Below are 72,089 nucleotides of genomic sequence, written 5' to 3' on the forward strand. Positions count from 1 at the left end.
AAGTGTATGCTTGTACTTGAAATACTATAACATGTATGTTTTCCATATTTGTAAACTATCCTTACTATAAAAACAGTATGCATTTCTCATGTGAGAATATCATTGTATGAATTAAATGGAAAATGAAGATTTATAGTAGTTTTGTATAAAATACACTACTAATGCATTAACTACCTTTAAACCAAACTGGTTAATTGTAACACCTGGTTCCTGGTACGTATTTTTAAATTAAGCATTTTGGCATTTTGACCTGAGACTCGGCGAGTTGGTGGCCCAACTCGTCGAGTAGAAGCGAATTGGACCCGTGATTTAGTGACTGACTCGGCGAGTCAGAGACCGGACTCGACGAGTCCGTGCTGTCTGGACAAAAGCCCTAATATGAGGGTTTGCACCCTATATAAACACCTTAACTCGACCTCCCTTGTCCCTAAACACTCTCCTAGAGCTGCATATCGAAACCCTAGCCGTTTGTGTGTGTGTTAAGGACATTTTGGTGCTTTGTGGACTTGTGAAGCTTGGAAGGAAGAAGAAGAGCTTGAGTATTCCACTTGGGGCTTGTAGATCCAGAAATCTCATTCCATCTTCAGCTTAATCAAGGTAAAATGCCCCTGCTTTGGTCTTTCTTTTGGTGGTTCATCTTTAGATTGTAGATCTTGGGTGCATTTAGGGCTTTTCAAGCCATTTTCGGATTTAAGGAGTGTTATATGGACTCAAGCTTCAGATCTGGGCCTTAAGAGGGGTCTCATGGCATAAAGGTGCCAACTTTAGGGCCATGAGAGCCCCATGTACATTGTTGGACCCTTTATATGGGTTTTTGAGCTAAAAACCCCATGCATGTGCATCAAGTTTGGAACTTTACGTATAAAATGGACATTAGGAGGCCAGATCTATGGTTTTGGTGAGTTAGACCTCATTTAAATCGATTGTATGGAATTGGTCAAGGGTGGACTCGGCGAGTTGTTCTTGGCACTCGACGAGTCGGTGACCATTGTGCACCAAACCCTTCCTGTGAATGAGTAAATGTTAGGAGGGAAGTCCTTTGTGGGTTTAGACGCGAAAAGGGACCTGGAAGCCATGGGACTCGGCGAGTGGTATGAGCAGACTCGGCGAGTCCATAGCAATCTCCCAATCTTTGAAGATGAACTCGACGAGTTGTTCATACAACTCGGCGAGTCATAGACTGGACAAGTTCTTAAGTTGGAGATGAACTCGACGAGTTCAAGGAGGAACTCGACGAGTCGGATGAAGACGGTCCCGATGTTATGATGGAAGGAGAACCCGTCGAGTTTTGCTAGACTCGACGAGTAGAGACGGGGTTTTGTGTGGGATTAGAGAAGCATGGACTCGACGAGTTGGTAGGCCAACTCGGCGAGTCAGGTCAACTGAATGTTGACTTTGACCAATGTTGACTTTGACTGAACTTGGAATGACCCTGTTTAGGGTTGTATGTGATGTGTGTTGACTTGAAGGTTGTCGTGTAGGGATCGAGGAGTCGCAGGGAGTCGACTTGTGCGCCGAGGATAGTTCAGACACCGCACGACATTGAGGTGAGTTACCTTCCAGTAGGGGTGGGTCTAAGGCTACAATGCCGGCCCACCAAAAAGGGGTATTTAGAAGATAATGGTCTTTGTGATAATTATCTTGGTCTGGTTATGTGTTGGTAGTATGCTATGTGTATGGTAGGGATTAGTTTCCCTGACAGTGGTCCTTAGGACCCAAGCGTAGGTCAGTACCCGGATATGCCTGACTGTATGCTTATATCTGTTGATTGTATGTTAGTAGCAGGGGGTGAAATAGTCCCTAGTTACCGGTTGAAAGATACCGATGATGGTTACAGGTTGAAAGATACCGATGTTGGTTACCGGTTGAAAGATACCGATGAAGGCTACCGGTTGAAAGATACCGATGAAAGTTACCGGTTGAAAGATACCGACGATATTGTGTGGTATGTGGTATGATGGGGGAACTCACTAAGCTTTGTGCTTACAGTTTTGGTTTTGGTTTCAGGTACCTCTTCGTAGAAGGGGAAAGAGCCGGCGGCGTAGCAGCGCATCACACACACATGTTTCCGCAAGAAGATTTTGGGACTGTACTCTGATTTTCTATACTTTTGATGTTATGGTTTGAAATACAACATTATGATTTTGTAATGAATGTTTATTGACAATGTCTTGGTAAAAATGTTTGCTAAACGCGTTAATTCAAAAAACGAAATTTTTGGCCTTGAAATTTGGGTCGTTACAAGTTGGTATCAGAGCCCTGGTTTGAGGGATTCGGACACACCCTCGGGGGTGTCTGGACTCAAACCGAGGGACTAAAAGATCTTCCAAAAAAAAGTTTTCTAAAGGCTAAATGGAGAAATTTTAAGAAAGGCGAAGTGTGTGATGCGTGCGAACGGTCGGGCTCAAGTAAGTTTTCCCCAAGATACCCATACTTGTTATGTTATGTTATATGGTTTTGATTCATAGAACTGCATGCTAGAATAGGACTAAGGATCTAGGAGGATGCCTTGTGTGCCTGATATATGATTTTGAGAATTGCATGCTAGTTAGGGCTAAGGATCTAGGAAGGATGCCTTATGTGCCTGTTGTATGAGCTGTATGCTCGGACTGTTTAGTCAGTAGAAGGATGGCCTATGTAGGTTATGCCTGGTTTGGTTACTCAAGCATGAATGCTGCTTGCTTTGTGCTATGGGGGTTCTGACCAGCTCCAACTAACTAAGGAGTGGATATGTAACAGTATCCGCAAGCTAGTTAGGGGGAGGGGGTGGGGACTCCTAGTGCAGCTGATGGCTGAGAGTAGGTCGGAGAGTGCCCTAGGGAAGCCTAGGATGAGGTCAGTGAAAAGGGTATCGATAAAAGGGACTTGGTGAAGTCGAAGCAATTCTTGAGGAAAGTACGGATAGATGTGGAAGGTAGTATGGGCCCGTACTACTGGAAGCAGAGGATCCGTACTCGAACCAAGGAGGGCCTAGATGGAACCGGGAAACTTGGAAAGTATATGTGGCCCTGACATTCGTATGTTTATTTTCAGAATGGTGGTCACGCGACATGGAGCAGGAGGTTCAGGATCCGGGTCAGGATCGGGATCGAGGGCAGGATCCGAGCATGTGGATGATGGGTTACGTGAGTTCATTGCGTCCGAGATCACGAGGGGTATCCTTGATGCGACGTCGGTTATCTTCGGGTCGATCAAGGAGGGGATCATTGAGCTGATGGAGGATCGCCTCAGGGCGTTCTGGAGTGACATGGCGGCTAGCCAGTCAAGACCGCGCACACTGTCCTTTAAGGACTTCAAAGGGAGTGGTGCGCCAGACTTCCACGGGGCGAAGGACCCCATTGCTGCCAGACGATGGATTGTGGACATTGAGTTTGCACATCTGACCAGCTTCTGCCCTGAGGGGTCGAAGGTACGATTTGCAGCAGGGTGTTTGAGGGACCGGGCTAGGGACTGGTGGGAGTCGGTTGGTGACTCTTTGGGAGCCTCGGCTATTGAGGCTATGACATGGTCGGATTTTGTGACCCGGTTCAGAGCAGAGTTTGCGCCAGCTGTAGAGCTTCAGCAGTTGGCCAGGGAGTTCTTGGATACGAGACAGACTACGGAGACTGTGGCGGAGATCACCGCCAAGTTCCGGGAGAGGGCTTTGTTGGTGCCCCAGTATGCGGGTGATGAGGACATGAAGAGGACCCGCTACCATGACATGCTACGAGCTGACATCCGGGAGCATGTCAATTTTTCAGCTTGCCCTACCCTGGATTCCATGATTGCCAGGGCTAGGGAGAGGGAGATTGATCTGGAGCACATCCGGAAGAGGAAGGCAGAGGAGGGGCAGACGACGGGGGCTTCGGGGAAGAAGCCCAAGGGATCCGATGGTAGGCCGAAGGGCCAGTCAGGGCGGGACCGCTGTGGAAAATGCGGTTGGTCACATGAGGGAGCTTGTCGCACTGGGCCGGGTTCAGACTGCTATAAGTGTGGCAAGGTTGGGCATTTTGGCAGGGATTGTACTGCCCCTACTCCTGCGATTCAGATATCTGACCTGATTTGCTTTCATTGCAATCAGAAGGGCCATAAAAAGGCCAATTGCCCTAGATTGACAACAGCAGCGGCAGCGGCGCCGGCTGTGGCGCCGACTCCAGCGACAGCACGGGTGGTGGATGGCCGGAAGGCCAAGTTGGAGGCTCCAGTGGTTCGGAGCCGAGCATTTCAGCTGACAGCCGAGGAGGCACGCGCTGCACCCAATGTGGTGACGGGTATGATTTCTTATCCTTATGCTTCTATATTATGTCGCTGTGATTTTGATATATCATGTGCCTTGTTTAGGATCGTTCCATGTGAACGGAATCCCAGTTCAGGTGTTGTTTGATTCGGGTGCCACCCGATCTTTTATCTCTCTTGCGCTTAGCAAGAAGTTTCCGGAGTCTTCGGGCATGTTGGATTGCCCTCTAGAGGTCGAGATTGCGGACGACCGGTCGGTGTGAGCATCGGAGGTCTATCGGGACTGTGTTTTGAGGCTGTTCGAGGAGCGTTACCTGGTAAACCTGGTTCCTATTCCGTTGAGGGTGAACAAGGTGATTATAGGCATGGATTGGTTGAGCCCCAATGGGGCAGTGATACATTGTGCGCAGCAGCTGGTTAGGATCAGGACCCCAAGTGGGGGAGAGTTGGTAGTTCAGGGCGAGAGGCCGCAGCGAGGGCCAACGGTATGTTCAGCAGCGAGAGCTAGGCGTTACCTTCAGCAGGGTTGCACAGGATATGTCGCCTATGTTATGGACGCTCGGGAGGAGGGTAAGGTGACGGTGGGCGATGTGCCCATGGTGTGTGAGTTTACGGACGTATTCCCCGAGGAGTTGCCTGGGATACCTCCGGAGAGGCAGGTGGACTTCAGGATCGACCTAGTCCCTGGTGCGGCTCCGATAGCCAAGGCACCGTATCGGTTGGCTCCTCCTGAGATGCAGGAGTTGTCTACGTAGCTGCAGGAGCTGTTGGACAAGGGATTCATTAGACCGAGTAGTTCTCCCTGGGGAGCCCCGATTTTGTTTGTGAAAAAGAAGGACGGGTCGCATCGGATGTGTATAGATTATCAGGAGTTGAAAAAGGTAACGGTGAAGAACCGTTACCCACTCCCGAGGATTAATGATCTCTTTGACCAGCTACAGGGAGCATCTTGGTTCTCCAAGATCGATCTGCGTTCAGGATACCATCAGATGAAGGTCAGAGAGGAGGATGTGCAGAAGACTGCGTTTCGGACGCGCTATGGCCACTACGAGTTTGTGGTGATGCCCTTCGGGCTCACCAATGCTCCTGCCGCGTTCATGGACCTCATGAACCGCGTATGTAGACCGATGTTAGATCGGTCTGTGATAGTGTTTATTGATGATATCTTGGTTTACTCCAAGACGCAGGAAGAGCACGGGGAGCACCTGCGAGAGGTTCTGGAGACTTTGAGGAAGGAGAACTTGTATTCTAAGTTCTCCAAGTGTGAGTTCTGGTTACGCGAGGTGCAGTTCCTTAGGTATCTCGTCAACCAGAACGGGATCTCAGTGGACCCGGCTAAAGTGGAGGCCGTGATGAGATGGGAGGTTCCGAAGTCTCCATCCGAGATTCGGAGTTTCCTAGGATTAGCCGGCTACTATCGGAGATTCATCCAGGATTTCTCCAAGATAGCCGTACCCCTGACCAGGCTAACAAGGAAAGTCGTGGTCTTTTGTTGGGGGCCTGAGCAGTAGGCCGCATTCGAGACTCTGTGACAGAGATTGTGCGAGGCGCCAATCTTAGCCCTGCCAGAGGGCATGGAGGATTTTGTTGTGTACTGCGATGCGTCCATCTCAGGTTTGGGCGCAGTTCTGATGTAGAGAGGGCATGTGATCGCCTACGCGTCGAGGCAGCTGAAGCCTCACGTGGCGAACTACCCGACGCATGATTTGGAATTGGGGGCTGTTGTTTTCGCCCTCAAGATTTGGCGTCATTACCTCTATAGGGTTCGCTGTACTATCTACACGGACCATAAGATTTTGAGGTACCTCATGGATCAGCCGAACCTAAATATGAGGCAGCGTCGGTGGATGGACGTGGTAAAGGATTACGAGTGCGAGATCCTTTATCACCCGGGTAAGGCCAATGTGGTGGCCAACGCGCTTAGCCGCAAGGCAGCGCCGATCAGGGATATCTGCCTGAGGTTGACGGTGGTAACTCCGCTGTTGGAGCGGATTCGGGAGGCCCAGCAGGAGGCCATGAAGGAGGAACATCGGAAGAGCGAGCGGATTGTGGGTCAGGTTTCCTCTTTTGACTATGACAGTCGGGGTTTGTTGACTCTGCACCGTAGGGTGTGGGTCCCGTATCATGGGGGTGTGCACCAGGTATTGATGGAAGAGGCGCATAAATCTCGATTCTTCATTCACCCCGGGGCAACGAAGATGTATAGGGATCTTCGTCTGGACTATTGGTGGCCTTGCATGAACCGGAATGTGGCATGGTACGTAGAGCGGTGCTTGACCTGCAGGAAGGTCAAGGCCGAGCATCAGAGACCTCACGGCAAGATGCAGCCATTGGATATTCCGCTATGGAAATGGGAAGACATCACGATGGATTTTATCACTAAGCTTCCCAGGACCGCGCGGGGAGTGGATTCGATCTGGGTCATCGTCGATCGATTGACCAAGAGCGCCCATTTTATCCCGATTCAGGAGAGCATCTCGGTCAAGAAGTTGGCCGACATCTATATCCGGGAGGTGGTGGCGCGGCACGGTGTGCCAGTTTCTGTGATTTCAGACAGGGATGTGTGGTTCACTTCCAGGTTTTAGAGGAAGTTTCATGACGAGTTGGGTACTCGTCTGCATTTTAGCACCGCCTTTCACCCACAGACAGATGGACAGAGTGAGCGGGCCATCCGGACTTTGGAGGATATGTTGCGGGCGTGTGTCTTAGACTTCGGAGGTAGTTGGGATACTTACCTTCCTTTGGCTGATTTCTCGTACAACAACAGCTATCACACGAGTATTGACCGTCCTCCCTTCGAGATGATGTACGGGAGGAAGTGCAGGACCCCGATATGTTGGGGTGAGGTTGGTCAGAGGGTTATGGGGAGTACCGAAGTAGTACTCCAGACTACGGAGAGGATCCAGCAGGTCCGGAGCAGGTTTCAGACTGCTCAGAGTCGGCAGAAAAGTTATGCCGACAAGCGCCGATCCGACTTGGAATTCCAGGTCGGGGATATGGTCCTCCTGAAGGTGTCACCTTGGAAGGGTGTCATTCGATTCAGGAAGTGGGGCAAGTTGGTCCCTAGGTATATTGGACCTTTCAGGGCTGTAGCCCGGGTGGGCAAGGTGGCATATAGGCTGGATCTGCCAGCCGAACTCAGTCAGATTCATAGTACCTTTCACGTTTCCCAGTTGTGGAAATGTTTGGTGGACGATTTGGCAGTAGCGCCTTTAGAGGACATTCAGGTAATGACAGCCTGAACTACATCGAGCGGCCAGTGGCGATCCTTGACAGGAAGTCAAAGGATCTGTGGAACAAGAGAGTGGAGCTGGTAAAGGTGAGTGGCAGCACCGAAAGGGCTCAGAGTGGACTTGGGAGCCGATGGATGAGATGATGGAGCTTTACCCCGAGCTTTTCCAGGACCAAGCAGCAGACTTCGAGGACGAAGTCTAAAATAAGTGGGGGAGATTTGTAACACCTGGTTCCTGATACGTATTTTTAAATTAAGCATTTTGGGATTTTGACCTGAGACTCGGCGAGTTGGTGGCCCAACTCGTCGAGTAGAAGCGAATTGGACCCGAGAGTTAAGTGACTGACTCGGCGAGTCAGAGACCGGACTCGACGAGTCCGTGCTGTCTGGATAAAAACCCTAATATGAGGGTTTGCACCCTATATAAACACCTTAACTCGGCCTCCCTTGTCCCTAAACACTCTCCTAGAGCTGCATATCGAAACCCTAGCCGTTTGTGTGTGTGTTAAGGCCATTTTGGTGCTTTGTGGACTTGTGAAGCTTGGAAGGAAGAAGAAGAGCTTGAGTATTCGACTTGGGGCTTGTAGATCCAGAAATCTCATTCTATCTTCAGCTTAATCAAGGTAAAATGCCCCTGCTTTGGTCTTTCTTTTGGTGGTTCATCTTTAGATTGTAGATGTTGGGTGCATTTAGGGCTTTTCAAGCCATTTTCGGATTTAAGGAGTGTTATATGGACTCAAGCTTCAGATCTGGGCCTTAAGAGGGGTCTCATGGCATAAAGGTTCCAACTTTAGGGCCATGAGAGCCCCATGCACATTGTTGGACCCTTTAGATGGGTTTTTGAGCTAAAAACCCCATGCATGTGCATCAAGTTTGGAACTTGACGTATAAAATGGACACTAGGAGGCCAGATCTATGGTTTTGGAGTGTTAGACCTCATTTAAATCGACTGTATGGAATTGGTCAAGGGTGGACTCGGCGAGTTGTTCTTGGCACTCGACGAGTCGGTGACCATTGTGCACCAAACCCTTCCTGTGAATGAGTAAATGTTAGGAGGGAAGTCCCTTGTGGGTTTAGACACGAAAAGGGACCTGGAAGCCATGGGACTCGGCGAGTGGTATGAGCAGACTCGGCGAGTCCATAGCAATCTCCCAATCTTTGAAGATGGACTCGACGAGTTGTTCATACAACTCGGCGAGTCATAGATTGGACAAGTTCTTAAGTTGGAGATGAACTCGACGAGTTCAAGGAGGAACTCGGCGAGTCGGATGAAGACGGTCCCGATGTTATGATGGAAGGAGAACACGTCGAGTTTTGCTAGACTCGACGAGTAGAGACGGGGTTTTGTGTGGGATTAGAGAAGCATGGACTCGACGAGTTGGTAGGCCAACTCGGCGAGTCAGGTCAACTGAATGTTGACTTTGACCAATCTTGACTTTGACTGAACTTGGACTGACCCTGTTTAGGGCTGTATGTGATGTGTGTTGACTTGAAGGTTGTCGTGTAGGGATCGAGGAGTCGTAGGGAGTCGACTTGTGCGCCGAGGATAGTTCAGACACCGCACGACATTGAGGTGAGTTACCTTCCAGTAGGGGTGGGTCTAAGGCCACAATGCCGGCCCACCAAAAAGGGGTATTTAGAAGATAATGGTCTTTGTGATAATTATCTTGGTCTGGTTATGTGTTGGTAGTATGCTATGTGTATGGTAGGGATTAGTTTCCCTGACAGTGGTCCTTAGGACCCAAGGGCAGGTCAGTACCCGGATATGCCTGACTGTATGCTTATATCTGTTGATTGTATGTTAGTAGTAGGGGGTGAAATAGTCCCTAGTTACCGGTTGAAAGATACCGATGATGGTTACCGGTTGAAAGATACCGATGTTGGTTACCGGTTGAAAGATACCGATGAAGGCTACCGGTTGACAGATACCGATGAAAGTTACCGGTTGAAAGATACCGACGATATTGTGTGGTATGTGGTATGATGGGGGAACTCACTAAGCTTTGTGCTTACAGTTTTGGTTTTGGTTTCAGGTACCTCTTCGTCGAAAGGGAAAGAGTCGGCGGCGTAGCAGCGCATCACACACGCATGTTTCCGCAAGAAGATTTTGGGACTGTACTCTGATTATCTATACTTTTGATGTTATGGTTTGAAATACAACATTATGATTTTGTAATGAATGTTTATTGACAATGTCTTGGTAAAAATGTTTGCTAAACGCGTTAATTCAAAAAACGAAATTTTTGGCCTTGAAATTTGGGTCGTTACATTAATTAATGTTAAAAATGTGATTAGGTTGTAACCATACTTGATTGACTAGTATAAAACACGACGTTTTTCAAACGCCGAAAATGATATGACATTTGTCACCCGTAGACCTGCAGGTCCCACTGTAGCTAGCAGCAAGGTGTGGGATGGTCAATCTCGTATAGATCTATATGTAAACTCACGCTCTCCCTCCAGGAGACTCTGGTAACAAAACGTGACATAGCAACAATATTGCTATGCCATGAAATAGTATCTCACATTTTATTTATCTTGTTCTTGTTACAGTATGTACCTTCTTGTTCTTTGTTATAGTATGTAAGTTACTTCTTGTTCTTGTAAATGAATAGTATACTTTGTATTGAATAGTAATAGTATATCTGTATTGACTCATGAATGTTTCTCTGTTGTAGAAAATAGTAAGTATTAATCCTCTAAACTATACCTATTATAGTTTACTAGTGTGTTTGTTTGAACTACTACTGAAAAGACTCAATTGTCTAATGTGTGCAACTGAGTTAAGTATGTCTTATGAAATTTGGGGATTAATATTCATTTATATATTTAGCAAGTATAACTATGAGTTAGCCGACAGTCATACTAGTGATCCTACCCTAAGCCCACAACCAAACAAGGAACATGAGTTACGGTACTTTAGCAACAGTCCTAAGTCCGTTAAAGCATACTTATACATAAATATATAAATGAATATGATTTTGTTATAAATAGAAATCTAAAATAGTTTATAAGAGTTTTCTAAAATGATTTTGATAGTATTTAAAACATACGAAATCCTTTTGTTTTTCACATGTAAATACTAACACAATAACATTGTGTTCAACTTGTATCCCCCCCTAAAAGCATTTAAAACATTTAAAAAGGTTAATTTTAGGGGTATAAACTCACCATATGTGAGTAATTCGTTTGAAGATTTGTTATGGGAAGTTTTTCCTCAATATAACTCCCGGGACAAAACCAAGTCCTAAATAACAATTTATACAATATATAGGCATGGAATTAGTGAATATAACTTCTAAGGTATTTGGGAAACAACCTAGGATGTAAGAGTTACTTACAAGAGAGGTGCTAGAATCGAAATCAAGAGCTGCAAGGAGTTCACGGCCAGCTTTGGTGTTCATGGCCACAAAGGGTTTTCGGCCCGTGAAGATTCAAGTGTTTTCGGCTGGAACTTAGTGTGTGTTCTTGGTGTTCTTGGTGAAACCAAGGAGATTCAAGGGTTCACGGCCGCAAACCCAAGAATGAAGGATGCTTAATTGAAGAAAAGATGAACTTTTGATGATCCATAACAAGATCCGAAAGTGGATCAAAGGATCCTCGGATGATATTTGAGAGAAAAAGAGGGTTTACGGTTGAAGGTTTTGAGAGAAAACTGCTTGGGTTTTCGGTTAGAAAGGAAGAAGTGAGGTAAAAATCAGTCAAAACTTATATATAGGGGAAGTGTTTGCGGTCCGAGGCGAGTTAACGGCTGCAAACTGAAGGTTTACGGTCCGAAGCCTGTTCACTGCCCGAAGATAGTTCACGGCCGAGAACCGAAGGGTGTATACGGCTACGAAGGTTTATGGTTCTCGGTTCCAAATGATTTTCCCTCCAAAACCAAAACTCTTTTGCATACAAGGTCTATACACTTATAACTCATTAATCTAACTAAATTAAGAAAATTTATGAAATAAGTTTGACCTTTATTTGACCAAGTTTGACTTTCATTGACCAAAATTGACATTCGTTGACCAAACTTGACTTTTACAAGATAAGAAATTTCGGGTTGTCACAATTCTCTCAAGAACACAAGAACAATCTTCAAAAATTCATATTTTGCCCAAGAACACCAAGAACTCATCCAAATAATTCCCAATAATTTTGTAAGTATTTCTTACATAAATTAGTGTTGTCTAACACTTTAAATAATTATTTCGCTAATTTAATTATGATATCACATATAATTATTATTAGGGTATCACTAATTTCACGAACTCTAGTCTGAGGATCGTCACTACCGTTTCACTACCGCTACGCTATCTGAACACAAACAAATGCTAGAGGTGAGTTCATACCACTACATTTTCACTGTTTTCAATGTCTTAAGGGGGGGATACAAGTAAAGCACAAGGACTTTTGTGTTTTTATACAAACGTTTTCAAACAATTTCAAAACCTTTGCAATTGTTTCGAATTGAGTATTCACTGAATTTCATAAAAATATTTAGATATTTTTAACCCTTTTGTAATATGTCGAGCATAAGGGTACTTTTATACAACTAAATTGCAACAGTTTTCAGTAAACTACAGAACATTACATTAAAACTATAGTTGGTATAGTTTGTGAACTACTACCCTATTTTGCTAAGTACAATACACCGAACAAGAACATACATTTAAACTATAATAGGTATAGTTTGGAAAACACTACACTCTTTTACAAGTTCAAGAACACTACTCTAATACAACTATTCAAGGATACATTACTAAACAAAGCACACTACTACAAGGATATACATACAGTTTCAAATACAAGAGAACACTACAACACTATACGTAAACTAGTTAATACAGAGTTGTGAGGCACTACTTCAATTGTATCCACTAGGGCACGGAACTAAATACTTTATAGTATAACCAGAGTCTCCTGGAGGGAGAGCGTGAGATTTATGTATAGATCTATACGGGACTGACAATCCCGCACCTAAGCTTCTTGCAACAGCTAGACCGACAGGCCTGGGTGACAAACGTCATAACATTTTGACGTCTGAAGAATGTTGTAGAGGTCGCTAGGTCATATCAAGCATTGTTATATGAAACTCACAATAGTATTCAACTATAACATTTGTTTACAAGATTAACACTACTTCAATGGTTTTATTTTAATTAATGAAACTACAGTACACTACTATACATTACTACTGGTGGTATCCAGGGTATTCATACAAAGGTTTCATAACAAACATCACTACGATACACTACTTTCCTTGTATAGAGTACACTAGTATTCTATATACAGTTAGGGATAAACATACATGATATAGTTTTATATAATATAATAAAATTATGAATTACCAATACAAGATACAGTAATAAACGTACATTTTGGTCTTAAGGCCTAAGACTACATTTCACTACTAAAGAAAATATTGGATTTTCTGGAAGTACACTATAGCATTTTCAAGGAACAAAGACAAACATTCCATCTCAAAAACATACTTATGAGCTCACCAACTTAAATGATGATACACTTTTAAAATCACTTGTATTCTCAGGTAACCAATAGACAGATATACCTGCAGGTTTTGAGAAGACGGAGCTTTTAGAGTCGTGTCTTAATACTTTTTTTATACACTTTTTATTGTCATACAAACTATGTATCGAACAAGATGTAAATACTTTATTTATCAATGTAATGGTTGTATTTGCTTTGATTACTATTATGCAATGATTGTGATACTATACATGACGTCCTCCGCCCCCGAACGTTTCTGACATTCCGGTTTGGGGGTGTGACAGATTGGTATCAGAGCATTGTTTATAGTGAACTAAGTGTATCAAACCTTACTAGATATACAACTATAAACACTATGGGGCCGAAGCGCTCTGAACTAAAAGTATACTTTTAAAATTTAAGTATTTTATAAAAAGTATACAAACATACATACATACCAGAAACAGTATCACACGAAGAACAAAACAAAGTATTTAGATGTTGAACACTACGGTTAAACCTGGATAGTTATGTAATCATATTTGGGATAAATATAGCCTGATCAACTATATTTATTTGAGATACGACCAACATGTGTTTGGGAGTGATTGTGGTGTTGCAAAAAGTCTAAAACTTACCAAACTCTATAAAAAGGAAACTCTAGAACCGAGCATACTGTTAAAATTCTATAGGAGTATTTTGTAGCACTATAGTACTAGAATCAAACACATGAAGACAAAGAACCTTTGTTGATAGATCTATAATCGCTAAGTGTATACATATAAGCTATGTATGAGTAAGATTTTATAGACTTAGAATAGGTGATTTAGCTTTACTTCCTGTTCCTTGTTTGGTTGTGGACTTAGAGTAGGATCACTTATTTGAAGGCCTGTTTAGTTTTAGTTATATATAATTTCCGTACACTATGTGATTATAGGGGGAGCAGGCACAAATCACATCATACGAATTCTTTCCAAGTGTTGCTATTAATTTCAAGGCGATTGTTTACTTATGTTAGTAGACTTCCACTGTAAATCACTTAATAGAACACTATAACTGTCAGGATAAGATATACCTTGTTCAAATACCACCTGACTCATGATCACTATAGAGGACTTAACATCATTTCTCTTAAATCATTTTAGAGAAAGATGCCTCCAAAGAAGTCCAACCGGAATAAAAACAACCCTCAGACAAATCCACCACTGCCGCTACCTCCCCAGTATGATCATGTTGTCTTCCAAGCAGCAGTAATAGTTGTCGTGGCTGCTGCTATGTTACAGATCAATGCAAGTGGCACTAGCGGGGAGGGTAGTGGTGCCCACCCTTTTAATCAGAGAGATAGTCATGGACACCCGATGGAGTGTTCATACAAGGACTTCACCGAACACTAAACCCAAGTCCTTCGATCACACTAGAGGTGTCATTGCTTTAACCCGTTGGTTCGAGAAGACCGAATCAGTATTCGAAATCTGCGTGTGCCCCAAGACTAGCAAAGTGAAGTTTGCATCATGCACCTTCACAGACAGAGCGCTCTCTTGGTGGAACATCCAAGTCTAGTCGCTGACTCTTCCAATAGCAAATGATAGAGTTGGGAGGACTTAAAAGAACTGATGATGGCTGAATACTACCCTAGGGGCGAGATGCAAAAATTAAAGCAAGAACTCTAGAACCTAAAAATGAAGGGTTCGGATATCGCTGCTTACACTGCTAGATTCAGTGACCTAGCTCTACTGTGTCCCAGGATGGTCACCCTGGAGAGTAAGAAAGTGGAGAGGTACATTTTGGGGCTAACACCCCCGACTCAAGGAAATGTATTAGCCGCCAATCCACTTACTTTTGATAGTGCCAAGCGTCTGGCACAGACACTAATAGATCACGGAGATCGCCAAGGCTCCGAAACAGCCATTCCTGAGCTACCCAAAGAGAGTGGAAGCAAGAAGAAATTCTAGAACAAACATAAGGGAAAAATTTTGCAGGACCCTCAAAGAAACAGCAAACAGTCACATTCCACGCTACTACCATTCCATCTGTTGCTCCTACTGCCCCAAAACCTCCCAGTCGATACGCTGGGAATTTACCAAAGTGCAACAAATGCAACTTTCACCACCACGGCCTTGTCGGGAATTACAATGCACCAAATGCAATGGGAAGGGGCATACGACCCATTTCTGCAAGACACCAGCACAATCAACCAACCAGACCCCCAGAGCTGGAATAGGCCAAGCCTACTATGGGTGTGGTGAAACCGGGAACTACAAGCGAGATTGCCCTAAAACAAGAAACACTGGCAATACTGGAAGGGTGCTGACAATGGGTCAAGAGGAAGCAGTAGATGATCCTACCGTAGTCACGGGTATGTTCCCTCTCGATGACTCTTATGCATGCATACTCTTTGATATTGGTGCGGAGAGGAGTTTTGTCAGTCATAAATTCAAACACTTACTCAAACACAAACCACAATCTCTAAACAAAAAATTCACATTTGAAATGGATAACGGGAAGAAAGAGAGCACTAACGACATATTCATAGGTTGTACCCTTACCCTAAACGACTATTCTTTTCCAATCAATCTTATGCCAGTCGCCATAAAAAGTTTCAACGTCATCATTGGCATGGATTAGTTAAGCCCTAATCGTGCTGATATCCTTTGTTTAGAAAAAGCCATTCACCTCAATCTGTCAAGTGGAAAAACCCTCGTTATCTATGGCGACAAACCCAGTACGAACCTTCGCATCATTTCGTGCATCAAAGCCCAAAAATACTTGCGAAAGGAGTGTCATGCGTTTCAAGCTCATGTAGTCAACGAAAATCAAGAAGTTAAAGACCTCGAGAGCATCCCCGAAGTCTATAATTTTCCTGACATCTTCCCCGAAGATCTTCCAGGAGTTCCTCCTGAACGCCAAGTTGAGTTCCGAATCGACTTGATTCTTGGAGCTACCCCCGTAGCCAAATCCTCGTATCGTCTAGCTCCAGTAGAGATGCATGAGTTATCCCGCCAACTTAACGAACTGCTCAACAAGGGATTTATTAGACCGAGCTTCTCACCCTGGGGAGCTCCAGTCCTGTTCGTTAAGAAGAAGGATGGGTCCTTCCGGATGTGCATAGACTGTCGCGAGCTAAACAAGCTTACCATTAAGAAACGATACCCTCTTCTGTGAATAGACGACCTGTTCGATCAACTACAAGGTGCAAGCTACTTTTCAAAAATCGATCTGAGATCGGGGTATCACCAGGTACAAGTCCAGTAGAATGAGATTCCCAAGACAGCATTCCGAACTTTTTATGGTCACTACGAGTTTGTAGTAATGCCCTTCGGACTGACCAATGCCCCAACAGTTTTCATGGATTTAATGAATAGGGTATGTCGTCCTTTCCTATATAAGTTCATGATAGTGTTCATAGATGATATACTTATCTATTCACGAAGCGAGGAGGAACATAGCCAGCACTTGAGACAAGTCTTAGAAACTTTAAGGGCGGAAAAGCTTTATGATAAGTTCTCAAAGTGTGAGTTTTTGATTAGGAAGCTCAGTTTCCTTGGTCACGTGGTTAGCGAAGAAGGAATACACGTGGGCCCCTCCAAAATAAAGGGAATCGAGAACTGGTCAGCTCCCAGAACGCCAACAGAGAGCCGTCAGTTATTAGGACTTGCTGGCTACTACCGCAGATTTATACAAAACTTCTCCAGAATTGCTAAACCTCTCGCTTCCCTGACCCAGAAGGGTGTAACCTTTAATTGGGAAAAGGAACAAGAATCAGCACTCCAAACGCTGAAGCAAGCCCTATGCAGTGCACCTATCTTGTCTCTTTCAGAGGGGACAGAGGATTTCGTGGTGTACTGTGATGCGTCCAATCAAGGGCTAGGCTGTGTACTTATGTAACGAGGAAAAGTTATCGCCTATGCCTCGAGACAACTAAAGGCACATGAAGTTAACTACACCACTCATGATCTCGAGTGGGGAGCCATAGTCTTTGCACTAAAAATATGGAGACATTACCTATACGGTATCAAGTGCACCATCTTCACTGACCACAAAAGCCTTCAACACATCTTTGATCAAAAAGAACTTAACATGAGACAACGACGATGGGTAGAACTACTCAATGATTATGAATGCGAAATTCGTTATCACCCCGATAAAGCTAATGTAGTCGTAGATGCCCTTAGTCGGAAGGAGTATTCAGGTCGTAGGATGAAGGCACTAACCATGGCGATCCATTCACATCTGACCACACAGATCAAAGAGGCTCACTTAGAATCATGGAAGCCGGAAAATGTGGTAGATGAAGCCTTAAAAGGAATGGAGAAGAACTTCGAAATCATAGGTGACAAACTTTGTTATTTCATGAACCGGATCTGGACACCAAGATTCGGTCGGTACAGAGATATCGTCATGAATGAAGCCCACAAAACTCGATATTCCGTTCACCCAGGTTAAGATAAGATGTATCTGGATCTCAAGAAACTATATTGGTGGCCTAACATGAAAGCTAAGATTACTACCATTGTGGGAAAGTGTCTGACTTGCGCCAAAGTAAAGGTAGAATATCAAAAGCCCTCAGGTTTGCTTCAACATCCAGAAATACCTGAGTGGAAGTGGGAGCAGATTACAATGGATTTCATAACCAAACTACCTAAGACGCAGGGTGGTCACGATGCCATCTGGGTGATCATTGACAGGTTAACCAAGTCCGCCCTTTTCCTACCAATCATAGAAACGGAAAAGATGAAGAAGTTGACCAACACCTACATAAGAGAAATAATACGATTGCACGGTGTGCCAATAACTTTTATTTCTGATAGAGATAGTAGATTCACCTCGAGATCCTGGCAGTCACTTCAGAAAGCTCTGGGAACTAGGCTGAACATGAGTACAGCCTACCACCCACAAACTGACGGGTAGAGTGAGAGAACGATACAAACACTAGAAGACACGCTGAGAGACTGTGTGATCGACTAGTCGAGTACTCCCTAGTTAAGCCACTTTCTCATTAAGTGCTTAATACTCTAATCCAGAAGCTACAATGACAGATCCAAGTCCTTTTTAACGTCCTAATCCATATAGTCACTGACTTGGTGACTTTGCATGAACCTAATAAGCCCAAACTCCAAAATAGCATTCCATTCTCATGGAAATGCTCTTAACTCATGCATGAACCCAATAAGAAATTCAAGATGGCAATTTTCTGCCTTAGGGACTCATTTAACACTGAGAGTGGCAACTCTAAGCCTAAGAATCGGATTTCAACCATAAAGTTTCATCCTTGGTACCAAAATGAACTAAAACTCACAATAATAGATCTAAGAGATGAATGATCAAGTTCAAAGCTTTATACCTTCATCATGTTGAGAATGAGTTCCAAAAGCCATATCCATAAGCTCCTCCTTGATTCCCATCTTTGCAACAAGTTCCATCTTATTGAAATGCAACAAACGCCACCCAAAATGCACCCACAAAGCTCACAACACTCTTGGATGAAGCTACCACTCGAAATTAGGGTTTAAGCCTCTGGAAATGAAACAGAGGCACACCCCCTTGGACTTAAGGTGTTTAAATAGTGAGCCAACCCTAAAATTAGGGTTTTGGAGATCCTGAATGTACGCTCGACATAATCCCCGTACGCTAGGTGTACATGTTTAGCACCCGCGATTCATTGTCCATCACTACGGTGGGCGTACCCCAGCTTATGCTGGGCGTACTCAGCTAGTTGCCACCTTGCATGCATGGGATTAAATGCAAGCTTTTCCATTCAGGGACCAGTTCTGCCAACAACTTCAAAGTACTATAACTTCTTCGTTCTAAGTCTGTTTCCGGCGAACTTTATATCCACGAAAAGGTGGCGAGAAGCCCTACACTTCTAACAACTCAAAACTTTCTTAAGACCTTCCAAACAAAAATCCATTTTCGATAAGTGCCCGTACTGCCTCTTTACCGAAATACCCCTAGGCTCCAAAACACGCACTGAACACCCATACCACCTCTAATACATCACCCGTATCCAAATGGGACTAGATCTTACCTTCCCAAAAGCCATATCCTTATAATGAATGACCTTCGAGCCACAGTCTCAGACTAGGAATTGATTCGGAACAGGGCGTTACAACTCTCCCCTACTTAAATTAGATTTCGTCCCCGAAATCATGCATCACCATCCCGGACATACCAGACTACCTGAGCAACACGACCACAAACCCGAGAATACCCCAGCCTTCCCAAGGCAATCAAAACCAACCCCTGTAGGGTTCTAGAACCTGAAGATGAACGAATTTCCCACAACCTGTTCACTTCCACTCCATCTGAAATCTAAAGTCTCGAGATGGTCTGTCTCCCTAACAGACTGCTCACATCGAATCATCATTGAACTGATTTCACAAGAGACTAGCCTAGATAGAATACTTCCCACTCGTAATACCTTAATGCTTCTTAAAGAACAAAATCACCGATCAATTGCGACTACCGAATAACAAGCAATTCCACACACAGACCCCAAATCACTGAAGTCGCTCCTACTCCTCTTGCTGCCATATGGATGCTTTCCTGAAGAGCAAGCGGGGCCTTCCTGGTCCCCAACTTTCCTGCCAACTATCCAGAACACCGAATACCTTCCCGATTGCTGATCCAGAGACACACGCACAACAGTCCCACGTTACCATTGAAGGACACCTTGTCTGACAATAACTGCCCTAACTATTCCTCTACTCATGACTCATTCGACCCTTTGACCCATCTGACCATGACTGGCTGAGAACCTGTCGTCTCTGAATCTGATGCAAGGATGAATGCTACTAGAACAACTTTATCCTTACATCATACACGACCTCCTTCGTCCTGCCCCTTCTGGGTTCCAACATGTCGTGACCCTATTACTCATAGAACCAACCCGAGACACATCATGATGCTTGAGCTACCATCGAACCAAACCTATTCATTACCCTGGTATACTACAATTGATGCCCTTGGCATCCTTATGCTCCCAAATCTCATCTCACTGAAGAAAAATTCTATACTGAATCTGCCCGAACCCCGATTCGGAGTCCCCTCCAAAACAGGTCGATACCCCGCTACTACATCGAGATCCATTATGCACCATAAATTTCGATTTCCCTTACCTGACAGGTAAATAGATACCCTTAGCCACCAGTCTCGCACCCGGTTCAACCACCAGGTTTGCAAGAGGCCAAATATCAGGGCTACCCAGCCGTAGCCCTCCTGTGTCACGTACTACTTATCCGCAAGATCCAGAAACTCAAGATCCAAACCCTTGACTCGACATGCTCTACCAGTTCCATCCCAAATTCCCATTACCATCCGGGCTCGCCTACAAATATCCGATCGAACAATCATCTCCAATCCTGATTTTACCTTAGTTGTGGGTTTCCCACAACCTTGCGAACTGGTCTACCCTCCCAATTGAACTCAAATACTGACTAGAACACTACCTGGTTCCCTCTCCCGAAGCCTGCTATAAGGCGTCACGAAGACACGATTCAAACATTGGGGAGTTTCCCGAACTCCTATCCCTCGATATTCTATATTCAGTCGGCCCCCAAGGCCGCCTTTCCTCCCCCAATGGGGATGTGAAATGCATCCTCCTCTCACACTTGTTTCCATCCCGGATATCTGAATGATTCTCCCCCAGTTAGATTTAACTAAGTCCGCTCGGCACATAGGAATTGAAGGATTCCCCAAACCCTCTCTCATTCCATTGATCAATCTGCTGACGATCGGTGCCTAACAAAGCTAGAACACCATGAATAGCTCTTCCCAACACAACACAACTTCCGGAAACCAGCTAGCATCTCTTGAATCCCAACCATATCAATGAATTCAGATGCTTAAAACGATATCACAGTCAAGTCTCGTTGTCCAAAGAACATATGGTCTAACCAACATCTCAGCAACAATTCTCCTTTCCCTCGGTAATCCCGATTGTTCTTCCAAACACAAATACTCAGGCTACTGAAGACTAGTCATAACTCCGTCGTACCAGCCCTTGAACCAACCCCGAGATAAATGGAGTTGGTGCACTCACTGCTCCTCCCTGATCGTCAGGTAGTCAACCTCCTTGTCACCCACCTGCCCATAATGACAAGATGACGGACTTGCCCCTATGGGTAGTCCCTGTTGACGTGACCAAACCTGATACACCTGTAGCAACCCAGATCACCGTTCCAAAATGACGCAAATCCTTGATATCCACTCGAAGGAATCCCGACCACCTCCTCCCGTGTTACCTCGTCTGCCCTGAGGGCATGGTGTAACTCTTCTTTCCGATCCAAATGACAATCCAAACCCTTGGAACAAACCTCCTTCGTGCAGTTTTAGCAAGCGTTGCACCGAATCCGGCCCTGGCCTCTCAAAAGCTTATCCAACTCCCGGATCTCTTCCAGAGATCCTCCAATATAGGCACCCGATCTGGTCCCCTCTTCCTAAGGTGATCCAAATCAATCCCTGCTCTCGAGCTCTAGAAAGCACATCATTCAGGGTTTCGCAACCTGACACACTCACCAGCTCAATCGTCAACGGCTAAACTTCAGTAGCTGAAGCAATCTCTGCCCTATACCGGCTACCAACTACCCCCAAGACATAGTCTCTAACTCCGAAAGTGCAATAGACCGCACCATCAATCCTTGCCGCCTGATAGATAGAGATTCAAGGCGAACTCAAAATCCTAGCAGTCCTTCCGCTAACTGGCTCTCCACCGGAGCCGGGACCAAACCCTGGTCCTTCCACATTGCGTGCTCATCCGCATTCTGCACAGTAGCCATCCCCCACGGTCCAATCATAACCAAGGATTCTCCTTCCCGTAAGCTTCTTAGATTCTCCAAGACTCTCACCGATTCAAGTATGGGTCATGTGTTTTCAGTAGTACAGTCCCAATACTACCTTCCACACCTACCCATACTTACCTCAGTAATCCTCCTGAATCCTCTAAGTCACTTACTCCACCAGTATACTAAATGTTTACTAAACAACAAGACAATCTCTACCGTAGCACCTCCTAGGCTCCCCCTAGGTTCCCAACTTCACCGAACTGCCCCACTAAGCTCACTGGAGCATATCCTAGGCCTTCCTAGGCTCCCAACCTCACCTTGCCCTCAGCTGCTGAAAGATTCCCATTAATGTCAACTAGCTACCTCATGAATATAGCCACATATAGCAGAGATCAGATAATCCTTCATGTAAAAGTCTCATCCCTAGAACGGTTAAACTCCGACGAGAGCTACGCAATAGGGTCAAGTCCATCACTCTGAGATTTTCCATTCTGTGCTACATGTAACTTAGCATATTCACTTAATAGCTAACTCACATTAATAAGAATCCTACAAAGCACAAAGCAAGCAACATTCAGGTAATTGGTAAATCTAACCAGCATACACTAGACAAGTCAGTATATCCACCCGTACAATCCGCAAGCAGGTAACACCTGTCACTAATCTCATACAAGGCTCTTCCTAGGGCACTCTCCAGCCTGCGAAGCTATCATCGGACATTCAGTCCACGTACTACAACCCATGCCCTCATGTCCACTCTCACTATCGGCTTCCTTTATGCATGCAAATTGTACATATAACAGGAAACGAGTCCTAACCGTATACAATTTTTAAACCATACACTTAGCAGTTACCAATATCAATAATCATTATCATTCTAGCATGGCATCCAGTATCTCTAAGGCTACAAGCATCACATAACAGGCCAATCTGTCGCTGACTACATAACACTAGCATGCAAGTCTACTAGCTCATACAACATGTAAAGGCATCTCTCCTAGACCTAACTAGCATGCGATCCTCAGATTCATAAATCAAATCATAACAGATAACAAATGTGGGTATTCTGGGAAACTTGAGCTCGGCCGATTGCACGCACCACACCCTTTCTTGTCTTAGAAATTCTTTACTTAAAAAAAAATTTCTTTTGAAAACTTTACAGATCCTCAGTTTGAGTTCAGACTCACCTGAAAGTGTGTCTGAATCCCTCAAACCAAGGCTATGATACCAACTTGTAACGACCCAATTTTCAAAGTAAAATTTTCATTTTTATTATAGCTAAAACATATCAAACATTGATACCATTTATTTCAAACATTTCAAATCATCATTAAGTATAAAATTTATCAGAAGTCATCCCAAAATCATTCATTGCGGAAATCATAGGTGTGTGCGCTGCAATCCTTCCAATCCCTTCCTTTCCAAAACGATGATACTTGAAACTATAAACAAACATGTAAGCACGAAGCTTATTGAGTTCCCCAGAGCATACCCTACACACAATTGCATGTCATATTAACTATAAAAGCCACCTCTACCACATAACACATACCAATTAGCTATAAAAGCTACCTCTACCACATAATACATGTCAATTAGCTATAAAAGCTACCTCTACCACATATCGCATATTAATTAGCTATAAAGCTATCTCTACCACATATCACATATCAATTAGCTATAAAGCTATCTCTACCACATATCACATAACAATTAGCTATAAAGCTATCTCTACCATTAGCCACAAAGGCTATCTCTACACTTAGCCATAAAGGCCATCCCTACCATTAGTCATAAAGGCTAACTCTACCATTAGCCATAAAGGCTATCTCTACCGTTAGCTATAAAGGCTATCTCTACCATTAGCCACGAAGGCTATCTCTACCCTTAGCCTTAAAGGCCCTCTCTACCATTAGCCATAAAGGCTATCTTTACCATTAGCCCTAGAGGCTATCTCTACCATTAGCCATAAAGGCTATCTCTACCACATATCGCTGCATAAATATGCCACACACCTCTACACAGCAAGTATACTAAATATCATAAAATGGGCCGTCCTTGGTGCCTTAGACCCATTAATATGGTGAGAAGACTCACCTCGAATGCAGAAGTTTCCTGAAGAAATCCTTAGCTGATGCCCCGTCCACTTCCTGAACCATCAATACCGATCAATATACCCAATTAACAATTGGGTCCCAGACCATAATCCTTAATCCATGCATGCGGGTAAAATAACCATTCTACCCCTGGCTCAGTATGATCCAAAACTAAGGCCCAAATCCAAAACAAAACCCAACAATAGGTAGGCTTTCCAAGCCCACTAGTGGCCCACCAATGGCCCAATTTGCTAAATTCGGCCCAATCCCTCTAATGGGCCTTACCGTAATCCCAAACATATTCTTGGCCCAAATTATCTAACTTCTGATGGCCCACTAAGGCCCAAAGAGCCAAAGTCCACTGCATGGCCCAAAACGAGGCCCAAACTTCACAAGGCCCATCTCTGATGAGTACGCTGGGCGTACTCCTATGTACGCTAAGCGTACTGGCCAAATGATGCGTACGTTGGGCGTACCTGCATGTACGCTCAACGTATCCCTTGTTAAGCCACTTCCGATTAAGTGCTTAATACTCTAATCCAGAAGCTACAATCACAGATCTAAGTCCTTTTCAACGTTCTAATCCATAAAGTCAATGACTTGGTGACTTTGCATGACCCTAATAAGCCCAAACTCCAAAATAGCATCCATTCTCATGGAAATGCTATTAACTCATGAATAAACCCGATAAGACCTTCAAGATGGCAATTTTCTGCCTTAGGGACTCATTTAACACCGAGAGTGGCAACTCTAAGCCTAAGAATCAGATTTCAACCATAAAGTTTCATCCTTGGGACCAAAATGAACTAAAACTCACAATAATAGATCTAAGAGATGAATGATCAAGTTCAAAGCTTTATACCTTCATCAAGTTGAGAATGAATTCCAAAAGCCAGATCTATAAGCTCCTCCTTGATTCTGATCTTTGCAACAAGTTCCATCTTCTTGAAATGCACCAAAAGCCACCCAAAATGCAGCCACAAAGCTCTCAACATTCTTGGATGAAGCTACCACTCAAAGTTAAGGTTTGAGGCTCTGGAAATGAAAGGGAGGCACACCCCCTTGGACTTAAGGTGCTTTAAATAGTGAGCCAACCCTAAAATTTGGGTTTTGGAGATCCTGGATGTACGTTGGGCGTGATCCCCGTACGTTGGGCGTACATCTTTAGCACCAGCGATTCATTGTCCAGCACTACGCTGGTCGTACTCACCTGGCTGCCACCTTGCATGCATGCGCTGAAATGCAAGCTTTTCCATTCAGGGACCAGTTCTGCCAACAACTTCAAAGTACTATAACTTCTTCGTTCTAAGTCCGTTTCCGACGAACTTTATATCCATGAAAAGGTGGCGAGAAGCCCTACACTTCTAACAACTCAAACCTTTCTTAAGACCTTCCGAACAAAAATCAATATCTACAAAAGCCCATACTGCCTCTTTACCGAAATCCCTAGGCTCCAAAACACACACCGAACACCCAGATCACCTCTAATACATCACCCGCACCCAAATGGGCCTAGATCTTACCTTCCCAAAAGCCATAGTCCTTATAATGAACGAACTTCGAGCCGCAACCTCAGACTAGGAATTGATTCGGAACAGGGCGTTACAGTCGAACATTAGATTATAATAAGAAATTAAATGTTTCGGGACATCAACAACAAAGTGAAACCAACATTGACATTAAACCCTATAAAAATAACACAGTTATAGAAGTTAAATAGTAGATAGATTAGGAATCTTGAAAAAAAAAAAGTTATGTTAAGAGTTACTCTGGTCTCCTCATTTTGATATTGAGAAGAGTTTCTTTATAAGACCGGACCTTTTCAATAGGCCTACACAATGGTCGACCACCAAATGACATTCTTTGTGATTCTTTGCCATCTTTTTGGACAACTGAAGTTGGACCATCTTCATCCATCTTAAAATCTTCAATTTTAAACAACTTTTCTTCTTGTGATCTGAATCTAGTTGTCTGCTTTCTCACACAATGCCTTAACCCTATATATATATATATATATATATATATATATATATATATATATATATATATATATATATATATATATATATATAATTTTCAACTTTTTACTCACAATATGAATACCAAATAATCATACAAAATAAAAATTCAAAAGTTACTATAATAATACCACTAACCAACGTTTAAGATTCACTATTTTGATTTCGCATCATCACATGATTTAATAATTCAAAGAGTAAATTACATTTTGGTTCTTTGGTACAACTGATTTTTTTTAGTTTTGGTCCCCAAGAAGTTTTTTGTAGTAGTTTTGGTCTTTATATGAGATTTTTGTGGCGTTTTTGGTCCTATACCAAAATTGCAAAAAATCAATTATATTCTGGGACCAAAAAATTGTCATTTTTACTTGGAATAAGGACCAAGAACCTCAAATAAGGACCACTATTGCAGAAGAGAGCTTTCTGGAACCAAAATTGTGAAAATTGACTGTTTCGGGACCAAAAGTGTGATTTACTCTAATTCATGTATTCGATAAAGATTTTACTGTTATATTTTGAACATTATTAAGTAATATTTCGCATTTTAGGAGAACTTAAAAATAATGCAAGTTCGTATGGTATTTCATAATTATTACCTTTTATTCTCAGCCATTCTTTCTCAGAAACTTGTTCCTCTGTAGTTGTAATCCACGGGCCATGTGCAGATGTGCTACAAATAAAAAACAAAGAAATCAATAACATAAACTTATATGGAGGCAAGCGTCTATTTAGAGTTTGGTGTTTGATAAAATTGTTTTCATCTTTCATTCACCAAAACCCAAAAAAAAGTATTGGTTAACGATCCAAAATAGGAATGACTATTTTTAATAAATATTTAAAATTAAATAAATAAATCATATATGATATATTCTTCTGGTATGCGCTGGAGCCACTGCTTGAAGCTCCACATTCATGGTTTTAAGCACTGGCGAAGCTAGGTATAAGTAAGGTGGGTTTTAGGACCCACCTAAATTTTTTAATGTATCTAAAGTTTCTATAGAAAATTTTTAGTGACCTACCTTTAAAAAAATAGGCCTTACTTTATCCATAAAATCTTTGAATTCGTATAGAAAAATTAGTGAACTATATGCTTTTCTATTCTAGACTCTCCACTGGTTTTAAGTAAAGCATATTTTGTAGGTGAGTTGATGTTGTAGTGTTATTAACTGTTATGACCAAAAAAGTATGGAGTGAATTACATTTTTGGCCCCTGCTATAGCTGATTTATTCATTTTTAGTCTGAAAAAGTTATCTTGCAATTTTTGTTCTTATAAGAGACTTTTTGCAATGTTTTTGGTTCCTGTTCCAAATAAAAATAACTACAACCATAACCAGCTATGGACCAAAAATGTTACAAGAACGTCAAATAAGGACCAAAATTGAAAAAAAAAAAAAAAAAACAGCTATAGCCAGCGACCAAAACACGTTTTATTTTACTCAGAAATATATATAAGATACGCATACAGAAGTTTGCGTTTTGCAACAAAACTTACCTTCTATTTACCTAAATTAAGCTCATGTCAATCAAAAATCAACGGTTAAAGTCAACATTGATTATATAATTTTACTTTATTTAGTTAAATTACTTAAAATTTAATAAAGGGAAGTGATTCGCACAACAGATTTTTGTTATACACAACAATTTATACATTATATAGTTGTGCAATACAAATTTTAAAAAAACAATTGTTCTGTATGGAGAAAAAAAATTGTGTCCGGATAGGCTCCCTTTAATAAAAAAATAAATAAAAGTAACCGCCGTCATACGGCTGTTTGATTGAGCAAGACTCATATTTTGTAACCGTCTTTTCTGAACAATAATTCGTAGCTTCTTACGCTTCTCTCGGTCACCTCTATCACTTTTCTGTACTCATTTATAAAATTTAAGAAAATCATGTTATTGATATTAATCTGAAAGACATAATTTTCAATAATAAAAACAAGTATAACTGACTTTATACCATCTTATTTGCCTTTTCCTTATAAACGAGTCATCGTTTTTGATACGCCCCGAAGGTTTGGTAGGGTCTACCAAAGGCGCCGATCAGATTGACAGGGAAGTGAACAATGAATGCCACATGGGTGTTGGGGTTTGAAGTTCTATGCCAGCATGAATCATGATGTTAATTAGTTTATTTTAAATTATATTAAATCGTATGGGAAATACTAAAATCAGTCAAATGTGAGCATGCTTATGTCGCCATGGTTGTGAGCCTACGAGTGATGCCTTGTAGCTGATTCATTTAAAGTTTTAAACAACTCCAGTACCCTTATTAGAAGCTTTAGTTAACGGAGCCATAGTGGGTGATGGTTCTTTTTTTAGCGCAACCTGCAGCGTTGATGACAACACCACCAGAAGAACGACGATGGTTGTGAATACAAAGATGCTTTCAAAGATATAATTTATTTCATTAAAAATATCTTTATAATAGCAATTATTTCCTGATGTGCGTTTTTCTTAAACAAAAATATGATTGCTTTAGGGCATAGTTGTCAATTCACATTCTATTTCAGTGGAAGCATTAAAAGTTGCAGTGGCAATATCACCTCCCTTAAAGTATTGAGCAAGTTAGGTATTTGAGTTATTTTAGGATTGCTAGAAAGATACTATAAATATGGTACTCCATTGTATTTTTTTTTTCTTTCATGTGATTAATAAAGGTCTCATACAATTTTGGAGTATCCTTGTTACTCGAATCACAGGTCAATTCCGGGTTCCTGCGACTATCTTTGTCTCTTTGAGCGGTTAGCAGGAGAGTTGACCGACATACCAAAAAAGGTTCTAGAAAGAAATTTCATCAAGGGGCTGAAACCCAAATTACGTTCTACACTTAGGATTATGGAACCCGAGAGCCTAGCTAGAGCCATGTGGATTGCAATAATGTTGGATGATAATAAGGCTACAGGAGACGCCAAGACCGGAGGAAGCACAAACCCACACCGAGGAAGCACAAACCCACACCGAGGAAGTAACATTGGGACAACACGTCAGTCATACTCATCGCGGACGGAAACCCCAACTATCACAGGTGAGAAAAAGTACAGCATGGATTCTGGAAATCAATTTAAACGACTGACTGAGGCAGAATTTACGGACAAAAAAGCTAAAGGAATATGTTTCCGATGTGATGGTATATAAGTTCACACCGGGCCATCGTTGCCAAAGTAAAACCCTTCAAGGCTTGATAGTTGACGAAACTGAGCATGCACACCTTAACACGGTGGAAGTATCCCTCGACTGTGTTAGTGGGCTCACGTCCCCGTAAACAATGAAGATTAAAGGTGATGTCGGTAGGGTGCAAATGCTCGTGTGGATAGACAACAGTGCCACAGCTTTACCTCAAAATAGGTGGTACGGGAGCTAGGTATGGAAATTTCTAATACTGGGTCAGTATGAGTAAGGCTCGGGAATGACATGATGGAACAAAGTCGAGGAACATGTATGGGGTAGTCCTTAACCTACCTAAGTTACAAATTATAGAAGATTTCTACCCATTGGAGTTAGTAGGATCCGATTTTATTTTGGGTATTAAATGGTTACAAACTCTCGGTGATGGTGATATGACAGTTAATTGGCGAGAACTACGAATGCAATTTTGGGTGGGTGATCGTTGGGTGACCATTTTGGGGGATCTGAGTCTCTCTCAAACATTAATCTCTTGTAAAGCTATGTTTAAAGAACTACAACCGGAAAAAGAAGGGGTTTTGGTACATTTGAGCCAAACATACACGGCAGCCGAGGCACCTCCATAGATTCCAGCAACTGTCCAGGTCGTTGTTACGCAGTTCGAGGATGTTTTTAATATGTCACCTAAGCTATCACCTCCTCGCAGCCAAGAGCACATTATAGTGCTCCAAACCGCTACAAACCGTGTACAACCTTACTGTTACCCGCATGCTCAAAAGGATGAGATTGAGAAATTAGTGCACGAGATGTTGGAAGTGGGTGTGATCCAGCCAAGTGCGAGTCCGTTCTCTAGCCCAGTTTTATTAGTGAAGAAAAAAGATGGTAGTTGGCGTTTTTGTGTTTATTATCGCGCCTGAACAAAGTTACTGTTTTGGATAAATTTCCAATCCTGGTAATCTTTGAACTCTTAGATGAACTTCATGTAGCGGTCATATTCACAAAGTTGGATCTCAAGACGGGTTACCATTAGATCCAGAAGAAATTAGAAGACGTGCCAAAAACAGCATTCTGGACCCACGAAGGTCACTGAGAGTTCCTAGTCATGCCCTTCGGCTTCACTAACGCCCCCAACAACTTTCGGTCATTCATGAATAAAGTATTCCAACCTTTCTTGTGGCGCTTTGTATTGCTGTTTTTCGATGATATCTTAATTTATGGTAAAACCGAGATAGAACATGGACAACATCTACGACAAGTATTCAACTTATTGCGTGCAAATAGCTTGTATGAAAATAGAAAAAAAAAATGTTCTTTTGCACAATGACGGGTGAAGTATTTAGGCCATATTGTATCTAGGGAGAGAGTATGTACTGACCCGGCCAAGATTACTGAGATGATGGATTGGCTGATCCCCAAAACAATGCAGGAACTGCATGGATTTTTAGGGTTTACTGGCTATTACTGAAAGTTTGTAGGCGGTATGGGAAATAGCGTGGCCACTAACCAAACAGTGTAAGAAAGACAATTTTGTTGGACCCCAGAGGCCATAGAAGCTTTCCGTAAATTACAATTAGCTATGACTCGAGTACCAGTTCTCGTACTGTCGGATTTTACTAAAGTTTTTGAAGTAGAGACCGACGTGTCGGGGTATGGTGTAGGTGCGGTTTTGATGTAGGGAAATCAACCCCTAGCCTTCTTTATCCATATTTTAGGAAGTCGTGCAAGACTCAAGTCGGTTTATGAGCGGGAGATAATGGCAGTGGTAATGGCCATCCAAAAGTGGTGTCCTTATCTAATAGGATGTAAGTTAGGATTGCTAGAAAGATATTATAAATATGGTAGTCTCAGACTATTTTGGAGTATCCCGTGTTACTCGAATAATCACAGGTAAATTCTGGGTTCTTGCCTTCGGGTTTGGATCCACAGTCTTATCAAATTTTTATTGCAGTTTAAAAAAAAACATGTTTCTTAAAGTATGTAGGGGTTAAATGCAAGAAATAACAAATTAATTTTATTGATTTGTTTATTAATAATTATAATATCCTACTTTTTTTTCTTATTATCACAATACTTGATTTTGAAACATGTACTCAACTATATCAATGTCATCTAGATAAAGAGCAAATTTCATTACTATAGAGTCATATCGGAAGAAGGTCTTGTTGATCCATTCTCTAAACCAATGTCAGTGTCCATGTCTAGTGTCTATGTCTGATAGTCAAACATGGTAAAAAGGCAATATATTTGCAAATGAATTGGCTTCAACATATTTAGTTTACTTTGTTTTAGATTTGAGAACTTAAGGAGTATAAGTCTTTATATCATTTGGTGATTATTAAGTTGAGATTTTAATATACGATATAAATCAGTCATTTCATTAGCTTATCACGATGTTCTCCTTTTGTATGTTTGAAACCCACTTCCCGAGTATTAGTTTACTCAAACTTCCATAGTCGGTCATACTCTTAGAAGTAAGTAGTGCTTTAAGATTGTCAGAGTTTTAGTAAATTGTCTATACTATACTGATTAGACATAGCATGGAGACTGCGACTAACACTCATGAGTACTTAATGAAGATTTAAGTATTTGAACAACTCGCACTTATAGATTAATTCATGGATAAAGTCACATGTAATTCTAAGATGATAATATCTATTCTTCTTCAAACAAAGGTAGATAAGCCTTTTTCTTTACAAATCTATTATGCATTGGCCTTCTCCGACGATATCCGTAGTTGGTAGTAATAAAGGGTATGTCCATGTGTGACATGGTGAGTAGACAAAGACTAAGTAATCAAATTTTATTTGATCCTTTTTCCATAATAGGAGAAGCAATATATGCCCCCCTCGATGATTTGGTGCTGACATCTAAATTGTTTGGTCGAGCCCTGACTGAAATTGATGTGTTCAATTTAGTATCCAAATGTAGTCGTTACAAATCTTTATTGGAAAACATAATCTTAAATATTGAGATTGACCATTATCCACGTATGTGGTTCATATAGATACCTTGAAGAACAAATGAATAGTTGATCACTTATCTAAGGGTTGAATATTGATTTGATCAAAGTCAACAGTTGCTTTAGATACCATACTCTTTATTGACTATTTGAGACGTATTAGACCTTGTATTGTTGATGACTTTTCCAAATGGGTGACTATTGGAAAGAGTGTCTAAGATCACTAAACACTGGTAATATTTCTAATAATAGTAGGGTCCTTTTGCGTTGCCATCAACCCATCTGAGTAAAAAGAATTTAGGAGAAATTAGTTTAGTAATTTTTTATGGCTAGATAAATTAATTAGTAACTATTTGGAATTAATTGGGAATTAATTAATTCAAGAGGTTGAATATTAATTAATTAAACGTTAATAATTGGAATATTCCATAATCACTAAGGGTTATGGTAAGGGACGAAATTGGATAGGGTTTATCCATGGTTTTGTAGTTGCTTTGGGACTCAACAAGTGAAACGAATAAATAAGATGTTGAGGATCAAACCCTATCTTGTTCATTCTCTCAAAGAGAAATTTATTTCTCTCCCCCTTCTCCTTGAGGTGATCGAATTTCTTAACCCCTCAAGAGTAGTAGAAATTTCAATCTAGATTCACTCCTTAGTTTTTTTTTTTTTTTTTTTTTTTTTTTGCTCTTTGGTGTTCTCGGGTGTGAACCATTATAAGGATTTCAATTTGGGTGTTCATATCCAAGAAAGGTGGCAAGAACAATGTCTCAAGCAAGAAGATCATTGGCTTCTAAATAGGTATGTACTTTTTCTTATTTCCTTTAGTAATAGCAGTAATAGCATGAAACCTAGATCCTCTTGGTTGCATGAAAACATAGGAATTATTATTTGTTTTCGTTGTGCATAATTGTGTGTTTAGATGTAGAAAACCTATCAAGACGATATACAAAGGTTGAAATTTTTTTTGTTTTATAAAATCAAGTCTTTATAAAAACCTCCCACGTATATTATTTATAAAATCACAAGTGGATAAAAAACCTTACCTTCTTCTAAAAGGAAATGAAGATGATGGTGGGAGTGTTGTCCTCTGTTAGGATTTCGGTGTATTTTACTTTTTGTTGGTTTTAGGGTTCCTCTGTGAACCATATGCAAATTCAACTTCTGAAGTTCCGATCAAGAAAAGAGAGACGATGGGAAGCCAAAATCGAGTTGCGCCAATGTTTTGGATTTGGAATATGTCACCTTTCTTGATCATTTGATGAAGGAATTTAAATAAAATTTATAAAGTGATGGTGATCGGCTTGAGAGTGGTCGTCGACTAGAAATCGGAGGTTGGTAGTTGGTGTGACTAAGAGAGATGGGTAGTTATGGCTTTGTACATTTTCTTCGTGAGAGAAAAGTGGGATGAAGACGATGAGGGTGGTGATATTGTTATAGGGTTTGTGAAATTGATATGCCTAATTTAAAGGGTTATTATTTGAATTAGTTTTTTACCATAATTAATTTATAGATAAGATTACTATTATACCCTTATAAGAATTATTAATTACTTAATTATTCTTAAATTCTTATTGTGTCCTTATGTCCATACAATATTTATCCATCCACAAACGAACCTACCTATATATATATATATATATATATATATATATATATATATATATATATATATATATATATATATATATTACATGTCATTGTTGAAAGCCTTCACACACCTAACACACCCATGGTGTTACTGGCAAATTTATGATATCTGGGACTTTAAAACCCCTGCCAAATTACATTATATTTTGGAAAATAAGATGTCAAAAATAATCAGTAGATAAGAAATTGCACGTTTCTAGCTAGCTTTTTCTCAAATTTGCAAAGAACACCACCACCTTAACATAAATCCAATCTTTGAAGCTATCATAAAAATTAAAAAAAGCATGTCTCCCTCGACGGATGAGAAGTAAAGCGCCACAAGCTATCCAAAATCCAGTGGCAAAACCCATGCCCCCACCAATATAAAGCCATCCCCGAGATTCATCACCCTCGCTTTTACTAAGTACCGATGATGATTCTGATTCTCTATCTCCTTCTTTATCTCCTGGACATTTTTTAGTAAGAGGAGGTCCACATAGTCTTGTGTTTCCATCATATCTTGAAGGTTGAAAGGACTGTAGTTGAGTGCTCATTGGGATTCTCCCTGACAAGTTATTAAATGAAACGTCTAGATAATTCAATAAAGTCATCTGAGACATGATTGATGGTATATGCCCTGAAAAACTATTTCTGGATAAATCTAAAGTCAAAAGCTTTTTCATCTCACCAATTTTTTGTGGAATCTCTCCAGATAAAGCATTCTATGACAAGTTCATGGCAATTAAGTCATAAATATTGGTAATTTCATAGGGGATTTGTCTTATTAGTTTGTTGCTTGACAGGTCAATGCTCTTCACCAATTTCAGAGTGCTGAAGAATTCACGTTCATATCCTTGCCACTTAATCATAGCATGATCAACATATATCTCAATTTCATATGAATACTTAGTTTGAATTTTATAATGATCTAAACCTTGTGAGAATCCTTGTTGAACCATGCTTGTAAGATTACTCAAACATGAGGGGATGGTTCCATGGAGATTGTTCATTGACAAGTCTAAAATTTGAAGATTTGCTAATTGACATAATTCTAAAGGGATGGTTCTGAAGAAGTTATTTGATCTCAGGATAAGAACATACAACCTGATAAATTTTCCCCAATCCAGACAGGAACATTACGAGAAAACTTGTTGGCCCCCAAATTCAACGACTTTAGACTCGTGCAATTTTTTAATGACAAAGGCAATTCCCCAGAGAAGTCGTTCTCGTATAAATATAACACCTTGAGTTCTATCAAAGATCCAACAGAGGGAGGAATCCGTCCAAAGAGATTGTTGTGTCCAAGATTAAGAACTTCTAGGTGTTTGATATGCCATAAACAGTCCGGGAGTTGTCCGATTAATGAGTTATGAGAGAGGTCAAGAAATGATAAGAACCCATCAACAATTTGGCATATAAAGGAGATTCCTCCAGTGAAATTGTTTCTGGAAAGATTTAATGATGACAAACTGGAAGAAACATTTGGTATTGGACCAGAAAACCTGTTGGAACTCAAATCTATCTCTGAATCGTTGGCAAAATTTGATGATAAATCCGGTACTGTCCCGCTAATGTCATTGGATGAGAGATTCAGATTTCCTAAAAAAGAAGGCGACATGTCCCAAAACTCCAGAGGAGTTGTGTCTGAAATTCCTGTATTGGAAAGATCAAGACGGGTAACATTTTTGAGTTTCTGGATCCATTTGGGGAAGCGAGGTCCTACCAGCTTACAAGACCTCAGATCAACAAGTTGTAAATTTGAAAGGTTTGACAAGTGATACGGGGAAGGAACTGTAAGATTATTAAAAGAAAGGTCAAGGTATTCAAGCCTGGGTAGATCCCATAATTTCTCACTTATACTTCCATTTAAGTGATTGCGAGACAGGTACAAGTATTTTAGGGATGAAAACTTTTGGATCTCATCGGACAACGACCCTGTAAATTTGTTTTCTCGAGCAAACAACCCTTGTAATGTAAGTGCTGCACATCCAGACAAGTTGTGGAGAAAATCAGGAAATTTGACGACAGCAGAGTTGTTATTGAATTCCAACCGTTCCAAACTACAGAGGTTACCAAGATATTTGGGCATCCCATCTAACAAATATGTATTGATGCATATATGCTCTGTCCCCCATGAGAGTTTATATAGTCTCCACTATGAAGATGAAAGATTGTACGTGGGTGGCCTCAATTGGTGGGTACTTGTGTGGGGCATACAATACCTAATTGCCTTGAAATTAGAACCATGCTATAAGAAAAATCAAAGATGAGTACTGGAATTAATTATTTAATTACACGTTCAAAGACTTAAAAGTCTTGGCAATTTGTAGTTAATATAAATTAATATCTTTTCCCACCTTGTGATATTTTGCAATTTGTATCTATTATCAATATTTTTTCCCATCCTGAGATATTTTTTGGTATGTGATATAAGTACCAAAATGTAAAACTAATGAAATCATTCAATCAAATACAAAACTACCCATGAAAAATCAAATATGAAATGAACTTTTCTCACTTAGATTAACTAAATCAAGAACTTATATGAAGGGAACCATGTTTATCCATTTCGGATGATGTTAAGATGACGCTACACTAATAATAACTTGATTAAAAACACATTAGATTATATTTAATTCAATTACATAATTTGAAAATTAAGCAAAAAGAGTTCATGGCCAAATAGTGACAATTAAACCTTATATAACTAACAAAACCACACAAGTTAAATCTTAGAGTTACTCTGGTCTCCTCATTTTGATATTGAGAGGAGTTTCCTTATATGACCTGACCTTTTCAGCAGCCCTCCGCGATGGTCTACCAACAAACAACATTCTTTGTGATTGTTTGCCATCTTTTTGGTCAACTGAAGTTTGACCATCATCTTCATCCATCTTAACATCTTCAATCTCAAACAACTTTTCATCTTCTTCTGATCTGAATCTAGCTGTCTGCCTTCTAACACAACACCTGAAACAAAAAATATATATATATATATATATATATATATATATATATATATATATATATATATATATATATATATATATATATATATAATTTTCAACTTTTTACTCACTATATATCAACCCCTCCTTTCATTTTTTGACTTTGCATCACACGATTTTAGTCATTCAAGAGTTTTCTCTTGCAATTTTGATCTTTATTTGAGGTTGTTATAGCGTTTTTAGTTCCTATACCGAGTAAAATAACTATTTTTGGGACCAAAATTGCAAAAATCATTTATACTTAGGGACCAAAAATTCTTATTAAGAACCTCAAATAACAACCAAAATTGCGAAATCGGCTTTACTCAAGGACTAAAACTGTAATTTACTCTTTTTTTAAAACTTTCTACGCTCCCAAGAAGTATTGGATAAAGATTTCACAGTTAAATTTGAAACAATATCGAGTAATATGTCTCATCTATTAGGAGAATTCAAAAATAATGGTATTGTACAATTATTACCTTTTATGCCACAAATGCTGCAAAGGAGCAAGAAAATCATACTTTGCCACACCCTCATAAAAAGGATTAACTATATATAATTAATAACAAAAGGGCTTTTGGCCCTGGTATCAGGTGGTGCCCTTTCTCTTTCAGGTTGAGGTTAAAGTCCCGTCGTAGACATAGAAATTAGGTGTTAGCTTAGGATTAGATTAGATTTGTCGGTTCAAAAAAAAAAAAAAAAAAAACTATATATAATTAATAAAATATTAAATTACAAGAATGGTCCCTAATCTTTCCCAAAGGTTGTAATATTGATCGTATAGAGTGAAAGCTTCCTAAAAATGTCCCTAAAGTTGGTTACTGTTTCAGAAATCGTCCCCCCTCCTTAAAGCCATTTCAGGCATCTTTCAGCATAAGTTAAACCCCCCATATACAAATAAAAGAAAGTAAGTTGCTATTTATTGTGTTTATCTCAACAACATTAAGTTTAAAAAATATCAAAAATAAAATGATGTATATCTTTCACCTTTTTATTTATGTTTTCTTTTTTCCGAAAAACCAAAAGTTTTTAATAAAAAAACTAGCAAGGAGAGAACTGCAGAGAGTAATACAAAAGATTAAGATTGGCTCTTTTAGCTTATTATTTATTACAAAGAGACGAAAACCACGAATAACTAATTTCCGTAACAGAATCAAATACATTCCAAACGCATCACCTTCTCTAAAGACTATGTCACCGTACATCCAAAGTAGTTAGATAACAGTATGTCGAAACATTTGCTATCCTTTAGGAGTTAAAAATAACATTTTTCTAGTTTACTTAAAAAAAGTATTTATCGAGCATAAACCTTTCTTAGAAATCCTCCAAAACCTTGTATCGACAACAAATTGAAGAACTGATAGATGGAAACAACATTTTTTTTAAGGAAAAAAAACGGTATTAAAACCCGTGTCAAATTTATTGATATGTTGAACTTAAAACCCCCTCAAATTACATTATATACCGAAATTAAAAGCCAAAAATAAAAATTAGATGAAAACTACATCTGTCTAGGCTTTTGTAAATTTGAAATGAATGCCACTACCTTCTCATAAACCCTGTCTTTGAAGTTATCATAACAATGAAAAAAAGCATGTCTTCCACGACGATTGACAAGTAAAGCGCCACATGCTATCCAAAATCCAGTAGCAAAACCGGTCCCCCCACCAATATAAAACCATCCCCAAATTTCATCTCCACCTTCCCCATCACCCACACTTTCACCAACGACGGGTGGCACTTTTAAATCTTCATCCTCAGGACATTTTTTGTTAAGAGGAGGTCCACATAGTCCTGCATTTCCATCGTATCTTGAAGGTTCAAAGGACTGGAGCTGTGTGCTAGATGGGATTCGCCCCGTCAAGTTATTAAATGACATGTCTAGGTAATTCAGTAAGCTCATCTGAGACATGCTTGATGGTATCTGCCCTGAAAAACTGTTTCTGGATAAATCCAAAGTCAAAAGCTTTTTCATCTCACCAATTTTCTGTGGAATATCTCCAAATAGATCGTTGTTTGACAAGTTTAGAGAAATCAAGTCATGAAGATTGGTAATTTCGTATGGGAATTGTCCTGCTAAATTGTTGCTTGAAAGGTCAATGCTCTTCACCAATTTTAGAGTGTTAAAGAATTCACGTTCATCTCCTTGCCACCTAATCATCGCATTGTCAACATATGTCGTCCAAACATATGTTTGACCTCCTTCAGTTCTATATACCTTTATATCTTGTGAGAATCCTTGTAGAACCATGCTCGTAAGATTACTCAAACACGAGGGTATGGTTCCATAGAGATTGTTCATTGACAAGTCTAGAATTTGAAGATTTGCTAATTGACATAATTTTGAAGGGATGGTTCCAATGAAGTTGTTTGATCTTAGGATAAGAACATACAATCCTGTTAAGTTTTCCCCAATCCAGACAGGCACATTACCAGAGAACTTGTTGGCTCCCAAATTCAACGAGTTTAAACTCGTGCAATTCTTTAAAGACAAAGGCAATTCGCCAGATAATTCATTCTTGTATAAATGCAATACCTTGAGATTGATCAGATATTCAACAGAGGGAGGAAGCCTTCCAAAGAGATTGTTGTGCCCCAGATTAACAATTTTTAGTTGTTTGAAATGCCACAAACAGTCGGGGAGTTGTCCAGTTAATGAGTTATGAGAGAGGTCAAGAAATGACAAGAACCCACCAACAATTTGGCATATAAACGAGACTCCCCCAGAAAACTTGTTTCTGGAAAGATCTAATGATGCCAAAGTGGAAGCAACATCCGGTATTGGGCCATGAAAGCTGTTGGAACTCAAATCTATCACAGAAAGGTTGGCAAAATTTGATAATAAATCTGGTACTTTCCCGCTAATGTTGTTGGAAGAGAGATTCAGATATTCTAATTGAGAAGGCCATGTGGCCCAAAACTCGAGAGGAGTTGTGTCTGAAATTCCAGTATTGGAAAGATCAAGAAAGGTAAGATTTTTGACTGTCTGAATCCATTTAGGGAAGTGAGGCCCTACCTTGCAAGACCTCATCAGGATAGACTGTACATAAGAGATTTTTGACAAATGATATGTGGAAGGAACTGTAAGATTATTAAAGGAAATGTCAAGAGTTTGAAGCCTGGGTAGTTCCCACAGTTTCTGACTTATACTTCCATTTAAGTGATTATCAGATAGGTACAGAGATTCTAGGGATGCAAACTTCTGGATCTCATCGGACAGTGACCCTGTAAATTGGCTACCTCGAGCAATCAACATTTGTAATGTAAAGGACGTGCATCCAGACAAGTTGTTGAGAAAATCAGGAAATCTGACAACAGCAGAGTTGTTAAAGAAGTACAAACGTTCCAAACTACAGAGGTTCCCAAGGTATTTGGGTATCCCATCTAACATGTTTCCAGAGAGAAGAAGAGAACTAAGCTTATTGCTGGTTAATGGAAGCAACCAGCGATACATGGATGAGTTCAGATTGTTGTTTGTAAGAAAAAGATATTCAATAGATGAAGAAGAGTTGAGGAAAGAAGAATATGGATACATGACCTCTGACAGCTCACATCTCTCTAAACTTAAACTCAACAGTTTTGGGAGACTCGAAATTACACCTACCCAATTATTTGCATTCGCAAGGGAAATCCCATCCATTCTCAGATCCTCCAAATGAGAGAGATGAGACAACCACTCCATGTTTTCAACTCTACAACTTCCAGCAGAATCAAGATAAAGGTATTGCAAGTTGGTGAGGTTTCCAAACTGTGAAGGAATGGTTCCATAAAGAGAGTTACTGGAAAGAGAAAAAGACCTTAACTGGGTCAAGTAACCAATGGACCTGGGAATAGCTCCATGAAAAGAATTGTAGGAAAGGGAAAGGTACCTTAATCGAGTCAAAGAACCAATGAAAGTGGGAATGATTCCATGAAAAGAATTGTCAGAAAGATCAAGAAGATTCAAGTAGGTTAAGTTAAGCAAGGAATGGCTAATCTCACCTCCAAGACCACCCTGTGAAAAGAAGTTGTTGAGTTCAAGCTTTGTGACATGACCAGTTTGGTTGTTGCACTTGACTCCACTCCATTTACAGCAGTCATGTTGGTCAGATCTCCATGTAGAGAGAGTATCAGAGGGGTCATGAAGGGGAGCTTTGAAAAGAAGGAGAGCAAGTCTCTCATTATCCAAACACTTTTTCATATTAACACGATTTCTATCATATCTTCCTTCTCCCACTGCTACCAATTGGCTGGTAGTTGCAGTCACAAGGAGTAGCAAGAGAAGTGAGAAAATTATAAAAACACAAGGATTCATAATGTAGATCAAAACGAAAATCTTGGGATTTTTGGTTTGTAATGATGCCTGCCTATATGAACTACAGCCGTGAGTGTTTATATAGTCTCGACTGTTAGCATAAATGATTCTAAACGGGTGGTCTTGAATTAATTGTGCCGGGGATACAATATTTAATTTCCATGAAATTAGAACCAAACTATAAGAAAAAATCAAAGATGAAGATTTGAAATAAACTTCCCCTAACTAGGCATTCAAAGACTTGCAGGTCTTGACAATTTGCATATATTTCAATATCTTATCCGATCTTTGTGATATTTTCAAAGACTTTAAAGTGATGTTGACCATAACCTTTACAAACAAATAAGAATGTAAACGCAAACATTAAATTGACCCCAATTTAACAACTATTATTCATAAATCTCGTATTCCCACTCCATTGTTAAACAAATTATGTTTAAGCTATCCTAAGAGAATTTTTATGAAACCAATTAGAAAAGTTTTAGCATAAACATATATCTAATTTATCATATCAATTCAAAATTTTCGAATAGAAACAGAAACATAAACCCACTATTCAACAGAAAAGGAAAAAAAAAGTCAAACAAAATTCAAAAGAAACGTCATTCAACAGAAAAAATAGAGAACAGGGATGAAGAGAAGAAATGTGTTGAGTTCTAGTGATGGCCAATAACTTACCTGACGGAAAACAAAGAAGATGACAACGGTAGGCGGCCTCTTCGACGACAGTGGGCCTCTTCGACGACAGTGGGGAGGTATAACCGTACAAGCGACGAGTTTGGAGTTCCAATATATTTTATGGAATTATTCATGAAAACATTATTATATTTATATATTGGTTTTGTATATATCAACGTGATAGATATTTTTATATTATATCATAGCGTTTTTGACACTGTAGCACATCAATGTTTGGTAAATTTATATATTTAGTCACTAACGTTTTTTTTGTGCTCAATTGATCCTTAATGTTAGTAAATACTGGCTAATTAAAGGAATGAGAGAAAATGTTACCGGTTTAGGGGTCACTGCTGACGTGTATTGGCTTATGTGGAAAACCATTTGACCATGTCATCTTATAATGTGGAAACCTTCCTTAAATGAACCCTCATTCGAACCATCAACGATACATTGTTACCCCAAATTAGGTTAGTGCCTCCCTCATGATACTCTACACTCAATCGATATAACCAGAGCAATGTTTGCCTCCTCTAGTCGATCGATCAACCTCCTGCGTCTCAGAAACCTTCGTGATGATGAACCTTGTCCATCTTGTGATTGTAAAGACGCAATAAGCGTGGAAATGACTGTTGTACTGACGACAATGTAGCTCGAAGGTTTTGTGATACGAAATGAGTATTGCTGGGCCAAATACCATTTAAGCAAGAATTTTATAGGTTTTGTTTGGAAGGCCAGTAAAGGGAAAAACAGGAAATTCACCTAGGTGGGCTAGGATTATAATAAATAGAGAGAAAGGTCACAGTAGAGGGATGTCTAGAAATTTGATAGTGTAATACTTTGTATTGGCTCTTAAGCTTTCGGCTTAGAGAGAGGGAGATTCCTTGGGAAATCTTTTAGATCGTGTTAATCGTGTAATCAATTAGTCAATTTCATCATCTTCTTTCTTTTCAATCTTTCTCTATTTGATCCTATTTCATCAAACCCTAACTTCTGTTCTTCATCATTGGTATGACCTGCCGTGCCACATTCTACCATATGAGGAGGATGGTTCAACCAACAGTTGAGACACGATCTCAGGATTTCCGTATAGATGAACATGCGGAACAGATTATGAAGATTAACGTTCATCTCAGTGAGATTCAAGATACTATGAATGAGATTCGCACAATATAGGATCGTGAACGAGAAGAAGAACGTGAATTCCAAAAAGAAATGCTGACTTCGATGAAGCAACAGGATCATGAGTTTTCCTCTGATATTAGCACTTTTCCGGATTTGATCGTGAAGTTACTAGAACCGGTGGTTGAGGATGCTTCTAGGGATACTACGTATGGCATGGTTAGCAGTTTACAATCTGCGCTTGACAATCAGATGTGTTCTGTTGGTACTACTCATTCACGTGATGTTGCAGTTGCACCGAGGGTCGTCCTGTTGATTCCTTAATGTTGAAGAGAATTATAGAGAGAAGAATGATGAACTGTTTGAATGTCATTACTGAATTCATTGAAAGAAAATTTATAGCTATCAAACGTATATAAATGAACAACTCTCAAAACAGAAAAACTAACTAACTAATTGTCTAACTGAATAACTAACTTAGATGACGTGTTTGTACTAGTCTGATGTGGTAATCCGTGTGTAGCTTTCATAATTAACAACATCCTCCCTCAAGTTGGAGGTTGAGAAACTCCCAACTTGCTTAAAAGTCTGTAATGATCTTTACTTGACAAATTTTTAATAAACATATCAGCTAATTGCATTTGATTTGGCACATATTGTAAAGAAATTAATCCATCTTGAAGTTTCTCCCTCACAAAATGACAATCTAACTCCACGTGTTTGGTTCGCTCATGAAAGATGGGATTTTTAGCAATGTAAATAGCCGCTTGGTTATCACATTTGACAGGAATTGGAGTGACATTGGGAACATTCATTTCATGCAGAATTCTTGATAACCATGCCAACACAGCAGTAACCGTCCTCATACTCCGGTACTCTGCTTGAGCAGAGGACAAGGACACTGTAATTTGCTTCTTAGACTTCCAAAAGATCGGGCTTCCACCAAGTAAAATAAAAAAACCCACTAATACTCCTTCTTGATTGGGGACAAGCAGCCCAATCAGAATCACAAAAAGCTTGTAGATTGAAATCGTCCTTGTTATTAAAAAATAGACCTTGATTAGGATCATTATTGATGTATTTTAGAGTATGCATTGCAGCCTCAAAATGTGGTAATCTGGGATTCGACATAAACTGGCTAAGATGTTGCACAGTAAATGCTAAATCAGGTCGTGCATGAGTGAGGAAATTGAGTTTACCCACAAGACGACGATAAACTTCAGGATTGGGTAAAGGTTCCCCCCTTATTTATTAAGAGTTTGAGATTTGATGGAAGAGGACAAATAGATTCCCAGAACATTTGAATTCCTTCAAAACATCACTAGAAAATTTTCTCTGTGTCAAAATTACTCCTCAAGAAGAATAAAGAATCTCAATTCCTAAAAAAAATTAAGGTGTCCTAAGTCTTTGATCCTGAATTGAGAATCAAGGAAAGCTTTTAAACGACTTATTTCTTCTTCATTATTTCCTGTAACCATGATGTCGTCAACATATACAGATACAAACGTGACATAAGATACCATTGTTTTATGAAACAAAGAATAATCGTCTTTGGAGTGTTGATACCCTTTATTTTTCGAAGTTGATGACAATTTAGAGTACCATTGACGTGAGGCTTGCTTGAGACCATATAACGACTTTTCAACTTACAAACTTGATTTTTGTTCTGTAAAATAAGACCAGGTGGAGGTTTCATGTAAATTTTTTCTTCCAAGTCCCCGTGCAGGAAGGCATTGTTAACATCTAATTGATGCATGTTCCAACCCTTTTTGACAGCAGTGGCAATAAGATCACAAATTGTTGTCAATTTAACAACAGGGGAATCTGTTTCCATGTAGTCAATTCCAGCCTTTTGGGTATAACCCTTTACAACTAATCTCCCTTTGCATCGTTCCACTTGCCCATCTGCTCTATATTTGATCTTATAAACCCATTTACAACTAATGAGTTTCTTTCCTTTTGGTAAATCTGTGATGATCCAGGTATTATTTGCAATTAAAGCCTCAAATTCTTTATCCATGGCTTTTTTCCATTCTGGAATATTGACGGCCTCTTCATAAGATGAACGTTCATGTAATTGATCAAGATTCTTCATTAACTGCTTACTTTGATCAGACAAGGTTGAAAAACAAACATGATTATTGGAGGGCATTGAAGTCATAGTATGCATACATGAGGATAAATTTGTACAATGATAATCTTGTAAGTATCCAGGAGGTTTAGGTACTCTTGATGTTCTTCTAAGATTAGATTGTTGTTGTTGTGATGAATTGGGTAATGGAACAAAATTTGGATCAGGGGCAAAATTGGTAAATGGGACAGAATTATGTGAAGTTGTACTTGGTGGAAAATGAGGTGAAGGATTTGAAGATGGAAAAGAAGAAAGGAAAGGTGAGGATTGATTATCATTGAAATCCAATATTTATTGAACAGGAAACATTGGAATGTTAATTTGGTTGCATAGAATGGAATGGAAAGATGTTTTCATGGAAATATACATCTCTGGAAGCAACCTTTTTAGCGTCTAGATTGTAGAGTTTGTATGCTTTCTTTCCAAATGGGCAGCCTATAAAGACATAGGGAGAGGCACGAGGGGTAAATTTGTCCCGATTTTCTTTAAGGGTATTCATGAAGCATACACACCCAAATGCTTTCAGATGAGAGTGATAATTCCACACCATTTAATCGAAAAAATGGTGTTTCACCATTTCAAAATTTTGTAGGGAATCTATTTATAAGATATGTTGCTGTTAGAACACATTCTCCCCAGAAAATGGTAGGAAGATTTGATTGAAACAACAAGGCTTGAGAAGTTTCCAGTAGATGTTTATGTTTGCGTTCAACCACCCCATTTTGTTGGGGTGTACTTCTAGAGCTGGTTTGATGCATGATGCCCTTTTGTTGAAGAAAGATTGTTGCTTCTTTGCTGGATCCAAGTTCGAATGCATTATCAGACCGAATAGTCTGAATTCTTTTTCCAAATTGAGTCTCAACCATGGCAATGAAACCTTTTATGAATTGAAAGACACTACTCTTTGTGCTTAGAAGATGTTTCCATGTGGAACGAGTAAAATCGTCAACGATTGTTAGAAAATAAGAGTAACCATCATATGTTTTGGTGTTGTAAGGACCCCAAGTGTCAATGTGGATAAGCTCAAATGGAGATTTGGTATGAATATTACTTTGATGAAAAGGTAGCTTATGTTGTCTAGCTTTGGGACAAACTTCACAAAAGAAATCAAGATTAATATCATCTTTGTTCAGCACATTCAAAGTTTTCAGTTTATACATTGGTAAGTGACCAAGCCTTTTATGCCACAAAGAAACAGATGTATCATTTGATACAGAGATACAAAGAGAATTAGAAAAAACGACAAATGAATTCAAAGGAGTCTTAGTAGTTACAGACATAGTAAGACTCTTATTTGCTTCTTGTTTGGAATGAACAAAATACAAGCCAACATGATGTTTACCAAGAACCAGAGGCCTCTTCAGAGAAGAGCCCTGCAACAAGAAACAATAATTTTCTGAGAAAAGAATGAAAGACTTAAGATCTCTACAAATCTTACCAATGGAAAGAAGATTATATCGAAATAGAGGAACATATAGAACATTATGTAAGACAACATCTTTGGAAATGTGAGTGCTTCCAATTTCAAATGAAATTCTCTTTTCACCATTAGGAAGAGTAATATGATGTGGTACAGTGAGTTTACGAGTGTGAAATAAAAGAGACTTATCAAAACACATATAATCACTTGCACCTAAATCAATGATCCAAGTAGAAGTATCATTGGTAATATAATGACACTTTGTTGAATCAAAAGGAGAGTGAGTATTGTTGTGTTCCAGCCTCCAAAGTCTCCAAAGCTACAGTAGCCACCATTGTTGACAAAATGAAGCCTACGAGACAAGTTTTTCTTCCCACTCTATGATGAACACAATTAATGAATGCAACTACAATGGTGGCTGCCAAGACTATAAATAGAGACTTCATTCTTCAGTTGTATGCATCCCAAAAACACAGAGAAACAGATAGTATAACACTTAGAGTGAGAGTGTTAGTGAGAGGGTTGGTTTTTTTGTAATAGTTGAGTGTGAGAGTTGCTCCTCCTATTGTAATTCTATTTTCGTGTTTAATAGAGGAGTTTTCCAACCCCAACAACTGGTATCAGAGCCCCGTTTGGTGTCCAGGGAATTTTTCACGAATTTCTCTGTTTTTTCGTCAAAATTGTTTTGTCTCAAAATCGATTTCTAGGTACACCATTAGAAAGATCTCGTTTCAAGGATTCCGAAAATATATTTTTCGTAATTTTTTGACCACGGGAAGACCTCCAAAACACCAGTCATGGTCAAACCTGCCGGAAAATTCGCCGGAAAAACCATGTGGCCGGAGAAGACTGCCGAAGACGAGTGATGTCATCAGTGACGTCAGCATTGACCAGCTTTTCAGAAAAGTTGCAGTTTAGCCCCTGAAGTTTCAGAAAAATGCAGAAAGGTCCCTCTGTTTCTGAAAAACTGCAGTTCGGTCCCTGTTGTTCTGAAAATAACTGTTTTGGTCCCTGGAGTTCTGAAAAGTTTCAGAAAAGTCCCTGGTTGGCAGAAATATTTCAGATTGGCCCCTGTAAGTTCCGAAAATTACAGTTTAGCCCCTGTAGTTCCGAAAAGTTACAAATTAACACATAACTTTTCAAGAAAGTATATTTTGACCCCGAAAAACTCTACCCCACCATTTTTGATGCTTCCGAATCCAACCGAGAGCTCGGTTTTATCTAATTTTTCCTCGAAATATTTGGAAAATTAATTTGCAATTATTTTCGATGGAATCTACAAGTACGATTACGATGGTTCGACTTACGCCCACAAATTACAACATGTGGAAGCCAAGGATGGAAGATTTGCTTAATCTGAAAGATTTAGCAGAGCCTATAGAAAAGCAAGGCGTCAAACCCAACACGAAGACAGACGAAGTTTGGACGAGAATAAACAGGAAAACGGTGGCACAAATTCGACAGTGGATCGACCACAGTGTTTTTCATCATGTCTCTCAAGAGACAGACGCGTACAAACTTTGGGAGACGCTCGAGAATATGTATCAGGCAAAGACGGCACGCAACAAGACCTTGCTAATGAGGCGCCTTGTAAACCACAAGTTACGAAGTGGTACGTCCATAACCGAGCATACGAGTCAGTTCCAGGATCTCGTAAACTAGCTCGGTGCTACTGATTGGGTTCTCAAAGACGAGGAACAAGCCATATTGCTCTTAAGTTCTCTACCAGATAATTGGGAGACGCTTGTTGTGACTCTCAACAATTCTGCCTCCGGTGGTAAAGTGACAATGGAGATGGTCACAGATGCCCTAATGAACGAGGAAGCCAGAAGGAAAGAAGCTGGTACAGACCAGTCTTTTGCCCTCGTGTCAGAAAACAAAGAAAGAGGCGGAGGCAGAACTGGAGGCCGAGGTCGAGGTAGAGGCAGAGGTAGACATGGTCAAAGTAGAGGAAGATCCCAAGATCGTGGGAAATCACGAGATCGAGGGAAATTGCGAGAGCGAGGTAAATCTTCAAATACATGGTTCGAAGGCTATTGCAATCATTGTAATTATTATGGCCACAAAAGGAGTGATTGCCGAAGGTTCTTACGAGAGCAGCCCGAGACAAGCCAGAATCCAAGCAGGGAGAATGGTGAAACCATGGTCACCATAACACAAGACGTTGCCCTTGTTACATACGAGGAGGAAGCATGCCTACATGTTGAAACTCATGATGATGAGTGGGTGATTGATAGCGCTGCATCATATCATTCGACTCCAAACCGGGATTTATTCAGTACTTATAAACCCGGAGACCATGGTACCGTGAAGATGGGAAACACCAGTTTCTCAAGCATTGCTGGTATTGGTGATGTGCATTTAAAGACCAATGTTGGATTTACATTGGTGTTGAAAGATGTTCGGCATGTCCCAGAGCTGAGAATGAATCTTATCTCAGTTGGAGCTCTTGACATCCAAGGATATGATAATCAATTCAAAAATGGCACCTGGAAGTTGTTGAAAGGTGTTATGGTTGTTGCAAGGGGAAAACTTGATGGTACTCTTTATAAAAGTCATGCAAAGTTGCTTCAACCAAGTCTCAATGTTGTTAAAGAAGAGACATCACCAAACTTGTGGCATAGAAGACTAGGCCACATGAGCGAGAAGGGATTGACGACTCTTGCAAAGAAGGAGTCCATTTCAATGGAAAAAGATGTTGCCTTGGATCCTTGTAAATACTGCCTATTCGGGAAACAACACAGAGTTTCCTTTAGCTCCACAAGAAAGAACCGCTCTGAGTTGCTGAGCCTTGTCCACTCCGACGTATGTGGACCCATTGAAGTAGAATCTCTTGGTGGAAGCCGGTATTTTGTGACATTCATTGACGATGCGTCACGAAAGGTATGGGCATACTGTTTGAGAACGAAGGACCAAGTATTGGACCACTTCAAAGCTTTTCATGCAATGGTGGAAAGACAAACAGGCAAGAAGCTAAAATGTCTCCGATCAGATAATGGAGGCGAATACTATTCCCGTGAGTTCTCTAAATACTGCACGGAACATGGTATCAGACATGAAAAGACTGTCCCACGAACCCCACAACACAATGGTGTAGCAGAACGGATGAATCGCACCATTGTTGAGAAAGTTCGATGCATGCTCAGCATGACTAAACTCCCAAAGCCATTCTGGGGTGAAGCTGTATTGACATCTTGCTATCTAATAAATAGGTCACCTTCCGCTCCATTGAATTTTGAAGTTCCGGAGAAGATATGGACGGGTAAAGACATATCATATTCTCACTTGAGAGTATTTGGGTGCAAGGCGTTTGCACATGTATCAAGTGAACTGCGGAAGAAGTTGGACCTCAAATCCACTCCATGCATCTTTATTGGATATGGAGATGAAGAGTTCGGGTACATGCTATGGGACCCAGAACTAAAGAAGGTTATTCGAAGTAGAGATGTGGTTTTCTATGAAAACCAGTATTATGATTTCAAGGCACCGGTTAACAAGCAACAAAGCTCCAAAGTTTCAGATATAATATCTGAAAATAAAGAAGATGTTTCGCTGAAGAAGTGGATGAAGAAGTCGATGATGCATATCAAGAAGGTGTTGATGAGGGGGAGCTTCCACCCCTGGATAATTCAGATCCACTGCCAGAAGTTGCAAATGAAGGAACTCAATTTCGACGATCCGAACGAGTCCGTGCTCCATCAAGAAGATATCCGACTTCAAACTACATCCTTCTTACTAGTGAGGGGGAGCCAGAGAGTTTTCAAGAAGCTCAATCTCATATTGACAAAGCAAATTGGCAGAAGGCCATGGAAGAAGAAATGAATTCTTTGCAGAAGAATCAAACATATGAGTTGGTAAACCTCCCCAAAGGAAAGAAAGCCTTGAAAAACAAGTGGGTTTTCAAGTTGAAGAAAGACGGCAAGGGAAATACTATGAAGTATAAGGCGAGACTCGTTGTCAAAGGTTTCCAACAAAAAGAAGGAATCGACTTTGATGAAAATTTTTCGCCAGTTGTGAAGATGATGTCTATTCGAGTTGTACTCGGATTAGTTGCCAGTCTAGATCTTGAACTTGAGCAGATGGATGTGAAAACAGCCTTTCTGCATGGTGATTTGGATGAAGAAATATACATGGAGCAACCTGATGGCTTTAAAGTCCCAAAGAAAGAGCATCTCGTCTGTAAATTAAAGAAGAGCCTTTATGGTCTTAAGCAAGCCCCAAGGCAGTGGTACAAGAAGTTTGATTCATTTATGATGAATCATGAGTACAAGAGAACTAATGCAGACCATTGTGTCTATCTGAAGAAGTTTCCAGATGGGAAATTTGTCATCCTTTTGCTCTACGTGGATGATATGTTGATAGTGGGCCAAGATGCAATGATGATCAACAACTTGAAGAAGGATTTGTCTAAGTTCTTTGATATGAAAGACTTAGGCCAAGCACAACAGATATTGGGCATGAAAATTATCCGTGATAGAAAATCAAGAAAATTGTTCTTATCACAGGAAGAGTATGTTGAACGTGTGATCAAAAGGTTCAACATGGAAAATGCCAAGCCCGTTGGTACGCCCTTGGCTAACCACTTCAAGTTGAGTAAGAAAAATTGTCTATCTTCTGAGAAAGAAAAAGAAGAGATGAAGGCAGTCCCCTATTCCTCAGCCGTAGGAAGTCTTATGTATGCAATGGTGTGTACAAGACCAGATATTGCTCATGCTGTCGGTGTTGTGAGTAGATATCTAGCTAATTCGGGAAAACAACATTGGGAAGCAGTCAAATGGATACTTCGATACCTGAAGGGTAGTTCGAAACTATGTTTATGCTACGGGGGAGCAAAGCCAATCGTGGAAGGTTATACAGATGCCGATATGGCAGGAGATCTTGATAGTAGGAAATCTACATCAAGTTACATTTTTACTTTGGCAGGGGGAGCTATCTCGTGGCAATCCAAGTTACAGAAGTGTGTCGCACTGTCAACAACAGAAGCCGAGTATATTGCTGCCGTTGAAGCTGGGAAGGAGCTTATATGGATGAAACGGTTTCTTCAAGAATTAGGCTTTCCACAAGAAGAGTACATCATTCATTGCGATAGTAAGAACTCGATGTACCATTCCCGTACAAAACATATTGATATACGTTATCACTGGCTTAGAGAAGCAATTGAGGGACGAGAATTGAAGTTGTTAAAGATCAACACCAATAACAATCCTGCAGACATGTTGACAGAGATGGTGACACAAGAGAAACACAGACTATGTGCTGACATAGTTGGGATGAGGATTGTTGGACGGAGACTGGAGGGGGAGATTTGTTGTGTTCCAGCCTCCAAAGTCTCCAAAGCTACAGTAGCCACCATTGTTGACAAAATGAAGCCTACGAGACAAGTTTTTCTTCCCACTCTATGATGAACACAATTAATGAATGCAACTACAATGGTGGCTGCCAAGACTATAAATAGAGACTTCATTCTTCAGTTGTATGCATCCCAAAAACACAGAGAAACAGATAGTATAACACTTAGAGTGAGAGTGTTAGTGAGAGGGTTGGTTTTTTTGTAATAGTTGAGTGTGAGAGTTGCTCCTCCTATTGTAATTCTATTTTCGTGTTTAATAGAGGAGTTTTCCAACCCCAACAAGTATTACCAGCAAAATTAACATTGGAATGATTTTGTCCCTAAATATGTTGACTATTGGGATCTTGAGGGATTTGATCAGCTTGATTGGTTCCATTTGGCGATTTAAAACAGTTGAGCATTGAGATGAACTGTTGGTACTGATCATTAGTCAATTCAGGAAGAACTCCTTCTTTTGGTGATGAATAACCTTCATTTGTCTGTGGATGGTTAGTGACATTAGTAGCAACACTTCGTCCCTTTGTAAACTTGAAATCCTTTGGGAATCCAACCAAACGATAGCATTTGTTGACTGTGTGCCCTGTAAGTTTCTTACGGTGGGTGCAAAATAGGAATATAATACCGACTCAGCGAAATAGGTAGCCAAATCACTAGTACCTTGAGATAAATCTGAGATCTCTTTTTCAAGTTGATAAGTTGTTGCTCCATTTGATTGACCAAAACTCTCATCTAAATTCTTCCAGATCTCGAGAGCAGAATAGGAATATAATACCGACTCAGCGATGTCACTTGTAAGAACATTGAGAATCCAAGAGGTTACCATATCATTACATCTCTGCCAGATTTCGAGTTTATGATGGTTATCAGCTGGTTTGGGAATTTTGCCATTAACGAAGCCAATTTTGTTCTTTGCAGATAACGATATCAACATTCCTTTGCTCCATGAACCAAAATTAGATCCATCAAATTGTTTGGAAACTTATAGCATACCAGGATGATCAGACGGATGAAGATAAAGAGGATCTGAAGAGTTTGAATTCGGATTCAATCCAATATTTGAAGTAGCCATGATAGATCTCAGAAACAGAGTAAGATCTAATCAATTGAAACGAAATGACAAGAATGCAGAATTTGAAAAACAAAACAATCAATTGATCAAGAAAAGAATTGATTAGAGTTAGACAGGAATCACAGTCTCTGATACCATGTTGATTCCTGAATGTTGAAGAGAATTACAGAGAGAAGAATGATGAACTGTTTGAATGTTATTACAGAATTCATTGAAAGAAAATTTACAGCTATCAAAGGTATATACATGAACAACTCTCAAAACAGAAAAACTAACTAACTGATTGTCTAACTGAATAACTAAGTTAGATGACGTGTACTAGTCTGATGTGCCAATCCGTGTGTAGCTTTCATAATTAACAACACGTCCAACCTTCAATTGAGGGATTCTCGACTTAAAGGGTGGTGGAGGAAATCACGCTTCCTGAATTTTCTGGTGTTGATCGCCAAGGTTGGATTCAGCAGGCAACCTTGTATTTCCAAAGTAATGGTACACCTCCTCCCCTACGAATCTGTTTACTTCAATCGAGTATGAAGGGTGTTGCTCAAATTTGGTTCAGGATTTTGATTGAGATCTACGAATCGATTACATGGGAGAAAATTTCAGACGGAATTACTCCAACGTTTCAGTAGTTTAGAGATCGAAAACTCTGGTGAACAGTTAGCAACCATGAAGCAAACCGATTCAATTCCAGATTCTATCGAGGAAATCCTCAACGACGTTGAGGAGGGGTTATTTCCGTCGGTCGGTACTCTATCCCATCGTTTCTGTAATCTGCCAAACATTGGTCTAAGTCCAGTGCATTATTCAACTCAAGATCCATCTATGTTGGGTTGGACTGGTAGTAGAGGGACAAAGATGTCTAGGCCCACGACCGAGAATCAGAAGATACAAAGCGTGTTACCCAATTTAAACCCTTATCAACGTTTCTATGGGTTTCCTTCATCAAAAACGTCTCAAGTCCTTCAACGGGATCAAGGGGTACGCTCGCATAACAGGACAAAATGGAAAGAGAGACGAGATGCAAAAAGGAATTACGTGGGGTTTACACGGAGATCACTTCTAGAGGTAAAATACTGAAATTCGAAAGAATCATTGATATCCCGAAAATAATAGTGGTAGATAACGATGTTATTCATACTTTCTTGTCTCAACAATGGATGAATTCCTTGGTTGTATCACTCATATGTTGTTCCAGAATTAACATCAACCGAGAAGACGACCATACTGTTTGTACTGATCAGCCATGTGTGAACTTCACCATTTGTGATGAGAAACATTTAGACATGGTTTGGCTCAAAACATTGGGTGAGATCGTTCACAACAGGGACAAACCAGGAATGAGTGTTGTATATCACGGAGCTTCAGTGCATCAGCGTCTGTTAGTTTCAAGCCAACCCGAAGTTGCAAGGAGGTACGAACCTGGACATCAGGGTAAGGGGGATGTCTTGCATGTTAGCTACTATTACATTAATTCCAATCTCAATGCATATGCTATATCCTCTCTACAAGTTTATTCAAATACTCCTATTAATTTATATAAGGATGTAAGAATATTAGTTGTACACAACATAGAAATGTGGTGTGGTTAGCTGGGTTTTGCACTGAAGGGAATCAGAGGCTGTTAGTTTTTGAGTATATGTGCAATGGCTCACTAGACATTCATTTACAAGTGAACAAGGGAACAAACTTAGACTGGTCATCACATTTGATAAAAGAAATTGTAACAATAGGATTATGGTACTTTCATGAAGATTGCAGGGTGGGGTGGATAGTTCACATAGACATGCAGCAGCCTAAAAACATTCCCTTAACCCAAGTTATGAACCTTTGGGTGCTTACATTGGGCTCTTCAGCCTGCTCACTGAACAAGATACATACAATGGAATTGCTGGAGCTAATCACATGTATAAGAATCATAGAACTACAAGGTTACAAGGCACATGAATTTTGGCATGATATTTGTGCATCACAAGAAATGGATTTGGTACATCTTTTAGCTGATAAGTATAAATTGCTTAAAAAGGAAATGAGATCTTTCTTTGAACAAGTTTTGCTATCAGAACCGAAATTGAGTGCTTCGGATTGGAGGATTCCCATCATTTTTCTTGTTTCCTGTTCTATCATTGCTCGTTGGGAACAAGTTGATTGGTGGTTATCTTGGTGGAAAGGGCGACTGGCTGAAGATGTTACAGGGGAGGAAGCATGGGCAATTCAGATCCAATTTCTTGAAACAAGTCTTGAGGACAAGACTTTTTGGAAGGCGGGAGTAATGATATGAAATGAGTATTGCTGGGCCCAAATACCATTTAAGCAAGAATTTAATTTTGTAGGTTTTGTTTAGAAGGCCCAGTAAAGGGCAATACAGGAAATTCACCTAGGTGGGCTAGGATTATAATAAATAGAGAGAAAGGTCACAGTAGAGGGATGTCTAGAAATTTGATAGTGTAATACTTTGTATTGGTTCTTAAGCTTTCGGGTTAGAGAGAGGGAGATTCCCTGGGCAATCTTTTAGATTGTGTTAATCGTGTAATCAATTAGTCAATTTCATTATCTTCTTTCTTTTCAATCTTTCTCTGTTTGATCCTATTTCATCAAACCCTAATTTCTGTTCTTCATCATTTTGGAACTACAAAATTTTTTTGGTGAGTATTCCTTTTGTTTACTTACACCACATTTGTTATTTTGAGATGGAAATGTACACATTTTCGTTAATCGTAACCCTAACCCTAATTCTGGCCTTCCCTTTTAATAAATCTGATTGCTTTTTTGTTTTTGTTATGCCTTTTCTTTACAAATATCAAGTACCAAATCTCACATTGTCAACTAAATAACCCGACATCAAAAGCAAAACCATTGTTAAAAATATATGCATGCAAAGCAAAAGAGATGAAAACATATATTTTTATAACTATTTGGAGGTTAATTAAATCAGTAAACCCCGAGGTTACAGGAAACTTACCAAGCATATCCAAGAGAAACTTACCAATTTCTTTTTTCAAAGAAGAAAACAACTTCCACATTCCAAAGTTCGGCATTCAGACTTCATCCGGAGGTACCACTTTTAACAAACAGGTTCATGTCTAAGGAAATGACATTTGATATGATATTGTGCCTTCGGCATTTTTGAGCATCATGAAGCCACAAATGTTGTACATATGATCTTTTACATCAACCATGTTTGGTTGTTATAAAATTTATCAACTTAAAGGACTAACAACCCATCCAGTAATTGGATTTTGCCTCCGGCTTCTGAATTTCATGTGAGAACCACCTTGTAAATTACGTTCAATAATGGAATGCTTAATTCAATCCGGGGTCAAACCTTGTTCTTTAAGCACTGCATACAAATTTACAGCTTCAGCAGTTGTTCCACATCTCTCAAGGCAATCTAACAATATGTTATATATAACAATATTAGGGCAACACCCTTTTCATCAAACAATCTACAAGCCATTTGTACTTTATCTCATTTCCCAAATTAAACACTCAATCAATGTTCTGTATATTGCAACATCTGGATTCAACCGCTTCTCTTCCATCTCTTTTCACCTCACTCATGTAAGCTTCAACAACAATTTATTAAAGTATTATACCTTACACTCACTATTCTCCTTAAAGAATTTACTAAGATTCATTATTACCTAAAAGGTATTAGCATTTTAGTCTCAAGAAGATTCTAATAACTTCCATTTGACATTTGGCTCTTTAAAGAATACAAATATAACATGTTGGGAAATTTAGGGTTTGTGGTGGAGATCTGGATACCAACTTGGATCATGATATCACTTTCCGAACTGATATTTCTACCCTATGCCTGGGTTACAAGAAATTCAGCTTAGGATAATCCAAGTGGACACTTACGTTTCTAGGCATAGAAGACGTAAGCCAATATGCTAGAGGATTCTGTGAAAGTCTGATGAAAACGAGAGCTTAAGATCGTAACCCACTTCTGTAGAGGAAGAAATGTTTATATATTAAACACAATTAGGGTTTCATTAGGGTTGGGCCGTCATTAGTTGCTTTTAAAGCAAGTAATGTTAATCAGGATTTAATGAGGATTTAGGGTCACCAAAAACTAACGAGTTTCGTTAGTTTTACCATAATCACCCTCAAGAAATTGGATTTAATGAGGATTTAGCGGGACCCCAGCCAGGGGCTCTGCCCCTTGGACCCCGCTAGGGGCGCTGCCCCTAGACCCCGCCAAAGGGACGCTTCCCCTTTGGAAACCCCGGACCAAGGGGCGCTGTCCCCGGACCCCTGACTAGTCATCGAACCGGCTTCTGATTCGATCTTATACATGCGTGCACTCCGCACAACCTCGTACATATATTAGAGTACAAATCATGAAGCCCCTTAGCTCACATGTTGGTTCAAGTTACTTAAAATGACATGGTGACACTAAAATCACCAACATAACATATAATAGAAATTGTTAGCGAAATGATCAAGGATATACGAAGAAAATCAATAGCAATATTGAGCGAATTGAGATCCAAGATCAAAATTCACATAATATTCCTCCTCATAACCAATCAAAGCATCATACTCCCTGAACACCTCAGGTAGAAACCAACAATAAACTTCACCTCAGGTACATCCCACCTCAAAGCCTCCATTTGAGCATGAACTGTGATTCCCCAAGTAGTTAAGGTGTTGTTTCTTTTTGACTTAATGGACTTTGGTTGACTTGGAGGGTATTATGCCAACTATCTACTAAGGTTTTAGGACATTACAAAAGCTATATGGAAATGCATTTGCATATACGGTTGTTAAGAAACTTCAGATATATCACACATACATACATACATATTCTAGAAGGAGTAATTCATGATTATTATAATGAAGGATCAAGATTTGATAATTAAAGTCAAAGATAGGTAGGAAACTTTATTTTCATATCAATAATCTGCTAAACCTTCACTAATGCACATATATTCTAGAAGGGGTAAATCGAGAAAAGACAATTAAATAGATTATGTCTCTGTCAGAAGGAGGGTAAATATGCTATTTACAGTTTTTGGTGTGATTACATCCGAAGACTATTAGTAGTGAAGAGATTAACAGAAACAATCTTCACAAAAACATATATGTTAAAAACTTAAACTGGTCTCCTCATTTTGATTTTGAGAGAAGTGTCCTTATAAGACTTTGATGGTCTACCACCAAATGACATTCTTTGTAACTCTTGACTTTCACGGTTTCACATTTAGAACCGCACTGCCATCTCCATCTTCACACATCTTTTCATTTACTTATGGTCGGACTCCAAGTGTATGTCACACTCCCAAACTAGACGGCGGAAACGTCCGGGGGTGGAGGACTTCATTTGTAGTATCACAACACATGCATCATAGTAATCAAAGTACAAACAACCATTGTATTTAAAAAGTATAAGTATTTATATGTGTTCAATCAATGTATATTGAAACCAAAATAGTTATACAATAAAAGAAGATATGACTCAAAATAGCTCCATCTTCTCAAAAAGCTCGGGGAGTACCTGTTTATTATTTCCCTGAGAATACAAGTAATTTGAAAAGAGAGTATCAACAATAAGTTGAGTGAGTGCATAAGTCTTTATATTTGAAAGGATGTCTCTGTATCTTGAATATGAAAACTGTTCCAGAAAATCCCATATTTTCTGTTGTATATGAAAAGTAGTTTTATTCCCATAAAGCTGTTCTATTTGTAAACTAATGTGCTGTATTTGTAAAACTTGTAACTGAGAGTGTGCCTGGTTTCACCAGCTGTTATTGGAAACTGTAATATACCATTGTACTTTGTATTTTGTAAACTGGTACTTTGAAGATATACTTACGTTTAGTTGTTTATACACTAACGTGTTGTTAATATCTTTTTAATGAGTTGTTATAACCATACTGTGACTGAATGGCCTGAAACAAACGCTTTGTAGGCGTTTAAATTGTTGATAACAATTGTCACTCATTGGCGTGTATGACTGACTGTAGCTAGCAGTCTGAGTGCGGGGTTGTCAATCCCAATATAGATCTATACACACCTTGTTTCGATTCCCTGACTGGAGACTCTGGTTATAATTATCAGGACTTTAACTTGGTTGTTTAAATGAATTTAAACAACCTGTATTGAATGTCTCATAAAAAGCATATAAACGTTACATGTATAATGAAAACCCAATCATTCTGAAATAAATGAATGATTGTATGTCCGTGAATTAGTATTCTTGACATGTATTTGAAAAATGTAAACCCTTGATTTGTTTTGAATCAAACCTTTGTTTCTTGTAAAACGGTGTATTCTAGTATACTTGAATCATGAATTACTGTTCTATGTATCATAAATTATACCTATTATAATTTATATGTACTTTATGAATTGGTCTTTATCTATTTTTGCATGTAACCCTTTGCTCAACATGTTACAAGGGTAATTAAACTGATGAAATAACTTTTATATTTATATACATATACTATTTTATATATAAGTAAAATTTAAACGACATTCGGACCAATAACCGGTACTATAAGTCCACATCCAAACAAGGAAAATGACCTAGAATGAGTTATTAGTCCTAAACCTTTTAAATATTATTTATATTAATATATATATACAAATATGAATTTTTGGGAAAAATATAAGTTTATAAAAGAGTTCAATATTTGGAGTATTTTTGATGTTTTAAAATAGTTTTATCGTGATTTGAAATCATTTATTTGTAACACAAAGTTCTTGTGTTATACTTGTATTTCCCCCCTTAGAACAGTAAAAATTATGAAAATACGGGGGTATGAACTCACTTGATAAGTGGTGATTTGGATAGCGTTTCGTTTCCTAAAAAGGAGTTTATTTGACGAAAAACCGGCTTTAATTGGGCAGAGTTTCGACTGGAGAAAGGTTGTTTTTCTCGGGAATCTCGGGGCTTCGAGGATTGCTTAGAGTTTGAGATAAGATATCGGGGCTTTAGGGGTTGTATATAAGTTTGTGGAAGTGAAATATGTGAAAAAGGGTGAAAATGGGGTGAAATATGTGAAATATCCGAGAAGTCTCGCACCCTTTATATAGGGGTGCGAGGGTGCGGTCTGAAGGTGAGTCAGCAGCTACGCGTCGTCAGCAGCGACGACCACGAGGCCGAGGTCCGAATGCGAGACAGGGAAGCGAGGGGTGTCGGATTCGGAGTGGACCGAACTTCGGTCCAATCAGAAGGTGCCACGCGAGACTTCGGTCCAATCAGCAGACGACACGTAGCGGACACGGGGAGGCCTCGCATCCGAGGTGACGTGGCAGAAGGATGACCATGCGATTTTTCCCGGTTTTCCATATTTTCTCGGTTTTTGAGCCAAAACCTTCTAAAATTCATAACTTTTGCAGAACTCCGTTTTTGACGTTCTTTATATGCACACGTAGGTAAAATTATACTCTACGACTTTCGTTTAGACTTCGTCGGCTAATTTTGAATTTATTTTTAATATTATTATTTTTAACAGACCGGTACAGGAAAATCCATTAAAAATTCATAACTTCTTCATCCGATATCCGTTTTTGTCTGTCTTTTTACCGTTGTACTACTATTGACGAGACCTTCAATTCTCGTTTAGGTTCTGTCGGCTAAAAATCACTCGATCTTTATTTCGTGTTTTTAGTTGTACACTGCTATACTGAAACTTAGAAAAATCATAACTTCCTCACACGAAGTCAAATTTTGGCGTTCTTTTTATGAAAGTTCTCCGTTTAACATAAACTACAACTTTCATTCAGATTGTTAAGGCTAAAAAGCCTTTTATTGAAAATTCAGTTTTTACACTGAACATTGTTTTGCCGGTTTGGTCGCGGATCTTCGATTGGTCATAACTTCTTCGTTATAACTCGGATTTTAGTGTTCTTTATATTTTTGGAAACCTTGTTACAATCGCTACCACTTGGTTCATCCTAATCGAGATCGTTTAATACTTTATTTTTGAGGGTCAATTATGTAAATATACTCAGTATGCTAAAATTTCTCTTTATTATTTTAAAAAGAAGTACAAATTGACCTACACTATTACATAGGTTTGAAATAACGGTTTGTTACATTATCCCCCCGTTAGAGAGAATTTACTCCCGAAATTTACATTATAGATAGACTAGCGAAAAAGATGTGGATATTTCTGTTGCATTTGATCCTCCCGCTCCCAAGTGAATTCAGGTCCCCATTTTGCATTCCAGCAAACCTTCACTATCGGGATACGGCTTTGTTTGGTTTTCTTAACTTCCCTGTCTAGTATCTCTACGGGTTCTTCCACCAAATTGAGGCTCTCGTTTAACTCGATTTCCTCGAGTGGTATCACAAGATTCTCGTCGGATAGACACTTTTTCAAGTTCGAAACGTGGAAGGTAGGATGAATGTTACTTAGTTCTTGGGGTAATCGAAGTTTGTAAGCTACAGGACCGATTCGGTCAAGAATCTCGAATGGTCCTATGTACCTTGGATTCAGTTTGTCACGCTTTCCAAAGCGTATCATGCCCTTCCAGGGTGAGACCTTTAACAAGACGCGGTCACCAACATGGAATTCCAAGGGTTTTCTCCTTTTGTCAGCGTAGCTTTTCTGTCTATCTCTGGAAGCTTTAAGTCGCTCCCGAATTTGTACGATCCTTTCGGTAGTTTCTCGGATAATTTCTGGACCAGTGAGAGCACTGTCAGGAGTTTGACCTCTAGCTAGCTGCGTGTCACCCACTTCAGCCCAGCACAGAGGGGATCTGCACTTGCGGCCATAGAGGGCTTCGAATGGAGCAGCCTTTATGCTAGTGAGATAACTGTTGTTATAGGAGAATTCGACAAGAGGAAAATGAATATCCCATGCCTTTCCAAAGTCTATCACACAAGCTCGCAACATGTCTTCTAATGTTTGAATTGTCCTCTCACTTTGTCCGTCGGTTTGTGGATGGTAGGCTGTACTCATGTCCAGCTTAGTTCCTAGAGAGTTTTGTAAAGACTGCCAAAAACGAGAGGTGAATCTACTATCTCGGTCCGAAATAATAGATATTGGCACACCATGCAGTCTAACAATCTCCTTGAGGTATGTTCTTGTTAGCTTCTCCATCTTGTCGCTCTCCTTGATTGGTAAGAAGTGTGCAGATTTGGTTAATATGTCGACGATTACCCAAATAGTATCATAACCACCCGATGTCTTGGGTAACTTGGTTATGAAATCCATTGTAATCCGCTCCCACTTCCATTTAGGGATTTCAGGTTGTTGTAATAAACCTGAAGGTTTCTGGTATTCTACCTTAACTTTGGCACAAGTAAGGCACTTGCCCACAAAGGTAGCGATTTCGGCCTTCATGTTAGGCCACCAGTATAGTTTCTTAAGGTCCAGATACATCTTGTCTGAACCTGGGTGGATGGAGTATTGGGTTTTGTGTGCTTCATTCATAACCACGTCTCTGTAACCACCGAACTTTGGTGTCCAGATCCGGTTCATGAAATAATAGACTCCATCATCCTTGATTTCGAAGTTCTTATCCATTCCTCTCAGGGTTTCACCTGCCACGTTTTCAGGTTTCAAGGCTTCAAGTTGAGCTTCTTTGATTTGCGTGAACAGATGCGAATGGATTGTCATGGTCAACGACTTTACCCGGCGTCCCAAGTATTCTTTTCTACTAAGGGCGTCAGCTACTACATTTGCTTTACCAGGGTGATAAAGAATTTCACATTCGTAATCGTTCAGTAGCTCCACCCATCGTCGTTGTCTCATGTTCAGCTCTTTCTGATCGAAGACGTGTTGGAGACTTTTATGGTCCGTGAATATTGTGCATTTCGTGCCATATAAGTAATGTCTCCAGATCTTCAGAGCAAACACCACTGCTCCTAGTTCAAGGTCATGTGTTGTATAGTTGACTTCATGTGTCTTTAGCTGTCTTGAGGCATAGGATATAACCTTTCCTCTTTGCATAAGAACACATCCAAGCCCCTGATTAGAAGCATCACAGTACACTACGAAATCCTCTGTCCCTTCAGGGAGAGACAGGATCGGTGCACTACACAAAGCTCGCTTCAGCGTTTGGAACGTTGTTTCTTGCTTTTCTCCCCAGCTAAAGGTTACACCCTTTTGGGTCAGGGTAGTAAGAGGCTTAGCTATTCGAGAGAAATTTTGAATAAATCTGCGATAATAGCCAGCAAGACCTAAGAATTGACGGATTTCTGTAGGTGTTTTTGGTGCTGACCAGTTTTCAATTGCCTTTATTTTGGAAGGGTCGACGTGTATTACTTCTGAACTAACCACGTGACCTAGGAAATCAACCTTCGTGATCCAAAATTCACACTTTGAAAACTTCGCATAGAGGTTCTTTGATCTAAGAGTTTGTAATATTTGACGAAGATGTTGGCCATGTTCCTCTTTGCTTTTTGAGTAGATAAGGATGTCGTCAATGAAAACTATGACGAATTTGTCCAGGAATGGACGACACACTCTGTTCATTAGGTCCATGAACACAGAAGGTGCATTCGTCAAACCGAATGGCATCACTATAAACTCGTAATGACCTTAACAAGTTCTGAACGCGGTTTTGGGAACGTCTTCCTCCAAAATTCGTAACTGGTGATACCCGGATCTTAAGTCTGTCTTCGAGAAGTAGTTCGCACCTTGAAGTTGGTCGAACAGATCGTCAATGCGAGGCAGAGGATATCGATTCTTGATGGTAAGTTTATTCAGCTCGCGGTAGTCTATGCACATGCGGAATGACTCATCCTTCTTTTTTACGAACAAAACCGGTGCTCCCCAAGGTGAGAAGCTTGGTCTTATGAAACATTTGCTTAGGAGTTCGTTAAGCTGGCTGGATAATTCCTGCATCTCAGAAGGTGCAAGGCGATAGGGGGATTTGGCTACATGAGTAGCTCGAGGGATTAAGTCGATTCGGAATTCGACTTGTCGTTCGGGAGGCACTCCTGGAAGATCATCGGGAAATGCATCGGGAAAGTTGTAGACCTCAGGAATGCTCGCGATATCTTTCACTTCTTGCTTTTTATCTACCACGTGAGTTAAGAATGCACAGTACTCCTTGCGAAGGTATTTATGTGCCTTGATGCAAGAAATGATCTGAATGTTCGTTCCGGGTTTGTCGCCGTAAATAATAAGAGTTTCATTAGTTGGCAAGTTCATGCGAATAACTCTTTCATAGCATAGGATGTCAGCATGGTTAGGGCACAACCAATCCATACCTATTATGACGTCAAAACTTTTGATAGAGACCGGCATAAGGTCAATTGGGAAAGACAAGTCATTCAAGGTAAGAGTACATCCTATGTATATATCGTTGGTGGATTCAGATTTCCCATTAGCCATTTCTACTGTGAAAGTTTCATTTAGTGGTTGGGAGTTTTGACATAGTAGATGTTTGAAATTATGGCTCACGAAGCTCCTCTCAGCACCACAATCAATTAGAATGCATGCATAAGTGTTGTTGAGAAGGAACGTACCCGTGACCACCGCATGGTCTGCCACTGCTTCTTCGTGACCCAGTGCTAGAATCCTCCCAACCCCACCGGCATTTCCAGCTTTTGGACAATCTCTCTTAAAATGCCCCACATCACCGCATTGGTAGCATGCTCGACCTACTCCAGCGGTAGGTACTTGGTTAAGTGGTTGAGGTGGTGTTCTACAAAATCGGGTAGTATGCCCTTTTCTGTTGCAGTTACGGCACTGCATTTCTTGGCAATTTCCGTTGTGGTGAAAATTGCACTTGTTGCATTTAGGGGGGTTACCAGCATAGGGCTTAGTTGGTGCTTGGTTATTAGGGGCAACAGCAGGCACAATAGCAGGTATGGTAGCAGGTACAGTAGTGGCATGGACTGCCACTACTTGTTGCTTTTTTGAAGGTTCCAGAGGAGATTTGCCCTTCCTTTTGTTCCAACCCTTCTTCTTGTTGTTGTTGTTGTTCTCCTTAGGTTGTTCTGGGGCAGAAACCACCGAGTTTTGACGATTTCCATGGTCAATAAGTGACTGTGCCAGTTCCTTGGCACTGTCAAAGGTAACAGGCCTAGAAGCAATGACACTCGCCTGTATCTAGGGCGACAGTCTCCAAATATACCTTTCGATCTTTTTGCTCTACAGAGCAACCATTTCTGGACACAGAATCGCCAAGTCACAGAACCGATTCGAGTAAGTTGTTATGTCTGCACCGACCATGGTAAGACCCCAGAGCTCTTGCTCAAGTTTTCGACTTTCCCCTCGCGCACAGTATTCCCGCATCAACATGGGTTTTAAGTTCTCCCAGCTTATCGAGTTAGCCACTACCAAAGTTAGTGACTTAACATGGCCATTCCACCATGTTAAAGCTCTATCCGAAAAGGTACAAACATCAAATTTGACTTTGCTGCTTTCTGGACAAGAGAAAATTTCAAAAATTGCTTCTGTCTTCTCAATCCATTGTTTTAAAACCATTACTCCTCCAGTTCCATTAAAGGTCCTGGGTTTGGCGTTCGAGAATTCTTTATAGGTACACTCTCGCGAGTGTTCCTGATTTTCGCCATGGTTGGTAGGGTGTGCACCAGTTCCCGACCCACTAGCACCAAGAGTATTGATATGAGACATGACAGCCGCTACAGCCGCCGTGGCCGCTGCTTGAAACATAGCAGCGTCGAATTGAGGAGGTGGTGGTGGAGGTGGCGTCGGTGCTTCATTGACATTGTTACGTCTTGGATTTCTACGAGGAGGCATCTTTTTCTATAAAAGTAAATAGATAAAAAGATAGTGAGATATCTAGAATGAATATGAATTTGATATCTCTGAATTTAAACACTTAATTCAACAAGAATTTGTAAAGAATTGAAAATAGATGTCCACTGCAAGTACAACTTGCAACAGGATAATATGAAATGGAGTATTTATTTTTCAAGGAGTATAAAAATACATGTCGATTGTATTGGTATATTAAGTACATATGGTCTGGAGAACTTGACCTTAAAGCAGGTCTATAATATACCACAATACTGAGAAAGTGTCGACATCAAACCGACCTATCGAAAATAAGATTTTCGCGGTCGTATTGAAAAACATGAAAAATAACACTGGAACATATCTGTAAACCAAAACTTTGAAATAGGATGTTTATGAAAATTGTACTAACTCTTGTTGAAGTAAAGTGCTTATTATTTTATTGATACACGGTTTTGTACATATCGTGAAAAGTGGTATATACATTCGATATATTAAACTAGTAGAAGTAGTATAAACACTATTTGCGGCGAGTATGGCTCCTAGTACTGGGCCCTGCCTCATGGGATTTTGACTCCCTTAAACGCCTCTCCAGTGTAGTCTGACGCTCTTGGAGTGTTCTTATTTCCATTTGAGCAGCTATCATTTCCACATGGAGCATGTCTGCATGATGTCTGGTTTCATCATGATCTCTGTCTAGATGATGAATATTTGCGGCGTTTTGTTGGGAGGCAGCCGTGACTTCTAGGATTTGGTTGATTGAAACCCTCGCTTGATCGGTTTGACGAGCTATACGATGAACAATGACAGGGAGAGCCCTGTCGGCTGACCCTTCGTTACTGAGGTCATAGAAATCTCGGCACATTCCATAAGGTGGGCGCTGAACCTGTTGTCTGCTCCAATGGTATATGTGGTCTCCCCAAACTGGCGTCGACCCTTGATACCCTTGTCGGACTGGGGGAGATGGGATGGCTTGTGGGGGATTGTATACTGTAGGTTCCGTATCCGTACCACTTGATTCGCTATCTTCAAATGGTTCTTCATCTGAGTCTTCTTCCGGATCATCCACTACCCATCCTTCGTTGCCATGGTTTGGATAATAAGGGTCCCCTGGTAGATGATATCCTGCGATTGTGTCTGTACGAGAATAAGGTCATGAGAAATGCATGAAAAATTAAAGCATATCGATGTTTAAAATATTCTTATAGTATTTTATGTTCTGTTCTAGAGTTTCTTCTGTAGTTGGTAAGTTTTAGACATGTCACAACACTACTATCACTCCCAAACACATGTTAGTCATATCTGAAATCAATATAGTTGATCAGGCTATATTAATTCTAGATATGATTACATAACTGCCCAATTTTGACTGTAATGTTCAACATCCAAATACTTTTAAGTTCTTATGACTATGTACTTGTAGGTATGAGTGTTAGTATACTTCTTGTAAAAATACTTAAAGTTTTAAAAAGTATACTTGTAGTCAGAGCTCCTAGCCCCAATGTAGTTATAGTTTGTATATCTTTTATGGATTGATATACTGAGTTCACTATAAACAATGCTCTGATATCAATCTATCACACCCCCAAACCAGACGGCGGAAACGTCCGGGGGTGGAGGACTTCATTTGTAGTATCACAACACATGCATCATAGTAATCAAAGTACAAACAACCATTGTATTTAAAAAGTATAAGTATTTACATGTGTTCAATCAATGTATATTGAAACCAAAATAGTTATACAATAAAAGAAGATATGACTCAAAATAGCTCCATCTTCTCAAAAAGCTCGGGGAGTACCTGTTTATTATTTCCCTGCGAATACAAGTAATTTGAAAAGAGAATATCAACAATAAGTTGAGTGAGTGCATAAGTCTTTATGTTTGAAAGGATGTCTCTGTATCTTGAATATGAAAAATGTTCCAGAAAATCCCATATTTTCTGTTGTATATGAAAAGTAGTTTTATTCCCATAAAGCTGTTCTATTTGTAAACTAATGTGCTGTATTTGTAAAACTTGTAACTGAGAGTGTGCCTGGTTTCACCAGCTGTTATTGAAAACTGTAATATACCATTGTACTTTGTATTTTGTAAACTGGTACTTTGAAGATGTACTTACGTTTAGTTGTTTATACACTAACGTGTTGTTAATATCTTTTTAATGAGTTATTATAACCATACTGTGACTGAATGGCTTGAAACAAACGCTTTGTAGGAGTTTAAACTGTTGATAACAATTGTCACTCATTGGCGTGTATGCCTGACTGTAGCTAGCAGTCTGAGTGCGGGGTTGTCAATCCCAATATAGATCTACACACACCTTGTTTCGATTCCCTGACTGGAGACTCTGGTTATAATTATCAGGACTTTAACTTGGTTGTTTAAATGAATTTAAACAATCTGTATTGAATGTCTCATAAAAAGCATATAAACGTTACATGTATAATGAAAACCCAATCATTCTGAAATAGATGAATGATTGTATGTCCGTGAATTAGTATTCTTGACATGTATTTGAAAAATGTAAACCCTTGATTTGTTTTGAATCAAACCTTTGTTTCTTGTAAAACGGTGTATTCTAGTATACTTGAATCATGAATTACTGTTCTATGTATCATAAATTATACCTATTATAATTTATATGTACTTTATGAATTGGTCTTTATCTATTTTTACATGTAACCCTTTGCTCAACATGTTACAAGGGTAATTAAACTGATGAAATAACTTTTATATTTATATACATATACTATTTTATATATAAGTAAAATTTAAACGACATTCAGACCAATAACCGGTACTATAAGTCCACATCCAAACAAGGAAAAGGACCTAGAATGAGTTATTAGTCCTAAACCTTTTAAATCTTATTTATATTAATATATATATATACAAATATGAATTTTTGGGAAAAATATAAGTTTATAAAAGAGTTCAATATATTGGAGTATTTTTGATGTTTTAAAATAGTTTTATCGTGATTTGAAATCATTTATTTGTAACACAAAGTTCTTGTGTTATACTTGTATTTCCCCCCTTAGAACAGTAAAAATTATGAAAATACGGGGGTATGAACTCACTTGATAAGTGGTGATTTAGATAGCGTTTCCTTTCCTGAAAAGGAGTTTATTTGACGAAAAACCGGCTTTAATTGGGCAGAGTTTCGACTGGAGAAAGGTTGTTTTTCTCGGGAATCTCGGGGCTTCGAGGCTTGCTTAGAGTTTGAGATAAGATACCGGGGCTTTAGGGGTTGTATATAAGTTTGTGGAAGTGAAATATGTGAAAAAGGGTGAAAAATGGGGTGAAATATGTGAAATATCCGAGAAGTCTCGCACCCTTTATATAGGGGTGCGAGGGTGCGGTCCGAAGGTGAGTCAGCAGCCACGCGTCGTCAGCAGCGACGGCCACGAGGCCGAGGTCCGAATGCAAGACAGGGAAGCGAGGGGTGTCGGATCCGGAGTGGACCGAACTTCTGTCCAATCAGAAGGTGCCACGCGAGACTTCGGTCTAATCAGCAGACGACACGTAGCGGACACGGGGAGGCCTCGCATCCGAGGTGACGTGGCAGAAGGATGACCATGCGATTTTTCCCGGTTTTCCATATTTTCTCGGTTTTTGAGCCAAAACCTTCTAAAATTCATAACTTTTGCAGAACTCCGTTTTTGACGTTCTTTATATGCACACGTAGGTAAAATTATACTCTACGACTTTCGTTTAGACTTCGTCGGCTAATTTTGAATTTATTTTTAATATTATTATTTTTAACAGACCGGGACAGGAAAATCCATTAAAAATTCATAACTTCTTCAACCGACGTCCGTTTTTATCTGTCTTTTTACCGTTGTACTACTATTGACGAGACCTTCAATTCTTGTTTAGGTTCTGTCGGCTAAAAATCACTCGATCTTTATTTCGTGTTTTTAGCTGTACACTGCTATACTAAAACTTAGAAAAATCATAACTTCCTCATACGAAGTCAGATTTTGGCGTTCTTTTTATGAAAGTTCTCCGTTTAACATAAACTACAACTTTCATTTAGATTGTTAAGGCTAAAAAGCCTTTTATTGAAAATTCAGTTTTTACACTGAACAGTGTTTTGCCGGTTTGGTCGCGGATCTTCGATTGGTCATAACTTCTTCGTTATAACTAGGATTTTAGTGTTCTTTATATTTTTGGAAACCTTGTTACAATCTCTACCACTTGGTTCATCCCAATCGAGATCGTTTAATACTTTATTTTTGAGGGTCAATTATGTAAATATACACAGTATGCTAAAATTTCTCTTTATTATTTTAAAAAGAAGTACAAATTGACCTACACTATTACATAGGTTTGAAATAACGGTTTGTTACAGTGTATGCCTTCTCACACGACGCCTAAGAACCCAAAAGATAGTTTGCAACCATTTACCCACCATATGAATAGCAAACAAAATATCATACCAAGTAAAAACTCAAAACTATCTATAATGGCACGACCAAATTTTCAACGTTATGGGTTTAGGATAATCACATGATTTTCATAATTTACAACCTTGGATAAAGATTTCAAAGTTAAATTTGGAGCATTAGTGGTCATATGTTCCATCTTTTAGGAGAACATGGGTAAAAAGTACAAGTTCAAATGGTACCTATTACCTTTTATGCTCAACCTTTTCTTTCTGAAAAACTTGTTCATCTATAGTCATCCTGGGGTTATGTGCTGTAGATACAACAGACAACTCTATAATAAAAATGATAAACTCGAGAGTAAATTACCCAATTTTCGGTTGGTCATTAATTTTTTAATCGGTGATGCAAAAAACTGATCCTAATCATGTTTTCCATTGTGAAATGTAATGAGAGTGCAAGTACTAGCATAGTATGATATCTAATGGATTGTCCGTTACACCATTACTAAACTGGTTGTTGGTTTCCAACGAAATTGATTTCTATCAAATTGTTGTTTTCCACACCGATCTGGTTCGGTTTCCAATTTTTTAATGCACCTCTAATTGTCATCGTGTTTTTATATGCTATGAATATATGAATTTTTCAGGATATCTTGTTTCATACAAAACAGGGGAAATGGCCACCCATGGTGTTGGTGGCAAATATATTGATATGGGAGACTTAAAAACCCAAGCCAAATTACATATTGCATACAGGAAAATAAGAAATGAAAAATAAAAATTAGATGACATACTAAGGCCCCGTTTGATACGCATCTTTCCAGGTCCAAACATATCTTTCTGGCTGAATGGACCGGAAAGACTGTTTGATTTGCACAAAAGAATGGGTCTTTCCCGGTAAGATATGTCTTTCCCAGAAAGCCCCAAAATCATATCTTTCTGGCTGAATGGGCTGGAAAGACAATTATACACCAAACCCCGCCTCTTTCTTTCTTTATTGGATTATTAATTTTTTAAAATAACTTTTTTTAAATTTATTTTTTATTGAATTATTACTTTTTTTCATCATTCAGAACAGTCAATCAGATGTACAATCAAACATCATGATTTCTTTCCCAGTCAGAAAACTTTCCCAGACAGCATTTACCAGACAGCACTTTCCCAGACAGAAACTATCAAACGGGACCTAAGTCTGTCGAGCCTTTTGCAAACTTGAAATGAACACCACCACCTTCACATAAACCCAATCTTTGAAGCTGTCATAAAATTGAAAAAATGCATGTCTCCCTCGACGGTTGAGAAGTAAAGCGCCACATGCTATCCAAAATCCAGTAGCAAAACCCATGCCCCCACCAATATAAAACCATCCCCATTCTTCCCCATCACCCTCACCTTTACCAATAAGAGGTGGTACTTTTGATTCTTCATCTCCAGGACAACTTTTGGTAAGAGGAGGTCCACATAGACGTGCATTTCCATTGTATCTTGAAGGTTGAAAAGATTGGAGTTGAGTGCTGGTTGGGATTTTCCCAGACAAGTTATTAAATGACAAGTCTAGGTCATTCAGTAAGGTCATCTGAGACATGCTTGATGGTATCCTCCCTGATAAATTGTTTCTGGATAAATCCAAAGTTAGAAGATTTTTCATCTCACCAATATGCTGTGGAATCTCTCCAGATAGAGCGTTCATTGAAAAATTCAGGGCAATCAAGTCATAAGGATTGGTAATTTCATATGGGATTTGTCCTGTTAGATTGTTTCTTGACAGGTCAATGCTCTTCACCAATTTCAGAGTGCTAAAGAATTCTTGTTCATCTCCTTGCCACTGAATCATTCCATTGAGATTGTTCATTGACAAGTCTAGAATTTGAAGACTAGATAACTGAAATAATTGTAAAGGGATGGTTCCAATGAAGTTGTTTGATCTTAGGATAAGAACATACAGCCCTGATAAGTTTTCTCCTATCCAAACAGGCACATTACCAGAAAACTTGTTGGCCCCCAAATTCAATGAGATTAAACTCGTGCAATTTTTTAAAGACAAAGGCAATTCTCCATAGAAGTTGTTCTTGTATAAATACAACACCTCGAGTTGTATCAATGATCCAATTGAGGGAGGAAGCCTTCCAAAAAGATTGTTGTGTCCGAGATTAAGAACTGTTAGGTTTTTGAAATCCCACAAACAGTCCGGGAGTTGTCCGTTAAATGAGTTATGAGAGAGGTCAAGAAAGTATAAAATCCCATCAACAATTTGGCATATAAAGGAGATTCCTCCAGAGAATTTGTTTCTGGAAAGATTTAATATTGTCAATGTGAAAGAAACATTCGGTACCAGACCAAAAAAGCTGTTGGAACTCAAATCTATCTCCGAATATTTGGCAAAATTTGATAATAAATCTGGTAGTTTCCCACTAATGTTGTTGGAAGAGAGATTCAGATATTG

General features: G+C 39.7%; 3 protein-coding genes across 3 annotated transcripts in view; all 3 read right to left on the minus strand.

Moving 5' to 3' along the window:
- Nucleotides 1-26,298: 26,298 nt before the first annotated feature.
- On the minus strand, nucleotides 26,299-35,620 carry LOC145121701 (receptor-like protein EIX2). Its single transcript, XM_079057409.1, has 7 exons — nucleotides 34,636-35,620; nucleotides 34,350-34,549; nucleotides 33,960-34,253; nucleotides 27,573-27,680; nucleotides 27,310-27,320; nucleotides 26,413-26,486; nucleotides 26,299-26,321 (listed from the first exon to the last, which is right to left on the minus strand). The coding sequence occupies exons 1-7, from the start codon at nucleotides 35,618-35,620 to the stop codon at nucleotides 26,299-26,301; spliced, it is 1,695 nt and encodes a 564-aa protein (XP_078913535.1).
- Nucleotides 35,621-37,934: 2,314 nt separating this feature from the next.
- Nucleotides 37,935-40,724, minus strand: LOC145121106 (receptor-like protein EIX2). Its single transcript, XM_079056889.1, has one exon. The coding sequence runs from the start codon at nucleotides 40,699-40,701 to the stop codon at nucleotides 38,023-38,025; it is 2,679 nt and encodes an 892-aa protein (XP_078913015.1). The 5' UTR covers nucleotides 40,702-40,724; the 3' UTR covers nucleotides 37,935-38,022.
- A 29,676-nt stretch (nucleotides 40,725-70,400) lies between these two features.
- LOC145121145 (receptor-like protein EIX2) overlaps nucleotides 70,401-72,089 on the minus strand; it is a 3,087-nt gene continuing 1,398 nt past the window's right edge. Inside the window, exon 2 of the mRNA XM_079056929.1 lies at nucleotides 70,401-72,089. This exon is cut by the window's right edge and continues 869 nt beyond it. Within this exon, the coding sequence (XP_078913055.1) occupies nucleotides 70,833-72,089 (1,257 nt within the window). The 3' untranslated portion in view covers nucleotides 70,401-70,832.

Source organism: Lactuca virosa, chromosome 6, assembly GCF_052849685.1.
Source record: "Lactuca virosa cultivar CGN04683 chromosome 6, Lactuca_virosa_CGN04683_v6, whole genome shotgun sequence".
Taxonomy (NCBI): domain Eukaryota; kingdom Viridiplantae; phylum Streptophyta; class Magnoliopsida; order Asterales; family Asteraceae; genus Lactuca; species Lactuca virosa.

Bases quoted from the DNA above. Each gene is read 5' to 3' on its own strand.
- LOC145121701 (XM_079057409.1), bottom strand. From the start codon at position 35,620: ATGCCCAAATATCTTGGTAACCTCTGTAGTTTGGAACGGTTGGAATTC. The intron at 34,550-34,635 runs GTTGTATGTTCT...TTCAAATTTTAG, and splicing joins GATTGGGGAAAATTTATCAG to ACTTGTCAATGAACAATCTC. The intron at 26,322-26,412 runs GTAATAATTATG...AAAATATAACAG, and splicing joins AGAATGGCTGAGAATAAAAG to TAAAATCTTTATCGAATACA.
- LOC145121106 (XM_079056889.1), bottom strand. From the start codon at position 40,701: ATGAAAAAGTGTTTGGATAATGAGAGACTTGCTCTCCTTCTTTTCAAA.